This window comes from Falco punctatus (assembly GCF_963210335.1).
Source record: "Falco punctatus genome assembly, chromosome: 2".
NCBI classification, from domain to species: Eukaryota; Metazoa; Chordata; class Aves; order Falconiformes; family Falconidae; genus Falco; species Falco punctatus.
In genome coordinates, this window is record NC_137581.1 from 50,164,552 (window position 1) to 50,236,640 (window position 72,089).

The following is a 72,089-nucleotide window of genomic DNA, read 5'->3' on the forward strand; positions in this document are numbered from 1 at the left end:
ACTAGTCTGAAAGGATTGAATGAGGTTTGACAGGCTGGTGCTGAGTGTAGAAGAACACCTGGCTTCTCTGTTGTCAGCACGCCATTGGCAGGGATGGGTACATCACTGTCTGAACGAGAAGGAAGCTTTTATTTCAAATAGCTTACCTTGGACTGACATATGAACACACCTTCTGGATGGTTATAACTCTGTGCAGTGTGGTGACCTCCACAATACTAGGCTGATGTTTGATTTCTCTATGAAGTATTTGTTGCTGGCATTGACTGCCAGTGGTCTGACTAACATGGCTTGGGATCGTTGCACAGATCCTACAAACTTTTATAAAATAAATGTGAATTAGATGAAACTGAAGGCAAATAATGAGCGAAATAAGAACTCTAGTGCCATGAAAATATTTTTCTTTCTCCCAATGAAGGTTAAAGAACAAGTTTTACATGGCTCTGTTTTAACAAAGTGAGAATAGGTCTGAAGGCATACACATATATGGAGCTGAAAATGATGGCAGTTTTATTAAAACAGCAAAAGATTGACATAGTACACTGAAATATCAAAGCCTCCAGTTTCTGAGCCTTGGAATTCAATTTTCCTTAAAAATATAAAGAGCAATTAAATGGCAGTTACTTAAAAACAAAGCCTAGGTGGAATACTGATTCCAAAGGGATGGAAAAATATATAGGGTCAAGTTTTACTTTTACAACACTAGGAGGTGGGTTTTATCTCAAGACAGGTGGAGTCACAAGGTGATTTTACTCAAGATTAGTGGAGATTTGAACAACACAGAGAACAAATTCAGTACTAATTACAGTCAAAGCAAGACAATCTTCCAGAAGAGTTTTGTGGGCATTAAATCAAGAGAATGAATAGCAGGTAGTAGACAAATTCTGAAAGAAAATACTTTTTTGAGGAAGCTGCTTGTTTATTCATTTTTACTGCAGTACTCAGATCTACTCAGTCAAAGGCTGCTCCAGTGTTTCATCATTCCTAATGCCAACAAGCCCAATATTGCTTCTATCCATTCCCAATTACTTGTAATGCTCAAACCATATCTGTCAATTTTATTCAAGAAAAGGGATTTCAGCAACACGATACTTAGACCACACCTATACCTCAGGGAGCAAGTCTCTATGGATTTCATAGCATGTTATCATTACTCTGTTGGACAGGTTCTCTTTCTCTCTTTTTAAGCAGCAGTAAGATTTTTGTGTGTCCTTGGGCTGCTAAATGAAATGAAAATAAACTTTCATCAGATGTTTAAAAACAGGAGGTAGAAGTAGTGTTAAGTCAGAAAATATTAATGCCAATTTGCTATGTGAGGCATCATTCAGGAGAGGGGAAAAAAAAAAAAAAAAAAAAAAAAAAGACTCTAGATCCAGATTTTCTACTATATTCCAAACACATTTCCATTGTGGCTGGCTTTATGCCCTCTAGAATACCTTGTCCTTGGGGAAAAAAGCCAAACCAAACCAAACCAAACCAAACCAAACCAAACCAATAAACTGAACAAAAAAACCCAAACAAAACCCCAAACCCAAAATAAAACAAAAAAACCCTCACACACTGTTTGCTAATACACAAACAAACTGAACAAACTGAAAAAAAAAAAAAAACACCAAAAAAAACCCCCAAACCCAAAATAAAACAAAAAAACCCTCACACACTGTTTGCTAATACACAAAGCTAGTCTCAAATACAGTTTTCCAACTTTTGTAGTACTTTAGCTTAAATAAATGGACTATCATGCCATGTTTTGAAGTAAAATGTATTATAATCAGATGCATACTTTATATCAAGGATACTTCATTATTGACAAGATTAAAAACATATCTTGAGGAATGTAAAAATCTGTGTTTGGAGTTTCTAAATATATACAGTCAATAAACCTCTAAATATAAGAGTACAGGGAGTGGTTTTAAGCCACCTGCTCACCATTTCTGAGACCAACCATCAGCAGAGACACTCTTCAAGTAACATTTTTGAGATTTTATTTTTTAAAAAAGCAGTTAGGTTTTTTTTATAGCTTTGATGAGCTATATTTATCCAGTTCTGCCATGATAATCATAGATGAATGAATTTTGTGGCAATGTTATTTTTTCACTGGGGCATACCTTCTGTTCAGAGTACAGGAAAGAAGAGATGAAGCATAACATCCATGCTAGAACTATGATCTCTGAGGTTTTACAGTCAATGGGAGCATCTTACAGACTTAACTACAGTCAGGGTCATTAGATCAAAATTACATATTTTATTGTGTTATTCATAATTGTGCTACACATTTAACTATCTTTATTAGGTCACAAAAGAAAATTTAAAAGTAGGCTCTTCAGTGAAAGAATACTCTAAGACTGAAATTTTCAAAATAACTAATTCAGGAACACCATTTCTGTTGAAAAATAATAGGAAAAATGCATAGAAAGATCCAGAATGACTAAGTTACAAGCAGTTCTGTTCATTCTGGATTATTCTGTCCTACCACAGTGGGATATTTTGTCATTATTTTGAAAACTGCAACAGTTTATATCCTTTGTACATTTGTATTTCACTTTTGTACAGCACATTTAGCAGTGCAAATTCACATATAAACTGTATACTGTGTTCCAAATTAGTCTGAATTAGTGTTACATTATGAAGTCATACATGCATGCTAGATAAGGAAATAATGGTTTACCTATAATAATTTCAAAATTCAAAACAATTGCTTTTTAGCCAGTCACTGACAAAGTCTAAGAAACATTTTGGAGAACATAGATCTTTATAGAATTTAAATGTGATGAAGATAGCTGTCATATCCCAAATAGCTAATTGATATCTGTATCAAATAAAATTGTGGAATAAGCCTAATTAAACATGTTTTGAAAAAGGTATTTTCCCCCCTTGTCTGGAACAACAAATTATTCTAACATAAATATGGGCATCGGGATCTCTTTGTACTTTCTGCTAATCAGGAACAGAGTCAAATTATTAATCTGAGTCGATCAATGACCTAAATTACCTAAAAAAGCCATTTCCTGTCACGGAAAACAAAATAGGCACAATCGGGTGTGGGGGTGGGGTTATACTTTCCCTAAACTTTGTCAACTCTGAATATTTCAGTGTGTCATGCTGTGTAGATAGATAGGTAATGGTGTTTTAAAGTGCTAGAAGGCTCTGCTATTGCAGTTATACCTAAAATAGAGAAAATTAAATACTATGCTTCATCTGAAAAAGGAATATTCACTGTGTAAAAATAACTGCTGAAAATAAAAGCTTAAACATTTATTCTGTTATGGGAAAAGAGAATTAAAAAGTTCAGAAAGACAAAGCACAGTTCTCATTTGTGGTAACATTTTAATTTTATTTTCTTCTACTTCTATTTCCAGGATAGATTATAATTCCTTATAGTTGCAAGACTACAGAGACTTTATTATTATATAATTTGTAACTCTTTATTTCAACTGGGATATGAAACCACTTCAAAGAAAAAAAAAAAGAAAAAAAAACCAAACAAAACCCCCCGAACCTTACTTTGGAATGTTCCGTGCTGCCAGGAGTCTGTTGTAGTGAAATGCAAAAAATATTATGTAAGTTCTAAGGGTGATAGTTTAGACCAATTTTTACAATATTTACCATTTACAAACCTACTATCTTTTTTTTCTTGCATCAAATTCTCTTTCATTGACATAGTAATTCATTTAACTTCCTCAGCAGTGTCGTAAGGTTGCAAAGAAGACAGTTTTGTTGAACAGGCTTATATAAAGAGGGTAAGGTGATTTTGGACTGTGCTACGCTAAGTTTCTATGTAGATAATGCCAACTAAGTGTGAGCCAAAGACCACATATAAATCCAGGCTTATCTACTACTTATGTACTTTAAATTTAAATTGGAATTGCTCCAGAATACTATCACAGTGGGAAAACTCAGTCACAGTTTGTGGTGGGTTGACCTTGCTTGGCTGCCCAACAAGCCACTCTGTCACTCTCCCTCCTCTGCAGGACAGGTGGAGAGAACATACGATGAAAGGCTCATGGGTTGTGATAAGGACAAGGAGATCACTTGCCAATTACCATCACAGGCAAAACAGACTCCGTTTGGAGAAATTAATTTATTGCCAAGCAAATCAGATTAGGATAATGAGAAATAAAACCAAATCCTACAAACACCTTCCCCCACCCCTCTCTTCTTCCTGGGCTTAATTTTACTGCATTTTTTTTTACTCCCTGCCCCGCAGAAGCACAGGAGGATGGGGAATGGGGACTGTGGTCAGTTCATCACATGTTGTTTCTGCCACTCCTTCTGCCTCCTTAGGGGGAGGACTCCTCACATTCTTCCCCTGCTCCAATGTGGGGTCCCTCTCACAGGAGACAGTCCTTCAGGCTTCTCCAGTGTGAGCCTACTTCACTATGGACTTCACCATGGACTGCAGGGAAATCTCTACTCCAGCACCTGGAGCACCTTCTCTGCTCCTTCTTCACTGACCTTGGTGCCTGCACGGCTGCTCCTCTCACATATTGTCACTTCTCTGTCCTAACTGCTGTTGTGCAGCATTTCTTACCCTTTCTTAAATATGAGCTAATGGGCTTAGCTTTGGCCAGCAGCAGGTCCATCTTGGAGCCATCCGGAACTGATTCTACTGGACATGGGGGCAGCTTCTGGTTTCTTGTCACAGAAGACACCCTTGTAGCCCCTCTGCTACCAAAGTCTTGCCATGTAAAGCCAATACATTGTTACTTATTGAGTGTGCAGCCTAACTGTGATTTTTATTTTTTTTTTTAATAATCAGTACAAAAATACCCAGTGCACCACTTCCATATATGAGCTGAAGTCACAAACCCAGCACAATGTAGCTGTCTTGAACCAGAGCTACTGAAGTACAAACAGCCTGAAACACAATATAGAAGGTATGAGCCGTAAGTCTAATCATGTCTAAGGCCATTTTTAACTTCACTGTGTGAATGAAGCTGAGGTGGTCGTTAAGGACCTTTCATGATCCTGTTAATACAGTAGCAGGCCTATGCCTGAGCTCTGCTTTCCCTGTAAGTCCTGTCAGTCACTGTACAACACCCCACAGTTCAGTGCAGAATGCATACACAAGAGCCCAAGAGGAAGAATACTAGAAACATGATGAAAAATTATTTCATAAGCTACTCTACATGGAAAATTAGGTCCATTATCCAGTCTTTACTGCTTGGTTTCTAGGCAGTAGCTGTAACTTTGAAGTTTAGCATATGTAACATCATTTTTTTCAATGTTTTGTCAGCTTGAATTACCTTTGGACAGTTTTGGTTTTTTCTTCATGCTGTTACAAGCATTCATTGTGTCAAACTGTCTTGAAATACTATCATGTTAGTACTTTCCAAGATGATGATATTTATAATTTGACAAAAGAACATAAAGATTATATAAAAAAGCTGCCAAAACCAAAGTGAAATGCACTGTTTTTCCTTAAATCTGGTAATATTTTTTTGTGTGTTGCACTCCTTTATACTGTAGGATATAGAACAGTTGTACTTCCTTTGACAGCCACATGATTTTTGATCCAGATTCTGTCACAATTATGAGAAGAACCTGTCTCACAGGTGATTTTAGTTTTAACAAAAACTGAGTAGAAACAAGGTTTGGGTCAACCACTGCACAGACTGTCAGAAGAATCTATAAAAACCTGATACAGACAGCTCTATACGTGATGGTCTGCAAGGAAGTTATAAACTTCATTTGAAGAACTGACAAGATCAGAAAGTTTTTCTTCTTTTTTTTTTTCCCCTTTTCCATAACTCAGTTTTCTTTTCATGCCATATACAGCTACAGTTACCTGTCTAAAAAGATATAGAAAAATGTCCTTGAAAATGCCAACCCAGAAATCTGAAATATACTTGATAGCGATACTAAAATATTGTATCAATCTTCAAAGTATTAAAGTATGAAATATGATGGCAAACCAATTCAAAATACTTGTGAAATTTATACGTAAAATGAAAATGGAAAGTTTGTTTTATCACAAGAAGAAAATCCATAAATCTATCAATATGAGGAAAGCATTTCTACTGCTACTGTATTCAGTAGTGGTAGTGACACTCAAAGATTTTTAAAGGAGAAGGCGGGGGGCGACATTCAATTTTTTTTTTTTTTTTTTTTTTTGTCAAAGTATTCCATGGAAGGAAGGAAGCAGGGGAGGAAGGTCAGTAATATTAACTATTAAATCATACTAAACATGGAGAAAGAAATAAATCTTACTGAAAGCTGTGCGCATGTAAAAATGCTGCATCTTAAAGAAAGACATTAAAAATTATTGTCCGTATACATCTGACACCTGAAAGGATTATATTTCCTAGTTTTCAGCAGCATGTTGAGGTCTTTCCTTGGCTTACTTCGCAGTAGTAGTTGAGCATTAGGACTTTGTTCAGTTTTGACCCCACACTCATAAAACCAGGACATTCTTTGGAGAACTAGTACACCAGAAATCTGAAAATGCCCTCTCAACTCTGCTCAGAAAATGTGGAGCCCATTTATTTGCAAATATTTGTAAAGCATTTTGGGGTAACTCCACAGCCCCCTCTGAATTTGCAGTTATTTCAGTTATCCATTAAAAAGATATTTTGGAAGTGTTGTTCTGGATATATTTAATTCCTGTGATTTAAAAAAAAAATCATCTACAATAGCCACCAGAAAGATTTTATCTTTCTTTAAGAAAAATGCCATGATACAACACATGAAAAAATAATATAAAATGGTGGAGAAATTAAATCTTGCTTGTTCAAAAGTAATGACATGCTAGAGTCTGCCATTATAAAAGCTTGAATGATGTGACAGCAGTAGCTTTCTTAATGTGAGAATAGCATTTCCCATGTCTGTGGAGTTCCTTAGTGTCAGTCATCTATGAAATAAGGATGCCAACTGTTCCATGATATTTTGATACAACTTAGCTGAGATCTCACTTGAAACACCTTCGAAAGATGAAAGCCTAAAAAAGCTGTCATAAGAGCAATTAAAAAAATGTCAAAATTACCATGGATCTTTAGATTCTATACCTTACAGAAATTCAACTGAGTGTGCTTAATCCAAAGAATAATTCATAATTAGAAAGCACTGAAAAAAAAACCCCACCAAATTGTTAAATAGATATTCTGCAAAGAAAGAAAGATGTATCCTTGTTATCTAGTTCAGCTCAGCAACTTTCTTCTAACACAAGTAACTGTGGTACAAACATAAGTTTTCTTAGTAGACCCAACTGTTATATGCTGTTATAATCAAGTATAACTTCTCCAGATAAAGTAAGCTGCATTTACCAGTTTCTTAGGGAGCTCAGACACACTGCACCCACCTGTGGGAATGATCCTTGGATGAAACCTTAGTGTCACTTAAAGGGGTTATGAAATTCTGTTTGACTCCAGTGGGACAAGGATTTGCACACCTCTGGGACTCCCCTTCATTTTTTGCAGCCTGCCTTCTGAGTATACTGTCCTGAATTCTGGGTTGGGATTTTTTGGCAGGGGAGTATAAGGCAATTTTTGCTGCTTAAAACAATTTTTTTACACTTCCAGATCTTTGCAAGGAGATGAGTAGAGCTCAGATGCAAATGCATAAGGAAGAAGAGGTTGAATATAAATTTGCACCCAAACTGGCTCTCTTGTTCCAGCCTGAAGTCTCCCAGTACATGCACAGGTCATTTGGCTGTGTTAAACTATGATCCATTGTTTCTATTTCCAAAGTTGGCTTTCCTGGAGCCACTTTGAGCTGCTTTATTTGCACAGTATAAATAAAGTATGTGACATTCTTCTTTTACTATTGTCCTGGTTTCAGCTGGGATAATGTTAATTTTCTTCCCAGTAGCTGTTACAGTGCCCTGTTTTGGATTTAGGATGACAATAATGTTGATAACACACTGATGTTTCAGTTGTTGCTAAGCAGTGACCAAGGACTCTTCAGCTTCTCATACTGCCCTGCCAGTGAGCAGGCTGCAGGGCACAAGGAGCTGGGAGGGCACACAGCTGGGATGGCTGACCCAAACTGGCCAAAGTGACATATGATGTCATGCTCAGTATATAAAGCTGGGGGGGGGGGGGGAAGCTGGCTGAAGGCCACTGCTTGGGAACTGACTGGGCATTTTTTCTAGTTTTCTTTACTTCTCGAGTTAATGTCATGAGTCTTATGCTAAAATCAGAACATCTTTTTAAGTTTCTGACAGTAAAACAGATGGAACTATTTTGACCCATCTGCTTCTTCAGAGTATCTACCTACAGCAGCCAAGGAAGAGGAGACAGTAGCTTTGCCTTCAGGAGAATCAGCAGCCTGTATATCTAAAATTGTGACAGCCGTCAGCTAGACTGTAGCTGCTTCTGTAGCTGCTTTTTATACAACTCTTTTGTTCTCTTCTTGCCTCACAGTCTCATAAAGTGAAGATTTGTTCAGAATCAGGGTGATCCTCTGCAACAATCTTACCCAATGATAAAGAGTTCAGTGTCCTCAAAACGCATCAGATGGAGCCAGACATGCAGAAGAAAACAGAGTATCTCATTCTTCCTCAGCTCCCTGCGTGATAGGAGGTGGCAGACAACACAGTAAAGCTGTGTCAGCCGATAGATTCTGTGGAGAGATACCACTACATAATCTGAGCTGGCTGGAACTTCATCCTTTACCAGTTTACATTCAAATGTCAGAACAGAGACAACCATACAACGTGTTTCACCATATGGCAGCAAATCTCCCAGTATACTTCTAAATTATCATAGAAAGACTTCACCTGCTTCCTTTGAACTTTATTGTTGATTTGGCTTCCCATTTTACTGCTTCCATTTTCTTTGTCATTTGTTTTCTTCTGTAGCATGTTTTATTTTCCTTGCACATCTTTAGGGGAAGTCTGCCTTGTTAAATAATAGAGTGACACTGAACACTGCAGACTTAACTGCCCTTGTTGCTTAAGCGGCTCCATTTTGAACCTGTCAAAAAATGTCTCCGAGAGAAATCTGATACAAAGTGGACGAGCCCAAAACAGGGTGCACATGAGCCAGTTGGTGGCGCTTGATCTCACACAAGGAATCAGTGCTCGGCCATCTTACTTAGGATTAAAAGTATAATCTTTCAGACCCCAGTTTAATTATTTGGTTTCAGGAAATTTTCATTTAAATTCCATTCCAATATATTTATTTCTCCCTGTTAAACCTTCTATCTCTTGCCTATTTTGCATCACTACCATCAGAGTTCTGTCTTTTTCATTATTTACATCAAGGCTATCAGCCTTTCTTTCATCTTCTGTTTCTAACTTCTCTAGCTTTCTGTCTGGTCTCCAATCTCTCCTACATTATCATGAATTCTTTCCTCACAAACTATTCCCCCTTATTTTTAGGCTTGATCCTGCATATTGACAATAAGGAAAAAAAAAAATAATCTGTCACTTCACTGATGAAGTACGAAATGATGATCTGTCCTTGCACCACAGTTCCACTGGTACATTAAAAGATGGTGATGAATAATATCTTAGCTGGCCTGTCTCCAACTCAGCAAAATTACTGGGTAAGGACTGGAATGGCTGAGTAGAAAGATGGCAAAGACAGGTCTAAATGAAATGCTTAACAAACTGACTCTAATATTCTTCCTGACAGTCCCAGATGAGGAAATGAAGCTTTGAATTTGAATGCCTACAAGGGTTAATCTAATTAATGCTCTAGTATGCTTCTAAAGATTTCATTATGTGGCAACAGGAGAATTTATTTATTTATAAGAGAGACATGAGAAAATGTCCTTCCTGAGTTCTTGGGAATTTAACCCTGATTATCTTAGTATTGTTTAAAGGCCTTACAAGTATTTGACCTTACTTAGAAACACAACTGCTCTAATTTCCTGATTCAAGTTCACTATGAAAAATAAGCATTTAACAAAGAGATTTTTTCATGATTTTGGTGCAGTTTAATGTTGACACCAATTAAATTAATTATTGAGGAATTTGAGATGAATGGAGGGTACACAGAATTTTTTTATTTTTTAAAAAATAAACAAAAAACATCACTAGCAAAGCGATATATGAAATATATGTATAAATGTGGTTTTGTGTTTGTATAAATGTACACATATACCCATGTACATATAATAGACAGTATAAGTAACTCCATAATATAAGATGAAGGGTTAGCACAATTCTTATCTTAGATGGAAGACAGGCATTCAAAATTTTATTGCCTTTATTTGTCATGGATTTAATGCCAATGGCCATGCCTTGTAGAATTTAATTATTTACATTTAAATAGATTTCTTGTGTCACTGAAGCATGAACAAACATTTAAATAGCTTTGAAAAGATGGGGGTTCCCCATGGCATTATTTTGCTGATATGTTAAACAACATAATAGCTGAAGGGCAAGTTCAAATTTCTCTGAATAGTTATATGCTGACCTCTAAGTTGATAGTATATTCATTCCATTCCTTACCTTTTTAGGCTAGCACACCAAACAAAACACTAAGATTTTTAAAACACGTAACATACAAGAAATGTGAACTATATTTTTATGCAGTATTTAGGGCTTTTTAGTGTCCATAGACAATGCAGAGCAAAATGAATTTTCTTTTTTATGCCTTCAGTTAGAGAAACAGTATAGATTTTTTCATGATTACTAAACACAAAGGACAGAAATTGCAATATGCTTTACTGGACCATGCAAGAACTTTTTTACCAGTTGCATAAGCAAATTGATTACTCTTGGGCTGTTCCTGAGAGTTCAGGGACTCTTGAATACTGGGATATTCTCTGGGGGAAGAAGATTCCTAAAAACATTAAAGCAAAGGAACAAATACTGGACATGGCACACTTCCTTATTTTCCTTTTCTCCTCCAGCAGCACAGATGTTCTTCCTCGGTGAAGAAATCTGCATCAATAAAATGCACTGCAGAAGACCTGGCCATGCACACATGTACATTAAACTTGATATGTGTGCATGGATGAGTGTTTGAGTAGACCCACAAGCTCTAAATCAATCCCATCAAATACTATGTGTGTGGTGCACTCCTCTAATTATTTCTTTTGTGATTATGCAGCTGTTCAATATCCCATCTAAGGGACATCGACATTGATGTCATAGTCTATGCTGTCAGTTTCATTCCCAAAACAGCTTGTTACATTATTTTGCCACTAAATTAAATTCTACAGTTTGCCACAAGCAAAGGACAACAAAATAGTGTTGAAATATATAGTATAGCTCTGTTCAAAATCTATATTCACAAACACTTGAAATTTTCAGAAATGTGTATCATAACTTTAAGAACAGGGATCAATTCAGAAGCTGTATAAGAATGAGACAAAGGATTTCACTTCTAAATTTAAGAGGTGGGATCCACTCCAGCTAATTTAAACACTGAATTTCTGCCTGCATACTTAATTGCATGGAGAAAAAATTGTAGCAAGAAAATGCATACTGTTAGCTGTACTCCTGATTAAAGAGAGCCAGGAAGAGAACTGCCCTCTGAATGTCTGATCTTAGCTGTTATCTCAGGTCTGACTCTGCTTTGAACAGCTCCAGCCAGCTTTCTCCAGAACAATACTCAGGAAACCTCCTAGGATTATTTCATTTGCAGAACCTCATGGTATAAAGCCAACGTAGTAATATATTACACTAAAATTCTAAATTCTTTCAGATGCTCCAAGCTTAAAAAAAAAAAAAAAAAAAAAAAACCAAGACACAAAATCATAACCGGGGGCAAAGGAACACTACCTGACCAAAGATGTTAAATGACACAACACTGGTAAATACAACTCCTTCTGAGGGAAATAGGCAAAAAATAAAAATAATAACAATAAAAAAATGTTTTTGGCCTTTTGGCCAGGAAGCAAACCTTGTCCTATTTTACTTAGTACTATGTAGTTTGTGCTTCCTATGCAGCAGATACCTGTCAAGGACTACAGCTAGCTTAGTTTGAGAGAATCTTCTTATACCAGCCTGTTTTCATTGGGTACACAGAGAATAAAGTATTACTGCAGGCATCTAATCTTTCAGACAGAAGAAGGATGTCTGAAGTTAGGGACACTGGCTCACAGACACGTTTTTTTGGTTTAATTTACCTTTCAAATTTTTATGAAAATCAACCAAAATTATGAAAATTAATTCATCTTGTAGCTCTTATGGTTGATGCCAAGTGAAGTTTCTTCAAGTTTCTTCATTTTCCTTATGTTTTGTAGTTTTCTGTCAATAAAATTAAACGATAAAATTATGATATTCCCAGTAGAACTAATGAAATTGCTCTCAGAATCTCTTCCACATCAGTCATTTAAGTCTGTTAGTGAATAACATGTCTTCTGGAAGTGGAGTGCTCTAAAAATATGCAATGTTCTTAAACAGGTTAGCATTTGAATAGATTATCACTGAACGACCAATTTGTAAAATCCTTTTGCTTCCTGATAAAAAGTAGTAAAATGGGCAGGTATTCTAAAAATGGAATTACAGCCGTTTTTCAGGACGCTATCCTTTTCCTTTTGAGAACATTTCATAAAACTTCCCACATTAGTCCCTAAGCCCACTACCTCTCAATTATTTTTTTTCCTATTATGACATACTTTTTCTGATATGTAACTGCATGTTGCAGATTTTTCCAGCATAGTCACAAGCAAGAAGACTAGTCAGCAGTACCTCCATCAGCCACTGGGACTATGATTAATGCATCACTCCCCTCAGCTCAGGGCCACTTATGCCCACCAAGCTCTTTGGACTGCTGGATAAGCCAAGCCAAGCCCACTGTCTGCAGTCACTACAGCAGACTCGTGTGGCATGCCCTTTAGAGTCCAAGTTCTTTTCTGAGTCCAGCTATTTCTACTGTCATCAGCAAATATGTGTTATGTGTTAATTAGAAAAATAAAGATATTTGGGCATCATCTATAAATAACAATTAAAAATATGTAACAGTATAGTGTAACCACTAAACAGCTTAGATTTCAGGCTGTATCACTTATTTGTCTTTTTATGATTTCTGTTAAGACTTTAGATCTCTCTTTATTTGTCTGGAAACACACACCACATCTAATCTCAGACTATTTTATTTTTCTAGCCTTACATAAATGTCATGTGTATTCAGAGTTTTCATTTCAAGGATAAGTGAAACTGTGTGAGACCTCAAATTTGAGTTTCTGGCCACATTTCTGTTTTATGGAAACTGATTAGCATGCAAAAGAAGGAAGAAGGGAGAAAGTATACTTAGTGCTTCTTGAATACAGATGATGAGCTTGCATTGTCATTGAAAGATAAATGTGGTAAGCATGAAATACCGTATTTTCTGATCTTGTAACCATAAACCAATTTTAAGTGCAATTTTTTTCCAATATTTTTTTATAAAAATCAGTCAAAGTGGCTGAAAGTATTTCCAATATCTTATTTGGTCCTTCTACTTAGTTATCCAAGCATTTTACAGAGTTACTTACTATTCACATGAGAGTTTTATCTTAAGCATTTCCTGTAAACTTATGAAGGGAACTGTTACCAAAAATCATAACCAGGAAAACCAGGAAAAAAAGGATACATTAGAAAGCTGACATCGGTTTATTGCTGCGCTGGGTGCATGCAGGACCTTTCCTTCTAACGTGCACACCAAGTTACTCGGGGGTGGGTACACATTATATGCAGTAGAGTACTTGCACATTCATAGCACATTGCATGTTCATTTTCATTCACGCACAGGTTTAGCTGCAAGTTTCTCTCTTCTAGTGCAAATTTGCGATTGCAACACCTTACTGGCTTGTCCCTTTGTGGCCAGAACTTTTTCACTTGAAGACTTCTTTCTGCATAATTTAGATAACGATGTTCTTATCATTATCTGTTCTTTGTTTCCCAAGGCTGACTCCCTTGATTAGTTTTGACAACTTGAGATGGGGTACTTGAGAGAGAGAATCATTTAACGACCTGAGAGGGTGAGTCAGCTTCACCGAATACACGTTCTTGTTTAATTAGATCAGAATTCTGTAATTCAGAAGTTTAAGCAACAGAATCACATGCAAATGTTGAACTGTCAGTTCATAAACATTTGTCAGTGCTCCTCCTATTTTTTTCAGTACGAATACATCGAAAGATTAATTTATATTTAGCAAAATAATTAACTTTCAAAGAGATAATTCAACATTCATAAGCTGTTCCTGCACCTGAATGACAGAAAAGACATATATGTGTACAGACATACATATACATTGATACAAATACTTATTCACAATGTTTGTGTGTAAAAAGAGATATGCATATCTATATATGTTTATGCTGTATAGATACAAGTATGCACACCTACACACATATACCCACTCATACACCAGAATAATGCAGAAAAGTGTATTACATTTATATTTCAATGGTAATATTCATTATCACTAAGATAAATAATTTCTCTTTTCATTTGTTGATTAGCGGTTTTGCTCATTCTTTTCTTAAACATTTTGAAATACAAATCTAAACAATGCTCTGAATTCAACATTAGGCTTGAAATAAGTATATTAAGTGAGGCAAAGTAACAATTTCTTACATTCCAGGAGCATCAGCTTCTGTTACAATGAATTGGACGTTCCCAACTTTCTTTAAATTTTTTCTTGCAGACAGAGCTTTACACATTTGCAGAGGTATGTTTTTCTAAAATGACAGGACCGTAATCATTGCTGAGTACATTGACGTGCGGAATTAGACTCTATAACTCGAAAGTTATAAAGTAGGTATGTTTATTGCGCGCAGATGCACGGGGGATCGCTCCTCCACAAGCGTGCATACCCGAAGTGACGAACCATCCCACATTTATACAATGAAACAAATGAATATTCAATTAACGCCTATACATATTCGTTACCTAAACCCCGCTTCGTATGTTAATTAGCTTATCAGTCCGTTTCCTGGAATGTGGTGGTCTTGCAGGTTTGTAGGTGATTCATGTTCTTGTGACCATCCGATCTTCTCCAGCAAGGAAACTTAGCACTCCCTCCCTCTAGATAGCATTGGAATATCTCTCATCCTTTTCTCATTCTCTTTTAAATAGCCCCTTTGTTAGAGAAAGAAGGGCAGGCGTCTCCCCGTCTCCCCTTTGTTAGAGGAAGAGGGGCAGGCGTCTTCTCAAAAACTGTAGTCGTCTCCTCAAAGCTGTGTGCCTATGTGACCAGACACCCCACCCATGACCAGTCACCATACCCACATTCCTTGAGCAGACATATACAATCACAATCGATGTCCATTGTCCCCATTTCACACTATTTCTCCATATCAACATGATTACACAATTATTAGATTCATGACTACACAAATTTTTATCACTTCAGAATTTGTCTCTAAACAATTTTGCTGTCGGTGGCAAAACTCTCTGGAATTTACACAGGAACAATATTCACGTTTTGTTTTGTGGGGGTTTTGTTGTGGGGTTTGGTTGTTTTTTGGTTTTTTTTTTTGTTTGTTTGTTTGTTTGTTTGTTTTTGTCATACGATAAATATTTTTTAGGACTTTAATACAACCCCCACATTTTAGATTTGACTGGCCTTGAACTTTAGATAAATTTAACGTGGGGATCGAACTCTGCAACTCGAGGAGAGTTCTAAAGCAGGTATGTTTATTGCGGCGCCGGGTGCGGCGGGGGATCGCTCCTCCTAACTTGCACACCATTTCAACAAGCAGTCCGGTATTTATCATACAAAGTCATGCATATACATAAGGTTTCTGAACACTCAGAATCTCCTCCCTCTGGCGCCTCTTCAAGATGTACTTTTCATAATCTTGGGCAGTTACCAGAAGTTCTTGTTTATCTTTGCATACATTAGCAGTCTTTGTTATTTAGTTTCTGTTATCTTAAAACATCTGCTAGCTAACGGTTAGTCCTTCCTTATCGTCCACTCTAAACATGCCAAGCTAACACATGCCCACTGGGCTGGTTTTAATCTATATCAGCATGATCCCCGGGTGGGGGAATCCACCTTCTTTGGGGTGGGGGCCATTTGAGTAGGAGGTCGCTGATCTACTACTACCACAATTATTTTACCTTGGTTTATTTTCTTTTAGCAGTTAGCACGTACTCGTCAGAAGGCTGCTTATTTACATTCTTGATAAGCTCATCTACATCGGTACTAATTGTTCCCTTCTTGAAGTCCTAAGTGCTAAGCTCCCACCCTTCGCTCTTTCTCTGGTGTTGTTTCTATGTAGTTTCTGTCTGCAGCAGAGTTCCAGGTTTTTCACTATATCAAATTCAGATTTTATTGTGAAGTTTACTGTTTGCTGTTGTCATAAATCATGAATAAGGAAGACTGTTAAAAAGGAAGAGGACACTTTTTTTCAATGGAAATGTTAGCAAATAGGTATTGCACGTAAGACTGAAAGATTGTTGCAATAAGGGGGTGATGATTATACAGAAGACAAAACAAAAACAAACAAACAAACAAAACAAAACAAAAAAAAAAAAAAAAAAAAAAAAAAGCTTTGAGATCCTAAATCCCCTTTTGAAGCTGCTAAAAGGCAGCTGCTGGTCTGAATTGAAGCCAAGTGCCAACCTAGCCTGCAGTCCAGGACATTAATGTTTTACACAGAGCTGTAAGAAAGCACTTGAAAAGAAACAAGGTGATTACAGAAGACATAGAAGCACAATGGCAGGTAAACTCGGACAATGCACAACAGTTCTCTAAATACAAAGGCAACATTAAGTACATCTTAAAGGTGGTAGCCATATTATCCAAGCATTCCTGGGCCGCTGGACTAAAAGGTAAAACAGGTTCTGAAACAGTTTATGCTTTTAAATCAACTTCTAGCAGGGTCTACAAGTGTCAGATATTACAGACTGACAGTACTTTGCAACTTTCAACATTCTTTTGCTAATAATGAAGTTAAAATTTCTGTCACAGATCATTTAAACAGGACACTTAGAACCAAGATGTGGAGATTTACAGCTGTTGTGGGGCAGCTCAGCCCACACAGCCACTTGCTCACTCCCCCACAGCTGGATGGGGGTGAGAATTGGAAGGGTGAAAGTGAGAAAACTTGCAGGTTGAGATAAGGACAATTTAACAGGTAAAGCAAAAGCTGTGTGTGTAAGCACAGCAAAATAAGAAATTCATTCCCCACTTCCCATGGGCAGGCAGGTGTTCAGCCATCTCCAGGAAAGCAGGGCTCCATCACGTATGACAGTTACTTGGAAAGACAAAAAGCCATAACTCTGAACATTCCCCCTTACTCCTTCTTCCCTCCCAGTTTCTATCGTTGGCCATATTATATGGTATGGGATACCCCTTTGGTCAGCTGGAGTCAGCTGTCCCAGCTGTGTCACCTCCCAACCTCTTGTCCACCCCCAGCCTGCTTGCTGATGTGGTGGGGTGAGGAGCAGCAAAGTCCTTGGCAATGTGTAAGTGTGAGTCAGCAACAGCTAAAACAGCCCTGAATTATCAATGCTGTTGTGGTCAGAAATCTAAAACATACCACCATGCAAGCTATTATGAAGCATAACCCTACTGTTATAAATGATAACAATTAAAACAATTTTATTTTGGGTTCAATCAATTTAGGTTGAGAAACAATAAGAAAAAGCAGCGCTGGGTGCGCGGAGAACTCAATTAGTTCCACCACACGCACACCTGAGCCCTAAAAGCAGCGTCTTTTATCCCCGGATCTTGACCAATCTCTTCTCGCCGGGTGTTCGTCCCGCTCTTTCCCCACTGGGTCGTTAGGGTACACCTTCTCCTCCTATTGGCTCTCCTTTGGCGTGCTTTTTCTAATCTCAAGGTCTTTGTCTCCTTCGGCAGGCCTTCCCTGGCATGGTTTCTCTTTCCTTATCTCCTTTGGCAGGCTTTTCCAAGCGGCGATTGCCTCAGGGGAAGGGGAAGCCATCCCATTGTCTCAAAGGAGAACCACACGTGCCCACTCACCACAACTGCGATACAGGTCCCAGATTTACACAGGGTACAACAATCACACTTATCACAGTACATTCTATTTTTGACATGAATCATGACTGTGTTTATCACACCTACCTCAGTCAAAACCAGCACAACAGCACAGAACTTCGTTGTGTTCTTTGAGTTTATAAAGAGCTTCCACAGCTTCCACAGAACTACCAGAGCCAAGCCCGCAGATATAAGCCTTTTAAACTCTGTAAGCTTTTGAAAAATTCTATGTAGAGATGTGTTTAAAATTAAAGGATCTGTGCTTCTGCTCAAAAAAAGGAGACCATGTATAGCTCTCTAGAGCAACTGAGGGTTTTGAGAATGGTTATGAGCAAATGTCCACAGAAGAAATTTTCATAGCAGCTGAAGCTGTGAAAAGGGGATGTGTAACCGTGTACCACTATAGACTATGGTCTACTATGAAGCAGTCAAAGGAACATTTTACCCTGAAGACCTTCAAAAACTCAGTCCTGATAAGGACTGAATCTACAAAACTGAGATCATCATTGCTGCAAAATGGAAAAGAACAAAGAATCAGCTGCTGCTGAAATGGTGTGGCTGGCCCCAGAAGTTCAACAGCTGGAGAGAAGCCTCCCACACTCAGGGTATCTAGTGCCTGCCAGTAGAGCAGGGGAAAAAGAACCATGTTGGACAGGGATTTCTACATCATGCTACTCAGCAATGCCAGTGCCAGATTCTGCCCACAAAACACTCTCAAACTTTACTGCACAGCTGGTGAGGCCACTGGAGGTCTCCAATTAGTGGCAGGTGGGGCTGATGGAAATAGGGTACCCCACACAGCTGGAATAGCATCAGCAAAGATACTGTCTCTGAAATAGCACTGCAGGGAAAGACAGGGCAGTACACTTTGTGCAAAGGTTATTACACAACTCTTCCCATGTTGATGGAATGTATGAACCATCTTCTTAACCCTCACAACAAAGCTTCATCTATTGACTCTGCAGGAGTGGGTCTGGTCCATGACTGAATCATAAGGAAAATAAAGTTCAAAATGGATGTAAAACCTCACACTTTATCTACCACTTGGGATCTGGGATGTATTTTGGGAGCTTCTATGAGTGCTGCTTCTAAGAAATTTCTCTTTGTGGCAGACATCACCAGAGGTTTTAACTCAAGCCTGCCTTTACATGGATCTTGTAAGCACCAGCTTGTTGGGGACCTTGTGGTTCCTTTATTGTGCTGTGTTCCAGCCAGTGGAAATAACAATGAAATCATAACAGTGATGTATGGTAAGCCACATGATGTATCGGTAAACTGCCAATGCACTGACAAAATCAGCATTGAAATAAAGACAGACAAGAACAATCATGTCTCGTTTTGCTTTGGGAAGGTGATTATAAAGCTACATCTTTGGCCCTGGGAGCCTGTGATATTTTAAAAAAACATGTCAAAATGGTAGTGCTAAAAAATTATGGGTACCTGTACTTTTATGTAAATTATTACAGAGCCTAGGCTGGCAATGGTCTCCCTGGATATCAAGACATTCCTGTGATGTATGGCACAGATGTTGGAAGTATATTCTGTAGCCTGTATATATAGAAAGGCTGTCTCACTTTTGAATAGTGGTTTGGAAATTGTTTAGCCACACATTAAAGTGTGTTCAGCATACCAGCTGGCAGTAACATCAGCAAACAGGAAAATTTGTTTCTACAAGAGTTGCCCAAACTTCTTACTTGGTTTGTAGGTAACAACACTTTTGGTGGAAATTATGCTAAGAATCCATTCAGCTTTAAATATTATGACAGAAATCTTGTGGCCCCATAAGTAGATGGTGAACCTTATAGATTTCATCAGCCTTGTAACCCTTCCCCAGAGCCTTGTTTTGTTCCCAAGGACACCAGGTACTCATGAAGGCTCTTCCTTCATCATTGTGGATGCAGAGTGCCTAGCAGATTTCAGCACAAGAGTGGCACATGGGAAACAGTAGCTTGCCATTTACTATCACAGGAAGTACAGCGGGAAAAAGGACCACGGGGCAGGTATACTTTTGCTTTGACTATCCCAGAGTAGGATGTCAGGGTATCAGAATTCTCAAAAATAACACTGGGGTGTCCAAGAGGATATTGTTTTGTTGATGAAGCTATGACCATGGTTATACAGTATATAACAAAGCTCACAAAATTTTCCCACCTTAATAACATTGCTGACATCATTAACATCATAATAATGCTTGTCATGTAAAAGAAAGGAAAGGGTCTTAGGACATATAAAACTGTAGTTTGGCTTAAAAATCCCCCAAATCCTTTTACCTTCAGATAGGAGGATCATGCATACATTAACATGTAGAAGATTGTCAGACAAGGGAATGCCACTCAGTGTGACCTTCCCATACACAGACCATCCCAGTCTGTCACGTAGCAATTTTGCTCTGCTTAACAATTCTGCATTTGTCAGATCCCTCTCTGCTGTAAGCTCTGTGACTGCCAGCAAAACAGAGGTTGTTGCTGTTATTTAGATCAATTCAATAACGTCACTTTTTGTCTTTGATTTTGGAATGGGGCATAGGCTGCAGGGTTTGTGTACCCCTCCCCCAATGGCCTTTACAATATTGTTAGTAAGTCAGAAAGTCTGAATAAACCCCAGCTTGCTCTTATTTTGTAGGACAGTACTGACCCAGTCTAAAAATGTTGCAGTGTTCATATTGTTTGAATTAATAGTGAAGGAATAAAAAGTTATGCATGCTGACAGCTTTAAGATGGAGCTAAGTATAATCATGAAGTTCAAACAGCTGGCATAAATAATTAAAAATTTGTTCTATACCCTGACAAAATGTTTCATAAGCATCTTACAGTGCTACCTGATCTCAATTAAGAGATTTGTACTCTTCTACATATGACCTAGACTCAAACCTTTGGACCGGCCATTGCCATTGCTGAATATGCTCCATGGAAGCCATGGGCATTCTCCTTCACCATCTCTGCTACAACTGAGGGTGGAAGGTTGCTGTGCTTTAACCCCAGCTGGCAACTAAGCACCACAAAAGCGCTTGCTCACTCCCCTACAGCGGGATGGGGGAGAGAATCGGAAGAGCAAAAGTGAGAAACCTTGTGGGTTGAGATGAAGACAGTTTAATAAGTAAAGCAAAAACTGTGCATGCAAGCAAAGCAAAACAAGGAATTAATTCACCACTTCCCATGGGCAGGCAGGTGTTCAGCCGTCCCCAGGAAAGCAGGGCTCCAGCACATGTAACTGTTACTTGGGAAGACAAACACCATCACTCTGAACGTCCTCCTTCTTCCCCGAGCTTTACATGCGGAGCATGACATCATACGGTACGGAATATCCCTTTGGTCAGTGGGGGTCAGCTGTCCCAGCTGTGTCCCCTACCAACTCCTTGTGCCCCCCCCACACCTGTTCTCTGGTGGGGTGAGGAGCAGCAAAGGCCTTGGCTCTGTGTAAACACTGCTGAGCAGTAACAAAAACATCCCTGTATTATCAACATTGTTTCCAGCACAAAACCAAAACATAACCCCATAATAGCTACTATGAAGAAAACTAACTACCCCAGCCAAAACCTGCACAGAGATAAATCTGGGCTTTTGAATTAGTCATCAGGACCTGGAACTGTAGCAACTGGACACCCCCTGCGAAACATCATCATTGTGTTGAACAGCTTCCTGCTCTGCAGAGGGCTGCATTAACAGGGAAGTTTCTTCCAAGGTGTCATCTTCTACCCTAACTGGAGACACATTCACTATTTCACCAAATTCAGAAAAGCAGTTTGTATTTAAAGGTCCTTGTGTTCCCCATAACCCTTTGCCAACAAGATGCTTGCAGCAAAGTAAAATTAGTCTAGCTTTCCTAATTAACAGTCTTTGTTGTAACACATTTTTTCTGCTTTGCCAGCCTGTAAGCTAAGGCCCCAGACCTAACAGCTCCACCATCCTTTTTATCATCATCATACTGCTGCTGTTTCTTCATGCCTGAAAATAATCATGGTCTTTTAGCTTTGAAACACTCCCACTGCTCTTACTGATCCACTTGCTCTTTCTGCAGAAGCTGTTACCTCTAAGAGCATGGGATGGCAATATGTCCCAAAGCTGGGGTTTGCAGTAACTGTTGTCTAACATAAGAGGTTTTATTGCATACTCAGTCTTCTGCCTCTTCTTCGCAGCATTGTCCTAAGGGTAGGGAAACCACCTTTACATGTAGCCACCTTTTTAAGACCATTACATGCAGCACCAGCTTGGACCCCTCAGTAGTCTTCCAGATCCTGAAAGATGCCCCAAAACCGTGGACAAAGCAAGCTCTCTCCATATCACCTGCCTTCTCTGTATGATACTTACCTCAAATCCAGTTTGCAATTGACGGGGCCATTCTTCCATTTTCATGTCGTATTTCTGGGGAACATCTTAGGGTCTTTTACCTACTGTGTCCATGCATATGTTTGTCTGAAGTTGGCATTTTGTTCTGGTTTCTCATTTTCACAGTGTTGCCTGTGTCTTGTACCACTGTGCAAAGCCCAAAGTCTCACCCAGTAATACTGCACAGTTATGTTGGGCTGGGCCTAGACGCCAGGGTCTCTCAGACCAGCTTAGAGGTCTGGGGTCTTCTTTGCATCTGACAGGATTTGCACCAGGGGTCCCTTGACAGGACTTTCAGGGGGGGTCCATAGCCCTTGGACATGTTCCAACTTGTTCATGCTGCCCTTTGCCCTTTGGTGCCCCTGTGCCCTCCTAAAGTAATCCACCAATGTGTTGGTACATGTTCTATAGCCTTCAGACTTTAACGCCTGTTTAATTATCTTCTATTAACATTTAAAATTGAATGATTAATTTCATTAGCTCTTATAAAAATATTTTATTCATTCTTTACCTATGCAGTTACGGATGTGTATATATATATATATATATATATATACATATATATATATATATATATATATATACATATATATAGGTATATGGGTGCATCTGAAGGAAGTTGGAGGTGGGATAGTGGTCACTTGTCGGGGTAGAAGTTGTCCCAGTACTACTGAAGTGGGGCAGCTGGAGAACTCAAATATATGAATCAAAAGCACGACTATGCTGACTATGCTTTTATCCAGGAACAGATTTAGAACAATTCATTTGAGACTGAGACTGCTGAAAGCTGAGAGCAAGTCCAAGCACTTGTCTTGTCCAGTTAAATAAAGAGATAAAATGAAAATTTTTAGAAAATTCTAAGTATGTATCTGATGGAGGGTGGTAGGTTCTGGAGAACTTCTTTTTCTATTTTCAATCAAATGACCATTACAAGACTTTAGACAGTATGTCTTGTATATCAGGGGGGAAAAAAAGAAAGAAAAAAGAAGAATTAGCTGTTCCCAGAAGAGCAATTTCAGTTGAACCTTTTCTAGAGCTGTAACTATAGATTAAATTACTAGGTTTACCTGACTGTCCATGCCCTCTGAGTTTAGTACTGCTTGTATCATTCTGTGTTTAGAATGATATGTACAGTCATGGTCCAAACTATTCAATCCTCTAATTAAGGACTTTACCAATACTAAAGGTTTGTCTGTCTAAATGGACTGAGACAGTTATACAGAGATGTTTAATGCTGGCTATAACACTCAAGATGGGAACACACTTGCACAGGGAAAGACTTCTCATATCCATCCAACCAGAAGTTTAAAAAGCACAAGCATGCACATGTCTGTTTCTGTCCATGTAGATTATTTAAAGTACAGGTTAACAGTCTTCTTTCCTGACTTCTGTCAAGAAATTAACATTATCTTGACATTCTGACATAATTACTTCTTAGAAACTGACTATTTCCCTTGCATTTTTTTATAACAGTACTTCTCATCAGTGCATCTGCTTGCTTTTGACATCATGACCAGTTTGCTCTGAAAGAAAAATGCATAATTTAGTGACAGATGGTTGATAACTGCACAAACAACACAGCAGGAGAGCCCCAGGCTAAGCTTGTGTACAATGTGAAAAATTATTTACCAAAAGCTATACCCCATCAAGACAACTAGTAGAGAAGAGATACATCAGAAATTCTACCTAAATAGGATCTACACTAACTATGAAGTGGTGAGGTATCCCTCACCCTGAATAGTCACTACAATTGATCTGTAATGAACAGTCTCTTAAAATAGCTAGTAAAGTTCACTTCACAGTGCAATTCATCACTTCCTAAAGCAGATGACCAGATTTGCTCAGACTCAGTGACTTCATAGCTAGACCTACCTTATCTATTATGGCTGGTTTGGGCAAACAGTTTAAATTTAGATAGGTAAAAAGCAGTGAAATTGATCCCACCCTCACTGAAGGGTTTTATGACTATATGGCATCACAGACACAATCTTTTCAATTTAACAAACCTAACATCACCTCTGGATGACAATATGTTCTTTGATATCTGAAGGTGAATTCTTTCAGTAGGAAAGTGAAAAAGATGGAGGCTCTATATTATGAAAAGAAGCTGTACTATGGATGCAACTGGCCTGTTAACAATATTACACAAATTAGCTCTGTTGTAACAGGCTGGAATCAGCCTTACAAATATGCTTTGGACAGTTCTCTGACCGCCTCTTAAAACAGTTGCCATTTTTATATGGTTGTTTATGCTCTATTTCTTTAAACGGATATGTGTGCTATCAGAAAAAGATTGCTTTACTTCATAATACCAGCTACAGCTCCTGAAGTCACAAACATGATTTCATTTTATTTATTGTACTACTTGTCTTTGTGTTCCTATTTGTTTGCAGAAGTCCTAAAGTCCTGCAGCAGGCAGACTGATTTCATCAAACACAGTGCATGCTGATGGATATGCAAAGCTGACACTCTTTCGGGTTTTAACCACGTTATTGAGCCTTCCTAACATCATTCACAGAGTCAGGGAAATCAAGATGATAATAGCTGATATGAGGTTAACATAATTTGTAAGCATGCCATTGTAGGATTGAGCTCTATACACTTTCAAGGGAAATCTTAATATTTTTTTTCCCCTCCAACACTTGTGGTAAGGTATTTTTCTTGAGATACCCATTCTGTGCCAAAGTCCCTAATACAATGATTTAAGAACCTCTAAACCCAGCACAGACAAGGATTAACCTGATGAGAAAAAATGCGTTTTGAGCTATGTTTTCTTTGACTCTTGACCATGCCTGAGAAGATGTAAACTAAAATTATCACCAAGTGTAAATAAGTATCACTCTTAATCTACTTCACTAATAGCTGTCAAGAGACTCCAAGCAGTAGAAACACATGGAAATTAACAGAAATTGTGTTTTGAGTGTTCATAAGATCTTCAGTTTCAGACTACTTTGAACATTTTAATTATAAGCCAGCAATAATACCTGCCAGTTTTATCACAAATACATTAAAAGAAAAAAAAAAAAAAACACCCATAAAAAGAAAAACAACCCACAACACAAATAAAACCAGATAATATAAATAAAGCTAAATAAAAATGACAAAAAAACCTACCTATTGTACTCACAAAAACTAGTTGATTCTGCTAGAATCACACTATCTGTCTATGTAATTTATCATTCTTGCATGAAATTCACCTGTCACCACCTGCTGGGTCTCCAGTAAGTCTGTACATAAAAGGTAGTAAACGATTTAGCTTGTTTTAGTTTGTTTACAGCCAAAGTAATCAGACAGAAAGATATAAACTGCATTTTAAACAAAAAAGTATTCATTTTAATCCATTATTTGCAGTGCTATTATAATGCAATAAAAGTTTATTTTAAAAATTTGTTTTACTGCCTGTGTGAAAGGTGTAAATGTTTTATTTAGTTGCTTATAATTTAATGTATGTTAATATAAGCCATTAAATATGAAAAGTGAGTGGCTGGAAAGCAGGGAGGATGGATGCCTACAAGCTTATAGGCCTTGCCTAAAAGGATAAAATTACTGAAGAGGTAGGGATATTGATGTTTCAATAAGTGCATGTACGCTTAATTTCCAGAAAAAAAAAAAAAAGTAATTTCCGGATGAAACAGGCAAGGAGAATGAGCGATAAAGCTAGTCAAGGGTCAGCAGTTTGTTCAATACGTCCACTCAAACAAAGCCAGGTTCAAAGGACACGGCCTTCAAGAACATCAGAAGGATGTTTTTCAGCCTTTTTATTTAATCCATCTCAAGAACAGATTTAGTATATCATTATTATTATTACTATTACTATTATTATTATGATTAAAGTTATCTTGCTTTAATTTGTAATATAAGTTTTAATGGCATTTTGAAGCCTTTAATATCATTAATCTTCTGATGTCATATTTGTAAAAGCCTTAGCTATTAAATGTGAAATAAATTTAGAATGTAGGCTGCATATACATTGTGAAAATTCTTGAGAAGATGAAAGTAATAAAAAGGGCACGTGAAGGATAAAAGCTGTTTCATCAGAGTCATGTTAATGTCAGTTGTCAACAGCTGATACCAAGAACAAAATGAAACTATGTGGAGTCTTCAAAGCATGTATGTATTTTGGGCTTTGCTAACTGAGGAGTTGTGTATTGTTGAAATCCACCAGCCAACACCTTCTTTGATAATAATTACTTATATATGTACAGATACCAACACAAAAGTTAAAATTTAGCATGCTATTCACCTTATGTGACTATATTATACAGGGCTTCAAAATGCTTCATCACATTCTTGTAGTGCTATAGACATAAATGAGTTAAATTCATAAAGCATAAAGCAGTGAATTACAACTATCTTGGGGTAACAGTCTGCCCCCACAGAATTCTATACCTGCCAGTATAGTCAGCTGTAGGCAGAATGCAATTGTGTAAATGTAAGCATTTAGTGTTGGAATTTAGACGGGAAGCCTTCAAGTCCAGCTCCAGAAGTATGATAGCCTCCTATAAGCCTGTGTTACATCTGTCAGACCTACAGAAATATCCAGAATGACACTTAAACAGCTCTAGGTGCAGATGTTTAGGGAACTGAATAATGTTTTAGGTGTGTACTTCAAAGTGAACTAAATAATCCATTTGACTGTCTGTTCATCAACTACGTAGGGAGCCTAGATACCTTAGAAACCTACATACACCTAAATAATAATTCTTTCACTTTCAGACTTATTCCACCCTCAGATTTGTATGTTACCTTCTCTGAGTTACTTCCTCATTTTATGCAATTATTTCATAATAAACACTATCTTCTCCCCTCAGAGTAAACCAGGATGTAATTACCAATCAGATGTAGACACCTACATGCCAGATATCTTTACCTGAGCTAATCACTACAGGCTCCCTTTACAGTCCCTAAGAAGAAATACTATTGCAAGATTTAGTTAATCTCATCCTTATAGAGACACCTCAGGATAATTCAGTTACTTTTGTATAGGTGTCTAATGACATTAAATGCACTCTGTGATATCCCACCTGAGTTTTATCTCCCTGTTTAGAAAGTAATTTCTAAAGTCCTGGGTTTTTTGCCTGCAAACTCTGTGTGGATGTCAGGGAATCTCGAATGGTACCTGACATCAAAGCTGAAACAACAGAACTGAATTGCTAACAGAAGTAATTTTTGTCATAAAAATGTCTGCTGCTTCCCATTGACTGTGATGGGCTCATAAGATAATTTTCCACTCCTGTCAATGTCTACATCTTAGGTATCTGAATTTGACATTTTAATTTTAAGTTCATAATCTTTTTCAAGTTCTGGTGATCTCTATAGCCAAAAAGATTTCTTTAGTTTCGGGCAATGGACTGTCCAATCTTAAAGAGAGACTGACTTAGGACTTTATACCAAGCTCTCTAACTTACTGAGCAAGTTATGCTTGCTCTTTCTTTAGTACTATCTATAGGAATTTTGCCTGTTTTGGTTGCTATCACAATGGATGTGGCTGTATCAGAAGAAGATGTGACGTTTGATGATAATATGTCACTCCTAAGACAGAAAAGTTCCTCTCACACTCAGTTTGGATTCTTAGCATTTATTGTTCATATTAAACTTATGCCCTGAGGTTTAGAGGTAACTACATTCTCATATGTCAATGCAGGTTTGGAGGAAGAATAAAAATATAATTTCTTAAATGCAGATCTTATTTATCAAGGATCCAGAAGGGCAGAGTTCCCAGAAAAGGAAGGATCTATTTTCTTCTGTTGAAGTACTATGGGGATATAATTTCACAGAGATCTTCTGCTTAAATTTTCAGCCCACAATTTATTTGCTGATTTTATGATGCCAACGCAGACATTAAGCAATACACATCTTGTTAAAAATAGCTGAACTTATCTGAGAAATTGGGAGAAAGAGACTGTAAGTGGATGACAGGGGATAATGCTTTCTCTCATGATTATTTCTGAGCCTGAAAGTTCTTTTACTATGAAAAGACTCTCTGGTAAGAAACAGCTAGTTCAAACAGAAACATGCGTGACAAAGTCATGTTAAACTGAAAAGACTGGAAATGAAATAAATACGTTTGCTGTCCATCTGCCCTACTAAAATGAAATGAAACTGAAATCACTCGAGCTTCATCAGATGGTGAAGATTTACCACTCAGTTGATTCTGTGTAGTGATTTAGAGGAAGACTTACCAGAGAAAACTAAGACTATGCCAACCATTAGCACCAGAGTCTGATGAGTTTTAACAGATAGGGATAATAACGATATAATAAAGATGTCTGCTGGAGATTTACATCAGCATATAGACAGTTAAATTCAGAAACTATTGTCAAAGCGTGAAAGTAGGAATTTTATCATTATTTAGGTATATATGCAAGAAGAGATACATATGCATATATGTACATATATATAATACATTATTCAAAATATGTACATAACAGATACTTTTTCTGCCTGTGAATTCGCATTGCAAATCACTTTTCTAGTACATTATTTCCTGTTCTGTACACTGATTCTCTTTCAAAAAAATGTGAAATTATTACTATAAAAGTAGTTAGTGAAGCTGAAAATCCTAGCTTAAGCTTCCAGCTAACAGGCTTCAGTAGATGTGCTGAGACCCAAAAATGGCCCTTGCTGCCCAGTGCTTCCTCATAATGGGTTAGATTTGCAGGATTAATACCATTAAGATAGCAACTTAATTCTTTCAGTTGAATCTAACAGAATGAGAAAATAAATATAAAACATTTCATTTTTAAAAACAACAACAAAAATCCCAAAACCAGACACAAGATTCTCTTCATCTGCTCTACTTCCATTCAGAACTGTTTGTGCCCTTTTCAGTTCTTCTTAAGGCTGATGCTACGCTAACCGAAACACAATAGCCAGTTGTTGAATTTTCCTTGCTTTCTTGCTGTGATTTTCTTAAAGAGACTCAGAATAAGATGCAAGCATTTCAAAGGAGCTGAAAACAACATGCCTCACAATGCCTTCCTTTGTACTGCTGAAATTGGTCTTTCTGATAAGAAAGGCAAGAAGTAGCTTTAGTATTTCCCATTGGTAGCATTCATGAAGAATCTCATCTGACTGTGCCATGGATGTTTTTGTAGAATCTTCAACCAAAAACGCCATGATTAAACAAGTAAGCAAAATGTAAGGATGAAATCAAAAAAGTCATAAGGGATTTTGACTGCAGAGGACTTGATTTTTCCATTCTCATTCAAGGTGAATACAACGTTACTTACGAGCAACTTCACTGATTTACTGGGGCTTCTCTCAGGCTTCTGCTTTGCAAGAAGAAAAGTCGTGGAACCAGGCCCAGAATGAACTATGATATCATTGTCATTTCCAGAAATAATTAACCTTCAGAGAACATTGATACAAATAATATTGCTGCCTAAAATATATCCTCTAATCCTTGGAGAACCAGGGATACAAATAAGCCTGTAGTGAACCTTTAAACACCAGTGCATGATAGGTGAAGTCTGCATTAAACATGAGAATAAGACACATCTTACTAGCTCATTTTAGCAGTTCAAGTGTAACAAAGCTTGTCAGACAATTTGGGAATTTGTCAAATATATTCATCTCCTGTTCCACCCACTAGAATCATAGGGTCATAGAATCATTTCGGTTGGAAAAGACCCTAGGATCATTGAGTCCAACTGTTAACGTAACTTGGCCAAGTCCACCATGCCCTGAGGCTCCACAACTACAGGTCTCTTGAATACCTCCAGGGATGGTGACTCAACCCCTTCCCTGGGCAGCCTGTTCCAGTGTTTGACCACCCTTTCAGTGAAGAAACGTTTCTTAATATCCAGCCTAAACTTCTCCTGGCGTAACTTAAGGCCATTTCCTCTTGTCCTATCACTTGATATCTGGGAGAAGAGACCAATCCTTACCTGTCTACAACCACCATACAGGTAGTTGTAGAGAGCAATAAGGTCACCCTTGAGCCTTCTCCTTCCCAGACTAAACAACCCCAGTTCCTTCAGCTGCTCCTCATAAGACTTGTGCTCCAGACCCTTCATCAGCTTCATTGCCCTTCTCTGGACATGCTCCAGCACCTCAAAGTCCCTCTTGAAGTGAATGGCCCAAAAATTGTAATACAGTATTCGAGATGCAGCCTCACCAATGCCAAGTACACAGGACAATCACTTCCCTAATCCTGCTGGCCATGCTGTTTCTGATACAAGCCAGGATGTTATCGCCCTTTTTGGCCCACATGGGCACACTGCTGGCTCATGTTCAGCTGGCTGTCAACCAGCACCCCCACGTCCTTTTCCACCAGGCAGCTTTCCAGCCACTCTTCCCCAGGCCTGCAGCATTGTGTGGGGTTATTGTGACCCACGTGCAGGACCTGGCATTTAGCCTTGTTGAACGTCTTACAATTGGCCTCAGCCCATCGATCCAGCCTGTCCAGACCCCTCTGTAGAGCCTTCCTATCCTCAAGCACATCAACACTCCAGATCAACTTGGTGTCATCTGCAAATCAGCTAACTAGCATGCAGTTAGGAACAATTCTTCACATGCAATATTGACTGAAAAAACCCAACCCTAATTACAGTAATTTCATTGCAACACTACCTTACTGGCTAGACATCATTACTTCTTTTTGAGCAGATACCATCAGTGGTACCATCTATCATCCTCCAGAAAGCAAAAGGCCTAACTCCTTCTACACACCAGTGATGACTGAATTTCTTGTCATTATACTTTTGTCTATAAAGAAATACCACTAGACCTACCAGTCATAGAACTTGTTGATGACATAAGTGTCAAAAGAAAAAAAAAAAACAGGAAAATATTTTTTCTCTTAGAGATCACACCTACACTGTTAATTATTATTCCCTTTTTTAGTCTTCCTTTTTCTGAAGACAAACAGTGGACATGCAGAGTTCTTTTACTTTCATAATTTAACAACCTGGAATTTCCATTTGAGGAAAAGATGTTGCAGATTTCAGACATAGACACATTCTTAAACAGAAGTGTTCTGAAAAGCCCTTTGATTCAGTTTACAGAAAATGGAATTTGACATATATTTAGCATAAATACATCACTGAGAATCTAAATGCCATTGTTAGCATAGTACTGGTGTGCTTAACTGTGCCGTATTCCTCACATTTGGTGGGAAGTTACTGGCATCTATACAAAATCACTTTCAGTAATGCAAAACTTTGGGTGCTGCTGCACTTTTTTTCCCCATTCACAGTTTTTTAATCTATAGTTATATGCACAAGGCTTCGTATTATGGCATGCACAACCAAACTCTCCTCTTCTGTTATTGCTATTTTTCTTGGCATAGGAGCAAGCCTGAGATAACGAAAAAACCCCAACAAAATAAAGGAATTTTTTTTTCCCTCACTCCAGTACAATTTTAATATGATTAACTACTGAATAATGAATTACAGTTAGGCTGAAATTTTAAGCCTTTCTGTACCTGTAAGGTCATTTGAACACAGTGAAACAATAATGCATAAAGTCCAGGTTCATCCTTGTTTATTTTGTCAAGTATTTTTTCTGCATTCTTCCCAGTGTTAGGAATGCTGTCTGGATTGAGACATTTACAGAAAGGGGTAGGAAAGTTCTATAACACAAATAATGTGGATCTTGAAATTACACCTCCTTTCTCTCTCTACCTCTGAGGTGAGCAGCCAAATAGGAGACCTTGTCAGAAGGGGAAATTTACTGAACAGAAGAAACTGCCTGCTGAAACACTTACAGAGAAACTGCCTGCCAGCCTGGGAGCTGTGAGCCTGGAAACTAGGCCTGGGAACCAGAAGCATCCTTGAAAAGTGCAGCTGGCATCTTTGAAGTACAGCTCGGTACCTAGAAACTGGACACACTGGAACTGCAAAATTAAGGAACTATAATAACTTTTGAAAAGGTGAAAAATGACTATGTAATAGAGGGTAAAACATCCTGACAAAATAAGAATCTGTACCTGCCATTGGCTGTTCTAACTGCAAGAACAGGAAAACAGTCTAGAAAAAACAAAAAGCAACAACCAAAAAAAATGGTCTGAAAGAAAGTAAACTTTTGGCTGCCCCAGGTGAAACAGAAATGAACAGCATCTATTGGCTGCTTGAAGTGGTGATGTTCTATGCCCTATTATTTCTCTATGAAATAAAAAGCTCTTAATTGTTATCCAAAATGTAGCCTCTCTCTCTGAGAACTTCCCATGTGGCATGTACTTTTCCTTTCCTAAACAAGCTGAATTCTCAACATGAACTTCTTATGAGATACTGGACCCTTTCAGGGCACACCTGGCTGAATCCGAACTCCCTGACATGGATCATCTTTGAAATGAAACTGTCTGTTATTTTACTTTTACCCCTCTGGGCCCACTTCTGGGATAAGTTAAGTTTGTCTACCTCCTGATAGAGATCCAGCCATGGTTGCTATCTCTACATACATGCAGGCTGGTTAACCCCTCATGTTGTAACATCCTTTAACACAATACTGCTTCTAGTGAAGTAGATTTACATATTGGCTTGTGAACAGCCTGCTCACGATGACTGAAGTGGTATGATGATGGAAAACGCATAATGGTGGAAAACCCACCAGGCTTTTCACTCTATTCCTTTCATTTCCTTCTGTGCTGGGTCAGAACACTATCTGCCCTTTATTCAGCCACCAGAAGCCAAAACTAAAGAACTGCAGAAACGTTTTTGCTACTGCATTCTTTGACACAGGCTTTTAATGGTATTCTGTGCTTAATATTCACTGCATGTACTTTATATCTTATTTAGTAGAGCTAAACATTTTGAATTCACAAATAGTACCCTCTACTAGAACAGGAGGCTGTATTTAAACATTGTTTATATTTATTTACATGTTTGCATTAGTGCTCCCAAGATAAAAATAAGTACGTAAGACTAATGAGAAAAATTGCAAAGTCAAGTATACAAATGCCATCTTGACTGAGGTTGCAAACTGCTATCACTACACATATTAGAGTTCATCATCAGTCTTAAAAAGATGCTGTGCTACTGTTTTCTTAGAAAAACACGACTTATTACACATCTCTGTGTCTACATGTATCTGTATGTACAGAAATAAATATAATGTTTACAAATCTTACCACTGTGAAAAAAGATGTTGATCAGATAGTAGCATACCTGCAAACTGTATGAACTTCATGCATCAATGATTACTCTTTGCACGCTTCTTCATCTCTTGTGAAGACATCTGAGAAATGTGCATACAATCTACATAACAGCCTTCCAATTTATTTTGTCTAAGTGAAGTGAAGCAAAGTGAAGCCTTCAGCATAACTAATTCTTTTTGTGTGGCATTCTCAGAGATTTCACTTTGTAATCTCCAGTTTAACATGTCTGTCAAAATGTTACATAGCAGAACTGTTCAAGTGTCAGAGAAAACATTAATACCAAGACACATACAAAAAAACCCAACAAAAGAACAAAATAACCCTTACATTTGAGGCACCTTGCATGTGGAAAAAAAGTTTCTTTACAGTACTATTGATGATTACTTTGATCAATTCTGTAATATTTTACTGCTGGATTTTAGAAAAAGAATCTTGAAAACTTGATTTTTTTCTGACTGAAATAAAGAATGACAGCCCTTAAAAATAATAATACAGGTACTTTTCTTAGCAAAGTATCAGTTCAGTGACACATGCATCACTACCAGAATCAAGACTGTAGCATGGGCTTCTAGATGAACAAAAAGCAGAATAAATTTATACTTGAGAGTGCCATTGTCTTTATTTTGCTTTTTTATAAAAGAATGTAACTCCACAGACTGCTTCTCTAAAACCAAGAGATTGCTGTTGTTGAAATTTGTTTTCATTTGTCTTTTTTTGTGGTTAAGATGACCCTTTGTTAATCATAAACTTCTTGATTTCCTGTCACACTGTCCCTGATGTTCTTAAATAGAAACAAAAAACTCTATTTGCTGTGTAGCTGCTGAGAAAATCATGTCAAAGCAACTGTGGGCTTGGGAAGATTTCTGAAGTGTTTCTGAAGCCTAAAACTAATGAGACTGTGGAATGCTACTGCCCTAGAAGGTGTTAGACATAAGTTCTGCACTAAATCTGACTCAATAATAGGGTTTGAATTTCATGGGAAGCTTTCTAAAATTTGGGTTTATTCCAAAAAAAGGCTGAAGTTAAATAGGAAGCAAACAAAGAAACACAGCATTTCTCATGGACTGATCTGCAGCTGTCCCATGAAACTGGCATTCCCAGACCAGCATAGAGTAGATCAAAGGTAAATGACACAGCATTATACAGTCCAGCTGGAAAAGAACTGTAGAGTGTCTGATTTTGCTTCGTAGCATGATCAGACTTAGTTATTTCATGCCTGTCAAATATATTTTTAGGCTGCCTTCAAAGTCCCTCAGTTTTGGAGACTCATAATATCCTTTGGGCAATCTCTTCCAGTTTTCCTAATGTCCAGTCAAAATTTCTGTTGCTTCACTTAAGCCCATTATTTCTTCTCCTATTCACTGTGGACATGGAGAGGAAGGTATCTGTGAGAGAACAAGAAAATCAGATAAAGTACTATTTCGACTAAGTATATTTATTGTTTTTACATTTCTAAGACAGTCCTCATTAATCCCCATTAATCTAGATGTTGGTATCCCCTATTTATACAGTGTTGTGATCCCACACACCCCACACACCCCCACAGACTTACTCAGTGAAAAGTAAAAGACATGCTAACTAAAACAAATATTGTATGGGTTTTGGAAAGAGGTTGATAAATCTGAACAGCTGTTAGATAGCATAGTGAAACAATTAGGAGCTGTAAAAATCTGAAAATATTTTATGTAGCCATGTTTACATAAAAAAAAAAAACCCAAGAGCTATTGTTTTAAAGCTCTTCTTTCTGTTTTTTTCAGAAGTAACTTTAGGGGAATTGGTGTTTACAACTTAGTGAAGACTAAAAAGAACTGAGAAATATCTTCTCTTTTTTTTTTAAATGTGTCTTTATAAATCATGTATTGTAAATAATTGCATACCTAGAATGCAACCATTACTTCTAGCGAAGGTGAATGTATTATCTTTACAGCTTGTGCTGCACATTCTTATATAAAGGAACTCAATTTTACCTTGTGGAGTATTCATAGCAACTCTTGATGCTTTGTTTGAAACAGAGGACATAATTTGGTTCAGAATAGCCAAATTTTTCTGCAACACCAAAAAAAAAGAAAAGGAAAACTCTGAACTATTTGTCTAATATTCATAGATTTTTATAAAAGCAATACCTCTGTTTATAAAGTAATTTAATGCAATGAAAATAATAAAATACTGTTTTACTATCATTTAGTAAATGACACATTGACGTACCCAAAATCATCTGATAACATAGTCATAGAATCATGGAACAGTTTGGGTTGGAAGGGACCTTAAAGATCATATAGTCCAACGCCCCCTGCAATGAGCAGGGACACCTTCAACTAGATCCATCTGCTCAGAGCCCCATCCAACCTCACCTGGAATGTTTCCAGGGATGAGGCATATACTACCTCTCTGGGAAACCTGTTTCAGTGTTTCACCACCTCATCCTAAAGAATTTCTTCTTTATATCTAGTATAAATCTACTCTTTTTTAGTTTAAAAGCTCTAGCCATTGTCCTATCACAACAGACCCTGCTAAAAGTTATGTCCCCATCTTTCTTATAAACCCCCTGTAAATACTGAAAGGCCACAATAAGGTCTCCCTGGAGCCTTCTCTTCTCCAGGATGAACAACCCAAGTCTCTGTTTTTCCTTATAGGAGAGGTGTTCCAGCCCTCTGATCATTTTTGTGGGCCTCCTTTGGACCTGCTCCAGCAGGTCCATGTCTTCTCTGTCCTGAAGACCCCAGAGCTGGATGCAGTACTCCAGGTGGGGTCTCACCAGAGCATAGTAGAGGGGCAGAATCACCTCCCTTGACCTGCTGGCCATGTTTCTTTTGATGCATGCCAGGATATGGCTGGCTTTCTGGGCTGCAACTGCACATATGCCAGCTTTCACCCACCAGTACCCCCAAGTCCTTCTTGGCAGGGCTGCTCTCCATCACTTCAGCCCCTGCCTGTATTGATATGGGGTGATGCTTTGTCCCAGGTGCAGGACTTTGCACTAGGCCTTGCTGAACCTTGGGCCCACTTTCACATGGGCCCACTTTTTGAGCTTTCCTGGTCCCTCTGTATGGCATCCTGTCCCTCAGGAATGTCAACCTCAACATTCAGATTGGTCATTTGCTGAGGGTGCACCCGATCCCACTGACTATGTCTATTGATTAAGATATTAAACAGTACTGGTCCCAAGACAGAGCCCTGAGGGACACCACTCATCACTGATCTCCATCTGCACATTGAGCTGTAGACCACCACCCACTGGATGTGACCATTCAATCAATTCCTCATCCATCAAACAGTCCCCTCATCTAATCCATATCTTGGCAATTTAGAGAGAAGGATGTTGTGGGAGACCATGTTAAAGGCCTTACCGAAGTCCAGATAGATGCCATCCATAGCTCTTCCCTTTGCCACTGATGTAGTGACTCCATCACAGAAGGTCACTAGGTTGGGCAGGCAAGATTTAGCCTTTGTGAAGCTGTGCTGGCTGTCTCAAATCACCTCTATGACCTCCGTGTGCCTTAGCATAGCTTATAGGAGAATCTGTTCCATGATCTTCCCATGCGCAGAGCTGAAGCTGACAGGTCAGTAGTTCCCAGGGTCCTTTTTTCTACCCTTTTTAAAAATGGGTGCAATGTTTCCTTCTTTCCAGGTACCAGGGTCTTCACCTGACTGCCCCGACTTTTCAAGTATCACGGAGAGTGGCTTGGCAGCTACATCAGCCAATTCCCTCAGGACCTGGGACACATCCCATCAGGTCCCATAGACTTATGTATGTTCTAGTTCCTCAGGTGGTCGTGAACCTGATCTTTTCTTACAGTGGGAGGGGCTCGAATCTTCCAGTCCCTGTCTTGTGGTCCATCCACTTGAGAAGTGTGGGAAGAGAGGTTTCCAGCGAAGACTGAGGCAACAAATCTGCTGAGTACCTCAACCTTCTTATCATCCATTGTCAGCAGTTTGCTAGTTGTCTTAATTGCAGGGAGTACACTTTCTTTGACCTTCCTTTTCTGGCTGAAACTGAGTAGTGTCCTTATACTCTTCCCAGGACACCTGTCCCTGCTTCCACTGCCTGTGTGTTTCCTTCTTGCCCTTCAGTTTGACCAACAGGTCTCGACCCATCCATGCTGATCTCTTGCCTTCCTTTCCTGATTCCTTACACCAGGGGATCAAGAGCTCTTGAGCTCTATGAAAAACATCCTTCAAAATCTGCCGTCTCTGTTCTGCTCCCTTGTCCCAGAGGACAGTTTCCCAGGGGGTCCTACTGACTAGCTCCTTGAACATACCTAATTAATCCAAATATTTTCCCTGCAAAATGTATTTTACTCAAAATGTATCTTTAAAGTATATTAGTGGCTTCTGTGTCTTTTGTGACATCTAATATCATATTCATATCTACACTGATTTTAATTGCACTGAATACGGAATAGTTTTTAAAAACCCAGGCTCTACATATTTCAGTATCAATACTAACCTTGCTCTTTATAAATTTAATGTACCAACTAATTCCATTAACTTTGGTTTGTTTTACTGGTTCTACTGAACAACCTGTTTTTGTGGGGGTTTGTTTGTTTGTTTGTTTGTCTGTTTTTTTTTCTTTTTTCTTTTTTTAAATTTGATTTCAAGTAGTGTCTCTGTAGATCTTGGAAGAAAACTTCTTGATGAACATTTCTTTAAGATGGTTATTGATTAAACTATTTTTAGTCTTATGTTAATTTTTTTTTTCCCAAACCACATAAAATAACTCAACCCAAATTCTTTAAAATTGGTGACACTAAGATGCACGCTTTACTGCTAAAATGACTTGATAGTGCAATGGTTATCAAGTAATATGAAATAATTACAGGATACTTAAACATGCTGCACTCAAAATCCTGCTGAAGGCCAGAACAGTAAGAGCACCTTAAATATAATTAAAGCCAAGAATTCATTGTTAGTATACATGAAATATTAAGAGTCTAATCATTATTAGTCTAGATCTAATTGTTAAATTAAAACGAAAAGAAAGAATGCAGATAAAATCATTGTGCACATGCTTCTTAGATGCAGCTCCTATGCCCCGTGCTGTGCTCATGCTCTTGATGGTCCTCTGGGCTCTAAGGTTGGTGGGTTTTATTCGTGTGTGTGTGTGTGTGTGTTGGAGGTGAGGGGTTTGACACTGAGTTGTGAGCCTCTAGAGTCCTTTACAGGGAGGACTGTGATGTTCACGTTGATGGGTCTCCCTTCCTCTAAGGGTCCAGTTGGGGCCATTTTGACATGTTTATGCTTCTACAGCCTTGCTCTTTCTTCTTTGGTTTGTAGCTCAATGTTATGTCCAAATTAACTACATATGGCTCCCTTTACATATGTCAGATATTTTTTTTTTTCCTGTTACCCCTAAACCCAATGTTGCCCAGGTCCAGGTCTTTAACCCACCATGGGAGAATTTCTCACAGTTGTGGTACCTCCAGTGCCAAGAGCCCATCTCTTATCACTCCTGTGCCTGAGCTCCTCTACACCACATCCTGTGTCCCCTGTGTCCCCACTTCTTCAGGTCTCTCCTGTCCTACCATACCTGTGTTTCTCTACACAATGCCACTGTATTAGGGCTGTATATATCTCATTCTATACAGAGTAACTACTTATTACAACCATGGTTGTACTGTTTTAAAAATAAAGTAAATCAGCTGTAGGCACCTGATCAATTAAGAAAATTCCTGTCACAGCTAAACCAAGCAAACCAAACCTGCAGGCAGGTCAACAGAAGTTCAGACAGAGCAGGTCTGTCAAGCGTCAGCCCTGAGGCCTTGCAGACTCAGTACAAAGCTCGGCCTGTTACCAGCAGTGGCAATGCTCTATTACAGTGTTACATCACTGCAAACTGTCCTAATCAAATACTCTTTTTTTTTTTTTTTTTTTAATAGGAAGTCGTGAAGCAGATGTGCCATGGAGGAATTTAGGGTTGAGGTGGCCACAAGGACAGAACCACAACACTCAATTGCATAAGGTCTTAGACTGGCTATTAGGAAAAAAATTCTTCACTAAGAAGGTTGTCACGCGTTGGAACAAGCTGTCCAGAGAAGTGATTGAGTCACCAGCCCTGGAGGTATTTAAAAGATGTATAGATGTGGCACTTAGGGACACGGTTTAGTGGTGGACACAGTAGTGTTACGTTAACTGTTCAACTCGATGATCTTAAAGGTTCTTTCCAACCTAATTGATTCTATGATTTAAAATTTGTTTATGAGTGAACATAGGTATAGCGGGTTGATTATGATTTCTATTCCAAGGTCTCTGTCCTACAAAACATACACTTTCTGCACAGAATACAAACTCTCATACAACACTGTATTTACTACTACCTTTTGGTCTCCCACTTCAAACATGTTATAAGAATGTAGATATCTTGAGAATTAATTTGTACTTCTTTTTGTTATTTCCTGTACATAGCTGCATACTACCAAGGGTTTTGGTAAGCCTCTCCAAAATGATTTTCTGTGCCTCGTTTGTTTTCCCAGTGGAGAGTTCTGAGCTGGGCAGTGGTTCTCAATGTCTTATTTACCTGAGCAGTGTTTTTGGGTGCCTCTCACCCCATAACAATATTTTTATAAAAAAGGCAGACAGCATTGAAATTTTTTTAATAATTTCAGTCCAGGTCCATATATGTGCATATACATGCATGTTTTTCCTATAGTTCTTTCACAAATTACTTAAGGAAGCTTAGTAGATTCAGGGTAACCATCACTCATTCACTTTACATCTGAAAAATCAATCGCTCCCTCAGAAAGTGATGGTTTATCCTTGCTGCTCAGTGAAAGCATTTTTTCTCATTCAAGGAAATCAAAACAAGTAGGTTTTACCTGCAGAAGTCCTGCTGTGAAGCCAAATATCTCTACAGCAAATGAAATCTCATAATCATCCTTTTCTGAATATTAGCATTGCAGGCTAGAATTTACAACCTATATCCATTCAAATAACTTAGCAACTGTGCCACATAGATAAGAGAAATGCATTTACCAAATGGTCTCAAAAAAAGCCAGGATCTAGTATCAAGGCAAAAAAGTACATTTAAAGATTCACTGATAAGATCAAATCAGCCATAAGGCACAGAATTTGACTGAAAACAAGGTGTTTCATCAGTCCATCAAAATGTAAGAACTATTGTCAAAAGCATCTGGATACTAAAAGTTCTGAAGAAATAAATGTAAAAATCCTTTTTCTTAAATATCTGTTCTTCAGACTAGAAGAATGATTTGGAATGTATCATCAGCCTTTAAAGACTAAATTTTACTGATGATCAATTTTTTCTTCTCTGTTGTAAATACTTTTGTTTTAAATTGACCCTCTTCAAGTTTTGAAAATGTTGACCATTTACTTAATTACTCAAAGAGGTTTAAAGATTAATTATATCCCTGTTTCTCTTTACTTACATATATTCCAAAATAGAAGGCAGAACATAACTTTGTCCATCTTTATAGATGGATATAATACAGATATTTACTTTTTAAAAGGGAGACTTTTTTTCAGCTGAACAGTTGTTATGGAATCACAGCTGCTGTGAATGAAGAAAATAACTTGTTTCCTAAGTCTTGCAACAATGAAAAAAGGGGAAAACTTAAATTTCTAAATAAATTACATCAAGTATAATTGCAATGGTAAAAGATCAAGGTTGTGAGATGCCTGAAGCTGGAATATTCTACAAAACAGAAAAGTACTGTAAAAAAAAAAAAAGAAAAGCCAGCCCGGCTGGATAACATTGAAAATTTCCACAGAAGGGAGATATGAATTAAATAATAGAGAGAGAATTCAGAAAAGGTAATCTCAGTGGATTTATTCAGAAAGTGGAGACTTGCTTCATCAACAAAAGGCAGAGGAAATCATAATTGACAGGCATTGTACCTTCCCTCCAGTTCTGACAGCAGGCCAATGTACGTTACAGTGAGGTGCTGTTATGATGCCAAATGCAGGTCATTGTGAAAAAGAGGGGAACTGAGTATAAGACATTTTCAAGGTCATATAACATAATACATAAAGAAATCTCTACCCTGATCTTCAAAATGGGCAAGGTATCGAATGTAATAAAAGCAGGGTTCAAAGAAGCAGGCTGACAAACACCATGAATTTTACTTGGAGATACTGATTTTTAAAAATAAAAGCATAGCAAGAAGAGCAGAGAAAATCATCCAGAAGTGATGATTTTTAAAAATAAAAGCATAGCAAGAAGAGCAGAGAAAATCATCCAGAAGTGGGGCAGGCATGGGGTGAGAGTGAGAGGTTGGTAGGGGTGGAAGCAGCTAAAAGAACCACTTGTGACTGCTGTGCATCTGGAAGACTGAATGTTTGTAATAAAAAGACTCTCTGCCATTTCCCCCAGTTCTCTTCACGCACTGAGTTAGCAGTGTTTCTTTGTAACAGAGGTTTGTGTTTCTCTTTATGTTCAGAAACATGAACATATTATAATTTTTAAAATATGCATGTTTTATCATCCACATAAGATGTCCAGTGGATCTGATATTTCTAAATTTTTAATGTCAGATATTTCTATCTTTCAGGTAAATATACTTGTTATTAGTGTTCTTTATCATTCAAGGCTTTCAAGGAGACATAAAGACAAACAATAGGGAAAGTGTAACTCCTCTGTTTAGAAAACAGTTTTGTCACTTCCTTTTTAAGAAAAAAAAAAAAAAAAAAGCAGCTAGTAAACAAGGCATTTTATCAGCCATCAGCATTATTTTCCCCAGAATAAACATATGCAAATGCTACTTGAAAACATTGCAGAAAAGGCCATGGAGTACTGTAATACAATAATAAATCCCACAGATCAAGAATAGTATATTCTTATTTATAATTTCTGTAGAGTTCTTTGACTCTGGACAAAACCCTCCCAAAGGAAGAAACTATTCTTCTCTTTGATAGCCTAATCAAAAGAATGGTTTACTGAGGAATAAAGATGAGGATAGCTGAGGGTTATTCACAAAAATGTAACCAAAGTAAATAAATCCAGAACCTTGTCAGCAGTGTCAAAAAGGAGGGAAACATGCAGGAAAATCCTTGGAGTAGATCCAGTTACGCAGTGAGAGCCTTGAATTATGTCATCTATATCTCAAGCAAATATTTTACTTCTAGATAAAGGGAGTAATAATAAAAGAGAGGACAACAAAATATTTCATAAATAAAATTTCTCTGGTGAATGGAGGTGTTCTTCAAGTTTTCTCCTAGGTTAGATCCTGCAGATGAGTTTGGCAGTGAAATGCCATGGACTAGCACATGATCCAGTCACAGTTATGTTGTTATTCTAATGAGCAACAAATAGGTCTACAATGGGCTTTACTGTAAAAATGTAAATAGCTGGAAAAATTATGCATTATCATTACAAGTATCATAATTTTACATAATCATGCTCAGCTTTACAAATATGTAAAGCTTACACCGTACTCTCTCAGCTCACAAATCAAGTTCCATATTACAGCTTCTATAAATCTGGTCTGTTAGGGGCATGATGATGAAACTTGGCATGTAGTAATAGATGCCTCAGAATGTCTGTGACTAGGGTAAAGCAACCACAGGTCTTTCTGGAATTCCTGGCTCAACATATATAGACTTTTTTAGCATATATGAAGATATGATATATTATGAGAAGACTGATTCAATATCCCTATTTTTGCCATACTGGTATTCATATTGAAACCTCTTAGTTTATTGGTTTGCTTGCCTTTCTGGAAGTATAAAAATGGACAAGTGCTTATGTGATCACTTTAGAAACTTCTTCTTCTGGACCCCTATCAGAGGTTTAATGAAGAAGCACTGGAGCTTCTTAAAAGACAGCACGAGAGGAAATAAACAGAACACAAAAAAAATAAAATTAAATGCAGTACATATATTTTTAAATAAATGGCTGATTTATTTCTGAATAGCTGAAAATCATTAAAAATACTTTTAAAAAAGTGAAACATTTAAAATTAAATTTTCACAATGAAGTGATGTTTTCTTCCCCTTGAAATTGTCCTAATAATACTAATTACTTATGAACTGGGACAAATGATGAATTCTCTGGTAAAAAAACCCAAACAATAAAGTAAGTCAAAGGTAAATGTAAAGATGAGAATAAGAAATTCTGATAATAAGAAATCTTTAAGAGATGAGAAGAATGAAGTCTGAAAATCCTGCTATGCTTATTTACATTCTAGCTTACTTCTGAGTAGCCAAACAGCATAGTGCAAATTTTATAAAACAATCTAAATTCACCTAGCATTTTCAAGATACCATATAGTTTGTTGCCATAAATATTTGTGAGTACTTAGTCTTAGGATATGTGAAAATTTTCTGCCAATGACATATGAGTAGGAATTGCAAAGAGAAACAATAGTCATACAGTTCATCTTCTTCTCTACCACTGCACTTTTTTTGTTTGAATACATACTTGTGATATAAATCTACCACTTAAAAGCATTCTATCAAAACCAATCTTTGTAGTCTTGATACTATTTAAGATTTTCAAAATGTTTTTTTCTCTTGACCAAAACACTAGCTATACCATTCCAGTGACGCTAGCTGTACCATTTCAGTGAGTGAGTTAGCTAGAACTGCATGACGAACCCAACAATGTGGGGTATCTCTGGAAATACAGAATGCTGTGTGTTAGTCACAGAACATTGTCAGTCGGGAAGGACCTTTGGAGGTCTCTAGTCCAAACCTGCTAAAAGCAGGTCTAATCAGGTCAGACTGTTCAAGGCTGTGGCCAGTACAGTCTTGAACACCTCCAAGGACAAATATCCCAGAAACTCTCTGAGCAACATGTTGCAGTGTTCAATTACCCTTATAATAATATATGCTTCATCATATTTAATTGCAATTTCCCATGTTCCAACCTGTGTCCATTGCTTCTCATTTAACCTCTTTAACGAGTTGGACTCTGTCTTCTCTGTATCTTCTGATTGGGTAGTGGTAGACAGCAATATCATCTTCCTGCAGTCTTTTCTTCTCCAGGCTGAACAATCCCAGGTCTCACAGCTTCCCCTCATAGACAGATGCTCCGATAACTTAATTATCTTCATGTCCTTTTGCTGGACCTCCTTTTTTATATCCATGTCTCTTTAACTCAGACCAGGACACTTCGGACACCGCACTCCAGATGTGGCCTCACAAGGACTGAGGAGAGGGAAAGGACAACCTCCCTCAATCTGCTGGTAATGCTCTTCAAAATGGAGCTGGGATGCTGTTGTCCATCTTTGATTTTTTTTTTTTTTTGGGGGGGGAAACTTTCTAGACCAGTCTTTACAATAAAGTAAAAGACACACACAAGTTATTAATCCTGTTTATGAGACTTCTGTAAAAAGAAGGAAATAAAAAAGAACTGGATTTTAATCTTCTTGTATTTTGAATAACTGTATGGATACTTGTAATAAAGAGGGGGAAAGGTGGTGCATGTATGCAAAACTTGGCCATCAGAATAGCATTTTCCATTGATGTTGCAAAAGAGAAAATTACTGTTTAAATAGCAAAGTGAGAAATCTCAGACTCCTTATGGTAAAATACAGCTATCGGATGCATGCATGCTCATCAGTTGGTGAACATGTAATTGATGTTGATTTTATCTGGTGTAATAGACTAGGAGTAAGAAAGAAAACCTTCTGAGCTAATAAAAGACAGGAACTGAGGAAGTTTAATTGGAAGAAAGGACAAATGTAAGGCTACAGAAGTACAGGTATAGAATAAGCAATTATTTTTAAAAAAGAAGGAAAAGCATCTGAAAGAAAAACCAAAGAAACAAACCAACTATGATTTGGTCTACCTAGCTTGCATGGAACTTTGCATCATTTCCTTAACAATACATTTTTGTTCTGTAGTTCATGCTTCATTTCCTGTGACGTTTCCAATTACAGTAGTGAACATGTATAAAGTAGAGTGTTAGCAACTTACTTATTACAGAAAAAGGACTCTGATTCCACATCATATGCAAGAAATAAAAATACAAATGTATCAACGAAAAACAGTTTATATGAATGTAGGATAAATTTCTACCAAAAAAAAGGATCTCTGTTCTGCACTGGAAAGGGTACAGATTTATTTCCAGGTCTCAATAAAAAAGGCACAACAGCATAGTAAAATTCGTTAATAATAAGAAATAGGAAGTGAAATATAGATTGTGAGTGAATATTATATCCCTTCAGATGTTGGGAACTTCAGCTTTGGACAAATGCCCAGTGGACAGACAAAGCACACTATGCAGAATTCCCAGCCATGGAGAGGTTCAGTCTTCCTCCATTACCATGGTATCCGCTATTTAGTGTAATAAACAAAACTATATTTCTTGTCTTGACACATAGGAATGTTGTCTCTTTTTGTTTACCAGAGTATATCCAGCTGCATGTATCTGGGAGCTATATCCAGGAGCAGCATGTTCTGGCCATCCCAGCATGTTCTCTGGCATTGTTACATTGGTAAGGTTATACAGCGGTCACTCATGCTGGCATAGGGGTTATTAGGCCTGACATGGCTTGCCTGAGATCACAAATTCCTCAAATACAGTATCTTCCATAATAGTCCAAATACAATATCATCAGTGGAATCAATCAATATACTGCAGAAAGATGCAACAACATTAAATATAAATATATTTTTTAACAAGTATTTAGCAGCAGTAATAACGTGTAACCATTGTGGATACCCTTGTAAAAGAGAAGCAACAAAATATTCATTGAAATAAAACAGTGAATTAACAAAGTTTGATGGCAAAGTACACTTGATTACTACCGCACAGAGGACAGGTTCAAACAAAACTGTCAGGGAGATCCTCTCCTTGAGTCATGAGGTTCAGAAAGGACTGCCTTGCTTTCTACATTCCTACTCAGAGAGGAGCCTAGGTGCGGCTGGATCCAGTCCTGTTCCCAGACTTAGTCAATGGTTTATGTCTAAAGGGTTATATGTGCAAAATCAATCCTTTTTATTGCTTAGCTAATATTTCAAAGTTTAGCATGCTATTAATCACTTACCAAGAATCTGTTGCAGGAAGAAAACTCTCAGCTTTGAGAGGAGTAACATTGAGAGGGATCCCTGCTCAAGGAGAGGTCCTGGCATGCAACCTGATGCCATGCAGAACTCAACAGGCTCTGGGCTGTCCACTATTTATAAATGGCCAGTGGGGAGCACACTGCCAGAAACACCTATGGAAAGGAATATTTGTATAGCTAGCCTCTATTTTTTTCTGAAGTATGGAATTTTACTCTACAAAGATGCAAACTGATGGTATATGTATATATGCACACATGTACTTACATTTCTATCCATATTGAACTGCTTCCTTCAAAAGCCCTTTCTTAAGTTTGGACTCCTTGAAGGGTATCATTATTATCTCAATTATTTACACAATAGCTTTGTTTAAGAAAATTAATTTCTCACTGCATCAACCTATTTGAGTATTAATATAAAACAAAGGTCAGCATACTACAGCTAATCAAAATTTCAACAGTTTATCATGGATAACTACTTCTCTGATGAAGATATATAAAGCATATTGTATTGCTTGCAATTGTATACATATACATGCATATATACAAATACAAATGCAAATACATATGGAAATACAAACACAGCTTCCAGTCCATCTAGTTGGACAGTTTTTTTAGTTTACATATGTTCCTGGTACACTGAAGATTGTCAGAGTTCCATTTTCAGTCAGGTGCTTGAGAGAGGCTATTTTTAGAAATACTTTGGCCATGTGTTTTTATAGACACTCACTTTTGCTCTCAATAGAACTGATCATTCTCCTTTTTCTCCTGTTTTTGCAGTCTTCATGAAAATGCTTCTTCTGTGCTTCAGGAACCTCAGGTAAACTTTAAAACTGGAATATAGAAATAGCATATTAATAACCCTTCTGGATCACTGAGTCAGTTCCATGTTCTTGAATACAATCACAGTATGTAATTTTTGTCATGATATAGCAAATGTTTACTTGACTGTAGCTACACTTTTTTTTGCTCATACTTCACTGAGGGTAAAGCTGCGACAGAATATCACTATATGATGGATAGGAAGTGTCCTTTCCAGTCTCAATGTATTCATGGGCAGTTTATATCAATTTTTGCTTGTGTCAAGATTGTTCTCCTTTTGGATAGCTCTCCTCCATCATTTGTAGTATAGATTGCAGTTATATCTCATAAACAGTCAAAGATCTATCAGCCTTTCATTATTCTAGTAACCCTTGCATGCATTTATTCTAGCACAAATTAATTTTTCTTGGGAGTGAACTACCAGAAATATCTGCTGTATTTTAGACAATGTCATGAGTGACTTGTACAATGTCATTCTCACTATGCCTTTTTCTGTATTACCTATAATTATTCGTTTTCTTAATACGTTAACTTCAGTTCTGCTCTCAGGATAATAATTCTAATTCTTATTTTACTATAACACAAGTGTTAATTTTAGGTATCTTTGTTCCTGTGAATGGAACAGTGTTGGTATGCAAGAAGCCTTGGCATTGATGACTTTGGTAGACTCCTGTCTGCTCTAGGCTAGGATGGTTACTGCAAAGTCTGTCTACTGTGACTTGGTATTCTGCTAGCATAAATCAAAATCTCATGTGTTAATTAGCAATATTTAACTTGCAGGTAGAGAAAGACTAGAAAGATCAGGGGAGGCTAGCAACCCAAATGAATAAATGCCTTATAGAATGAAGCACTGGTGAAGAATTTCCAAAATTGCTCATCTTGTGAGAATTGAGCCATTTTGACCTGTACTTCGAATGATGAAGACATCAAACAGACAAATTAAGATACTTTCTTCTAAGGTCATAGGCTCCCTTGCAACTCCTGTAATCTCTCATAAAATACATGTGAGGGGACTTCCAAGAGAAATTCTTCTGTCACTTTTAAAGGGAAGATGGACAGAGAATACTTCCTAGTCACCACTCTTGCAACTTTATGTCCAAAAGGGAACAGAAGCAATGACAGAGGATTATGCTCTGCCTACTCCATGAATAAACTCCAGAAAGCAACTCAGACCATCATCCCACAATATTTATGCCATATATGTCCATGACAGGATTAACCAACTGGATAAATTTAGTTGTGATTCATTATGTACAGAAATATGCTACTGGCAAAATTGCCAGGGCAAACAATATAAGCCTATTCCTGCTGACTATGGTTTATGAGATCTATCCTGTCTCTAGAGGACAGATGATGCACCCCTTTTTATAAAGCCAGCTGGCAGTAAGTACAGCTGCTAAAAGTAATAAACCCATTTTGAACAGTCAAGGTGTTTTTTTGTATGACCATTATTTTCTCATCTGGCTGTGGGGGTTTTCATGTGGAAGCAGGATTCCTAAAGCTGGAGCTGCTCTTTTACTAAAACAGCCTCAAAAGTCTGTTGTAATTGATGGTTCTGTAGTGCTTTGATGCACTCTATGCATATTACCCCCAAGAAAGCAAAGGTGCACTTTCTAACTTTCTCAAAACCTAGCAACAAACCATACCATAGTGTAAGACGACCGTTATCCTAAAGCTGGTATGTTGGTGGGAGGCTGGTAAAGCTAGTGGCTTTTGCCCACACCTGCCCATTTGCCAATTTTTTGTTCTTTTCATAATTTTTCCCCCTTAAAGAATGACTTTTTTTGTCAGTCTTGAATAAACAAAGTAAACCATCCCTGAGGGAAAGATGTCTACTTAACCCAGGTGCCTTAAAGTTGCAATATCATGGGGTGACACAGACTGTTCATAATTGTAACCAATTTTGGATTAGTTTGCCTCTCTCCTCACATTTTGCTTGTTTATTTATGTACTTTAATTATTTATGTAGCATGATTTAAGCCATTCTGCAAGTGTAAAAACCCAGATTTGTACAGAAAGGCTCCACAGACTATTTTTGAACCATTTGTGGTTCTTCCATTTCTTGGTAACATTGCTGATCTAAGGCTGCAAAGCTCAGCAAATCTGTCCATTTGCTTGCCTGTCTGTGAGATTTATATGGTTCTGGGAGTTGACTTGCCCCTTTATCTGAGGGATGGCACAGGCAGCTACCTGTGTCCCTCTATGACTCCAGTTATATAGAATTTTACATGTCTAAAGACACTGATTGTAGCAGCCATGTCTTAAAAATCCATAATATTCTTTGCTAATGCCCTAAGTTTCCATGTTCTCTGGGGACTGGGGGGCAATTCACTGCTATTTTATGGCAGTCACTGAAATGTTAACATGAATGAGAAAATATGAAACAAGCATAGTTTAAAGGCAATGGAAGATTAATAACAAGAGTTCCAGGCTTATAAATGACAAAGGCTTGTACCAGAGATTAAAATGACAATAATAAAAAATGCAGTCTTTATGCATGTAGTATAACTATAACCTTTTACAGCAGTGTATGGATTAGCCTCAGTTGCTTTTAAGCATATGTAGATGGAATAGGAAGCATCCTTGATTGTCTGTCAAGAATTAACAAATCAGATTTTACTATTACATTATTATATTGCATAGATTAATATTTTAATTACATTTCAATGTATTATATAATCGTGTAAGTATTATAATGCATTAGTGCTATAATTATAATGGATAGCATATAATAAATATATGCTATACTAATCATAACAAATAAAATATAATCAGCATGTTAAGATGGTATTTTAAACATTTATATATTTTACATTTCTAATATTATTAAAATGCAATAATATATATGTTTGCAACATACAACATAATTTCTTATTAAAAGTGTATAAGTATACCGTCTTATATTAACATATTATTTTTCATTTAAAATTTAAAATTTAATATTTTGGTCTTGAAAAGAATGTATATTAATATCCTATTTATAGTGTTACTATTTGTATTTATAGCTGTCAGACTCATAGTATCAGATGTGAACAGATAGCAATCTGAAATAAGTCCATGCTTTAAATTTCTCTTTTGATACGAACTTCCAGATAATGGTCTTCTGCAGATATTGCAGCATATAAGAAAAATTCCACAACACTTAAAGCCTAACAGGTAAATAACAGTAAATATTTCTGTGCAATATTTGCCACACTGCTTTTTAAGCATCAAAACAACTTAAAAACCTTACGTGACAGGATGTCATTTAAACGGAAAACAGCACAGCATAGATGTGTTTATTTTGAAGTTGTTTCTTGTGAATAAACTTCAAGGTATAAAAAGAATTATCAATGTTAACTATTAAAGAACTAGGAAAAATATTTTATTTATTTACAGATATTATATAAATTAAAAGATAATCAGAATTTATTTGAGTGGAAGCATTTAAAGATACGCTAAGAAGATGTTTCATGCTTGTAGACCTGTGTGCCAAGAGTGTCTTAATGATAGCAGGAAACATAAACGACTTCAGGGATCAATACATCCTCAGCCTACACGGGAGAGGAAGAAGGATGCATAGCTGCGACCACATTTCATGTTCCAGATCTCACACCTTACTGATGCATTCACAGTAGTGATGCACTACAATTCCAACTGTTAAACCCACAGCTAACTAATCTCCTCATGTTCATGAGAATAAACCAGGAATTTCAGATGTTATATCCTAACAGTCACACTTGATGGATAACACATGTAAAGTCTTTCTCCTAGAAGGACTTCATTGACATTCTTCCTTTAACTATATGTGACAAGTTTCTCTGCCACTTCAGTGCATCTTATACATGTGACAAATCAAAAAGACTGCTAAAGTTAACTTTATTCTTTTAAACTTTTGTCCTTTGTGGCATGGAGATGGCAGAAAACAAAATCTGCAGTCCTTTGCATGTATTCTTCATATACATTACGTGTCACATTAAGAGTGACAAATGGCTGGGGGCTAGGGTGAGACAGCCCTCCCATTGAGTTAAGAGGTTCAGAAAGGATCTCCTTCCTTTCTGAACTCCTTCTCAGAGAGGAGTCTAGGTGTGGCTAGATTCAGTGCTAGTCTTAGATTTGGTCAAAAATTTCAGGTGTAAAGGATTATATGTACAGCCACTCACCAGCTTGCTTGTCAGAGCCCCACTTAAGGACTTTCACTGAAAAAGTTTTGCAAAGCTGAAAAAATACATGACTTATTAAGGCAACAGATGTAACAAATCCAGAATTGCCATTGATAAATACACTCACTGCAAACATCGAGCCTAAGTTAAGAATACAGCACTTCTGTTAGTAGAATTGTCCCAGGTAACATCCAACATAGTCAGAGGTGCAAGTCACACCAAAGAGGCATCCCTGCTTTGGGAGGAGAGAGGTCCAGGCTCATTGACCCATCCTAGTTAGAATTCTCTCCTCAAAGAAAGAATAAAAGGATTCTAAAATGACAGATTTTATGTTCGTGGCAAGGTGGGACTAAGTCTATTATTGTGTGCTGATTGGCCCTGAGCAAGGTATCAGTTCTGGAAGGTCAGTTGGGCTCAATGACTTAGCATGGTGAGGGAGGATTCAGTGCAGACAGATTTATGGTACACGTTTACAGCGACAGCCGTGCAGGGGTCCTCCTGGCCTTCACTTAAGCAACACCAGCCTGTGAGGCCCCTGCCTCAGCCCAAGTTCACTCAGCTTGTTTAGACCGCATCTGTTACATGCTTTGTGCGATAGGTGAGCTGCTCAGGTCAAACTCCTAAATCCACTTTGAGCTAAACAGAGTTGTTTATATTTAGGTGAGGATGGCAGAGCATACCACCACAGTTTTGCAAAATTGTTTAGGATAAATTTGAAAGGCACTGCAAAAAAGGCAGATGTGTCACCATTTTAACTCTGTACTGATTTCTTTGGTAACTCTATACAATGAAATAATAGCAGCAAAGAGTGCCTTAACATCTTCTAGGCTCATATTGTAATTGTTATAACTGATATGCTGCTGCACCTCACATTATTAATTTGATTAGACATAATGAGACCTTTTCACTGAGAAGTTTTACCCATTAAATTTGTAAGTATTTGTTCAGCTGTTATCTTTCCGATGCCTGCCAAAAAGCATGGACGAAAATGGGAATAAGTAATGCCCTAGATAAACTCTTTCATTTTAATGGCTCTCATTCAGAGAAAAAAAATATCCAAACATTTAAAACTTCAGTGAATAGCATATTTTCCAGTTGGCTTCTCAACAATTTTCTTTATAGGCTCTGTTTGAATGGTGTTTAAGTGAACAGTACATTTTTACGAATCTAAATTGAAAGTAGTAACTGCATGAAATAAAACTGGACTACATGGTGCAGTATTAACATAGTTCACTAGGTAAAGCGTGAACACAGAGTGAAAAGCTATGTGTGATGCTGACAGTGAATACAAATAATGAAAAAACTTAGGAACCTGGCCCCATCCTTTTGACACTCACCCTTAACATATTTGTAGACACTGATAAAATCCCCTCTGTCTTCCCTTCTCCAGGCTAAACTTGCACAGCTCTCTCAGCCTTTCCTCATAAGGGAGATGCTCCAGTGCCCTAGTCACCTTTGTAGCCCTCTGCTGGACCTTCTCCAGTAGTTCCCTGACTCTCTTGAACTGGGGAGCCCAGAACTGGACACAGCACTCCAGATGCGGCCTCACCAGGGCAAAGAAGAGGGAAAGAATCACCTCCCTCGACCTGCTGGCCACACTCCTCCTGCTGCACCCCGGGATCCCACCGGTCTCCTGGGCCACCAGGTCACACTGCTGGCTCATGGGCAACTTGCTGTTCACCAGAACTTCCAGGTCCTTGTCTGCAGAGCTGCATTCCAGCAGGTCAACCCCAGCCTGTCCTGGTGCACAAGGTTATTCCTCCCTGGGTGCAGGGCCTTCACTGAACTTCATTACATTAGTCTCTGCCCAACTCTCCAGCCTGTCCACGTCTCACTGAACAGCAGCGCAGCCTGGTAGAGGGTCCGGATAGACCTTATTGTGGCCTTTCAGTACTTAAAAGGGGGCTTACAAGAAAGGTGGGGACAACCTTCTAGCAGGGCCTGTTGTTATAAGGCAAGGGGTAATGATTTTAAACTAAAAGAGGGTGGATTTAAACAGATATAAGGAAGAAATTTTTTAGGATGAGGGTGGTGAGACACTGGAACAGGTTTCCCAGAGCAGCAGTAGATGCCCCATCCCTGAACACATTCCAGATGATGTTGGATGGGGATCTGAGCAGTCTGATCTAGCTGAAGATATCGTTACTCTTCACAGGAGTGGTTGAACTAGGTGAACTTTCAATTAGGTCCTTTTTAACCCAAATCATTCTAGAATTCTATGATTCTTATTAAGAGTGTCTCAGGACAGAGTAATTTGGCAACATTTCTGTGGCATAAGTACCTGTAAGATATAGTACATAACAATCATATACCTTGACTCATCCATGTGTTTTAGCCTGTTTTGTTCTATTAACTAAGCTTTTTTATCAATCAGCTACGTCTTGTTAAAAAATATTTCAAGGTAGTGTGACACAGGATGATTTGACATTGAGACCAAATAAGTGTCATTCTGTTTTCCACTGTATATGCTATAGCTTTTATTATCTGATCTGTTTGTTGCGTGGTCTTGGTGAATATCCAGTCGGTCACAATGCAATGAAGGCAAGAACAGATATGTGAAAATGCTGAATGTTACTTGCTTAGTCATGTCAGATTTCTCTGACTTGCCCATTTCTGAAATAATCAATAGAGAGCATCATACTGTAAAATAAACAGGCAAATAAAACCCCTGTGAATTCAGTTTTCCCCCCAAATGGACCTCTTAGTTGTTATGCTTTTTAATTCTTTAATAGCTTTGTGATTTAATTTGGCATATTGCCATAATAATGCATATAGTATCTCTAAGATTGGTGTATTTTTCTTAAGAAAGCAAGATGACTTATGTGACCAAGTGTATCTAAATAAATCTTTATGTTTTTAGGGTTTTTTTTGCTTTAGAAGTATAGAGACAAAACTGAGCAACAAAACAAAAATAATATCCACAATTATGGTAATAAATTTTATAACACTGGACTGAAATTTCTGTGGTTAAAATAGGGAAAAATTATGGAATGAGTAATTGGTTTACTTTTTTTAACGTGAACCTCATTTTTTTAAATAGCTTGTACAGACTTTTATGCCTGTTATACTGTGACAATGATTTTAATGGTGTATGTGCATTAGAGAAATTTGTACAATTATAATTGTATGGTTCTGGAATTTTGATGTAATGAATTTATGAAAATTCAAGTTTGTATTGCTATTACATAATCTGATTAATTACCTGTAAATTACATCAGTAATCTTATATATTCCTACTTGCAATAATGTAACCTGTAACAGTAAGTACTGACAATATTTGGTATGCCTCAGTAATCTGGTTCAGATAAACTACATTGCTAACCGAGAACTTCAGAGACTTTGACTTTGCTGGGATTCTTTGCAGTCTTCCTATGAGATTATGAGCTCAAGACACTCAGTGTCAGGGACATATATCAAGCCAGGTCTAACATTCCAGAATATTCTTGAGACTACTGATCATTCGTTAAGAAAAAGTAGTGCAAGCTACATCATTTCTCTCAAAATCACTGGAGGTTTAGTATTTTCTGATAAATACTAATCAACTCTTCAGTTACAAGTGTACTTCTCAGATAAAAAAACCCTTTCATTTACATCTTATTCTTCAAAAAGGGACTTTAAATTGTAATTACAGGCTGCCTTCAAATAGGGTGGTCTTGAAAATAAAACAAGTACGAACAGAAAGAGAAAAAGAGAGAAAATAAACAGATCTTTAGCACTGTCCTGCCATTATTCATACCACTTATTTGTATGATGATTTCAACCACAGGTTTTGGCCTGTATCATGTACTCTCCCAGCAGAAGACCAGGCAAGCTAAGAGATTTGCATGTGTCCAGAGGCTTTCACCAACGGCTTGTATAGACAGGACCATTCTGCCCTTGATGGAGCGAAGAGTTTCACATTACAGCTACCACCAGCGTTGAGTGAGTTCTTTGCTTTCCAGCCCAGAGAATGGACACTATTGTAATTACCAACCAGCTTCATTTTGCAGTTTGATGACGGGCTACTGATCTAAAGGAAAAATGCCTACTTTCTGTGTTCTTAAGATTGTTTAGCACTTTTACATTAAGCTGTCACTCAATTTAATGTATAGACTGTCCTAGGAATGTAGTCCAGAAGTTAAGTCTTTTCCTTTATTAAGGGAAAGATCTTTCTTGCTCAGTGGCAAGGTCTCACTTCAGAAGAGCCTTTCCAGTAGTCAAGGCATTCACTTTGGGTTTTGAAAGGTGGGTGTGAATTTGCCTTTTCACTTATATGCTTCCTCTTCGCTATTTCACATAACTTTCTATGCTAGCCCTGCTGCCTCAAAGTAATCTGACTTTTATTTTGAGTATTTCTTACACTGATGCCAACACAGTCACCCTCAGATTTCTAAAAGCCTCTTTTTACAAATGTGAGAAATACCTGATTATCATAAACAACTGAAACTCGCTTGACGTAATTTGATTAAGCAGTAATGAAGCTGTTATTCTAAACACATAATACAAAGTTTTATTCATGGGACTATTGTGTATACCAGAATAAATTTTCCTTCTATTGCTACTTACAAAAAGAGTTAATGTTATTAACCTAATTAAATGTTGTATGAATTGGTAACTAAATATTTCTGTGTAGTAAGTAAATACTTAACAGCTATTATGTTTCTTTTACTGTTCTTAAAGTTCCACCAACAATTTCCTTCCAAATAAGATTACAGAGGACAATGAAAGGTATTTTGTAAATTGACACTGTAATTTTAAACCTACAGTAGCCAAGGTTCTGATAAAGGTTATATCAAAAACCTATTTTTAATTACTTTTACATAAGATATAAGAAACCAGTCCAGATTTACAATTTTTATATAACTTTCTGAGGGATGCTAAGTTTTCTTTTTTTTTTAAAAAAAAGATTTATCTTAGGCTTATACTGTTGGTTACATATATAAAGGAAAATGGGTTACCTTTTAAATTTGCAGCTTTCTGCAATACTGTAAACCATACCCATCTCCAATAGAAAAACAAAAAAACAAACCAACAAAAACCCAACCAAAATCCCACAAAACATAAACATAATTTTAAGTCTACCTCTACACAATTAAGAATTTGTGTTCATAATTATTATATATGCATATCTTAAGGAAACAATGCAATATGCATTTGGGACTAGAGAGGAAGCATGGGAGCATAACTAAGGAAATATTTTACATAGTAGAAGAGACTGAATGAATATACACACTGTGTTTCCTTATCTGTTAGAAGACTGAAGTTGCTACTGAAATTTCAATCTGACAGGGAAAATGTCACATGTAGGTATAAAATGACTGTAAAAATGATCTTTAATTTGTCAGTTCCCTGGATTTAAATTATAGCAAAATGAATGTTACTTTCAGAAACTGCAATCCACTTCAGATAAGAATTTTGTTTGCTTATTTTCTGGAGTAGCTCAATTTAATCCACACACAAGTTGGGGGATAACTACTTCTCTAAGGAATACATGTCATTTCAATACATTTCGCTTTTAAATTTGATTAAATAAGACGCCAACAGTTTCTCACTGGTCACTTTCATTATTAGTGTTATGTTCCTCTGTAGCAGAACACAACAGGTGCTGCTTCATGGAGTTAGAGGTAAGCTGTAGTAGGAGACAGTTCCATGGTATTTCAGCAGTGGACTGAAACAGAGTATCACTCATTTAGGCTTAGTGGTTTCTCCTGTATCCCCATGACCAAAAAAGTAAAGTATTTTTTGCCTAATTTCAGTGTGTGCTGCTAACCTGACATACGCTATTTTTTCCAGCAACCCTACTGCACTCATACCACAATAGGTAGCAATGTACTGACAATGCAATGCTTCCATTACTGAAGCTCTTTAGCAAATTTCTTCTTGTGCCAGTAATAACTTATAAGGCTGTAAAATTAAAACTATAGAATTACTCACAAATAGGATGTGTAATTGGTCTTATTTTGTGCAAGGATGGTCTGAATATTTTGTGCCACTATCAATGTTGAAAACCAAGCCTGAAATGGAGCATGTGATCTTCAGTATATAAAGTTTTTCCCCTTGAAAAATTAAGAAGTTTCTTAAAGAATAAGGACAGAAGAATTGTTGTGAAAGGTGTAATGCCCCGTGGTGGGTTTGACCTTGGCTGGCTGCTAAACCCCCTATCTTGCCACTCTGTCACAGCCTGTCCTCAACAGGACAGGAGGAGAAAATAAAGACAGAAAAGTTTGCGAGTCAAGATAAAGACAGGGAGATCACTCACCAACTACCATCACAGGAAAAGACAGACACCACTTGGGGAAAATTAATTGAATTTTCTGCCCACTAAAAATAGACTAGGGAGGTAAGAAACAGCAACAAAAATTAAAATAAACAACTTCCCTCCACCTATTCCTTCTTTCCTTTCTCTACCTCCTCTCCCTAAGCAGTGTAGGAGGATGGGGAATGGGGATTTTGGTCTGTTTATAACAATCTCTGTCACTCCCTCCTCCTCACGCTCCTTCCCTGCTCCAGCATGAGGTTGCTTCCGCAGAAGATAATTCTTCATGAACATCTCCAGTGTGGGTCCTTCCCATGGGCTGCAGTTCAAGAACTGCTCTAGCATAGGTCCTTTCCACAGGGCACAATCCTTCAGGTATGGACTGTTCCAGTGTGGATCCCCCATAGGTTCACATGTCCTGTCAGAAAACCTGCTTCTGTGTGGGCTCCTCTCCATGGGCCACAGTTCCTGCCTGCTCCACCATGGGCTTTCCATGGGCTACAGCTCCCTTCAGGGCGTATCCAGCTACTACAGCATGGATTACTCCACAGGCTGCAGTATGGATTTCACCTATTAATTATCTGTGAGTAAGAAGATATGTTTAATGACTCTTGCATATAATATACACTCCCAGACATCAGATGTCTGTTGAAATGAATGCACAGAATACATCAATAGAGACAATGGAAAGGTGCCCTAGAACATCTGGCACATAGATGCATGCACGAGAAAGCCTAAGACATGTGATATACCACATGAGAAGCAAAGATCCAAAGAGATAAGAATAGCTTGGAATAAACATGGTTTTAAAAGTAAAAAGCAAACGAGCAGAAGAAAGACATGAAGGAAATCAGTGAAGGGTAACGATTATAATATTCAAAGCTTTGTATGGCACACCTTTTGCAGAATCACGTGAAAACTCCCAAAAGTAGCAGTTCATATATTTGTATTGTCATATATTTATTATACATATCCAAGTCATTTATTAGTGAAAATGTTTTGGGTTTTTTTTTCTTTTTTCCCATGGAAGGAAAGGTTTATCTACAATCTACTTCACAATGAAATACAGTAAAATTCTTCCCCAGGGTTTTCAGACCTGTCAGCTTTTAAACATAGTTTAATTTTTTCAGTGTTCTTTTTGTCCTTTGTTTTTCAAAATGTTCCTTTTCTTGCTGTTTTGGGTTCTTTCCCACCCCCCTTAATTTGATGTTTTGTTTGTTTGTTTGTTTGTTTTCTTTTAGCTCATTGGAGTTTAAGATGAGGTGATACACAAAGAAATATGAGGCAAAGTGTAAAGGAACATCACCTTTCAAGTTTATTCTTCTTTGCTCTGTGTATTCCTATTCTTTTTAACTCCCCAACATTGTCTATTAGAAGGAAATTACAGGAAGCACTATGCAAAGCTTCATTTTACTTGAAATGTCTTCATCAGTCTAGCACTGCTGTATCTCAAAACTTCTGACATTTTTTCTGTCGATGAGATGCTGGTGTGGAATACGATAACATGATGAGCATTTCGATTTCTAGCTCATCTTCAGCGGAGAACTTGCCCAAAGTATGCAAAATGCAAATTGATGTCAACACTTCTAAGTCTTGCCCATTTAAACTGACATTGACAAAACAGTAAAAGTGGAAACTGTATTTTTTCCAGCGTTTATTTCTTAGATTTCCCTGTGACTTACAAATTACCCTGAATCAAAAACAGGTTGTCTTGGCTGTCAAACAAAGTGAGGTAGAATTAACATGTAATGGAGAAGGAACCAGAGGTCTCATGAATAAAATATATGAAACTTACATATAAATGATGATACCAAAGTGTACATACAGATATTTAATATTGTTTTGGATTGCCCTACTTTTTCTATAAAAAACTTTTCCTCCAGAAATGAACCCCTAAAAATACATTTTCAAAGAAGCCTGAAAGTTGCTTAATTAGTTTGAACAAAGTAAGTCACTGAAAGCAGAAAACAAGGGGCTGAGTATCTATTCCAGAGGGGAGTTTAGTAATAAAGTTTTAATCTCAATAGTAGTAATTTTAGTCATATATAGCAAAGTGTATCTGACAGGAAATGTCAGATTCATTAAAGGAAAGAAAAAATAAAAATTCCATAACTATTCATATTTGTATTAAGTTCTTATTATATATAATCAAAATAAAATATAATACATAGCTTTAATTAGTCGATACTTGCTCTTATATTGTTAATTATTGTGTGCATGTGAATAAGTGAAACAAAGAACTGTTTTTCAAGGTATTAGGAATACCAGCTATTGACTTTTCTCCCTTTCTTTGAAATACTGAAAACTTATCTTTCTGGAACTCTGATACTGTATCATTAGCTTTTAATTCTAAGAAAGTGAAGAGAAGAAAATAAAAAAAGAACATTACTTGTAAATTTACTAAAATTCCTTGTCAGATGAAGTAGTATTACTATATTATCTTGTTCTTCCTGAGAAATGCGAAACATGTCCCAGAGCAGCAACGTTCCTTCTTGGATATCTGCCAATATGAGGAAACCAGACTTGGTGAAAGAGTCATTGGCTGGATGATTACACTGAACTGTATAGTACCTGTTCCCTGAAAATACTATATCTCAGATCAACTTCATATCATCCTATGTGAGAATATGATTTTGCTGACTCAAATAGCTCATGAAATTTTCTAGATATCTGCCTTTGCTAGTGAATGGTGATACCTCCCATTCTTAAATCACAATTTTCTATGGTGATGTTTTTTTATAGACTGAATGGGTATTTCAAGAACTAGTGCCTAATCCAAGAAGGATCCTTTATTTTTGTACAGGATATCAAAACCTAGTAAGCTACTCTACATTTTTATTTTGTACAGTTGTTATGTCAAGACTGAAAGATAAGAAGGAAAAAATTACTACTTGTTTTTAACTTGACATTTAATTAACAACTTTTTAAAAGAAAAAAGAAATAAAAATGAAAGATCACACTGTTATGTAATACTAATCTTTAAACAAGGTTTCAGGAGACTGCAGCTCCTTGCAAAGCTGAAATAATATCTTATTTAAGCTATCTCCCCAGCAATACTTAGTGGTTTTCTTCTCTCTTTCTGAGGCGAACCAGAGGTCTGCCGATTTGTAGACAGCTCTCCAGCGCAGCACTAAGATGTCATAAAAAGATAAAGTGGAATCTTAATATTTATAAACCTACATTTCAGTTCTCATTATTATTGCCACTGACCTTTCCTTTTTGATTTTTTTGCTAAAAGGATCAGAAAAAAAGTACAGAGATTTTGTAGGAAAAAAAAGGACTTATCTAGTACATATTTTTTTTTGGTACAAAATTTTTTTTAGTACATCTGACTATTATATCTCTATCACTGATTTATGTAAAGTTTTTAATTATTAAAAAACCTACGAAGAAGGGAGAGGTAAGATAAAAAGTTTTTTCTTGACATTTTTACAATCTCTTGATCTTCTTTGCAATTATTGAGGAAAAGGAAGGACTTCTAGCTCCAGATAAACACCTAAACGACATTAATTTTATTGGACGATAAAGTAGTTTGAAGATAATAACTTATTAGATTACTTAACTATACTAGTAAAAATATTTGTGACATAATCAATAGCAATATTGCTACAGTGCTCAAAGTGTTGTAAATGATAAAACAAAACATGGTTGACTGCTCTGGAATACTGGAATATTTTCCTCATTTGCTTTCCTTTATCAATATTTCTTTTCACTGCGCAAATTGCACTATACTGTTACTCAGTTAAACTGGATTAATTTGTTCTACTGGTTCACTGCTTCTAAATCAGCACTTGTGTTTTGTTATCTGGGTTCTTAGCTCACTGTGGAAAAGCAGTTCATAAACAGTCTGTTACAGCTGCTGTGGTGGTCTTAAATAGTAACTGGGAAACCATTTTGAAGAGATAACTGAAATGACATATTGCTCAATTCATGCCAACATTGTAAACGTCTATTTAGCATATCAGCCCTGTTACTAAGTTTCTAAAGAATTGTCTCTGCTTTCAAGGAGACCTCACTGACTTCTTCATAAATGAAAAGAAACAAACAAACCAACCATAACTAATATTCATAAAAAGTAATTTTTTTTACAAATCCTCTGCAGCTAGAGACAGCACTAACAACATGAAAATGAGATTCTTCAAGCATAATTTCCACTTACACTTAATATAGGTGTGACTGTTACTTGGCAAAAAGTGTTGGTCTTTCAGACCTTTCAGTTTTTTCATGTAAGACTGGAATGATGTTGAAAGAAGTGTGAGTCATGGTGCAGTGCTACTTCAACCCCAGGAGGAAACAGAGGTCAATTTCCTGCTTGCCTGGCTGTACAGGTTAACATTTTTAAACAGTATTTCAAAGAACCCTTCAAAGTGCTACCAACTCTGACAGGTAAGATGACTCAGTAGACACACCAGGAAGCTGAACTTTTTGTAACTTGAGGTACTTTTTGTTTACCCCAGTTTAAAATAAAATATGCTGCATATTCTTTGATTACAGCTACTGTTTTCAGTTCTTTTGTTTACAGGTTATTTGCAAATTTAATTCCGCATTATTTAATTTAGTTACAAAGTATTTCTTGAAATATCCTTTTTAAGTAGAAGTTAGTTCTGTTAACTTAATGCCTGTAGCTCCTTTTAAGGACCAGAAATTTGCTGATACCCAAAGTGCATGATAGATATTACATAGTATGCACAGATCTTTCAAAGTCATAATAATAATAAAAAAAAAAAAAAACCTCAAACTTTTTCTCAAACATCTTGCTAAATTACAATTCAGGCTGTTCATTCCATTCCACACTGAAAAAAGGGTACAGCAACATGTTTAAATGAGAACTCTTTAGGTTTGCTTCTTAAACCACACGCACTGCCAAATAGCAGCTCTAATTCTTTACAGTTTCTTTTCCCATATTTTATAATTAAATTATCGAGGACTAATGGGTATTTCCTCCCTTTTGAGCCTCACAAGTTAGTAAGCTTGATAGCACTCCACTCAACACTCCCCACGTGTATGCAGTATCACTTGATTTACTACCATGCCTGTTGCCAGAATAAAGATAACTTTCCTTTACAGTCCTTGCTCTGAGCAAAATGTTACGACTGTTGCAAAAAAGATGAGCTGGGATGCAGCTTAGGGAATGTCTTCCTGCAGAAGAACTAGAAGAGCCAAATGCCAGCCTTTACTTTAAACTTTGAGGGAATCAATAAACAGGAGTAGAGTCCATGTTGCAAAACGAGGGCCAGGTACCAGCTGGGTAGATTTCTTCAGAATACAACAGAACCTGAAAGAGGAAGGAAATGTAACTTCCACCACACTGAGAGAGAGACTCTACAGGACAGAAACCACAAGAAAGACTGGTGATCTAGGAAATCCTATTTGAAATAACCATGTAGGTCTATACCAGCAAAGTCAAAAGAGCAAGGCGAAAACTCAGCTAAGTTACAAGCACAGGTGCTGTCCTGTCATTATTCAGCCAGGCTTAATTTTCAGGAGATTCCCAGGCATGGTTTTGGCATATGCCATCTGCTTTTCCACTATTAGAGGACAGCATCAACCAATGACTTCCAGTTCTGCAATCTATGTATTTTTTACAGCTATAGGGTGAGGGCACTAACTGTTGTGTGCCATTTGCCTCAGAACCAGTAAGAGGTCCCTGGATCATTTTAATTACCAATATAGATAAAGTTTAAGGAATTGAAATGGAAGGAAAGCTGTGGGAAAAAAAAAGAGTTGTTAGAGAATTCATAAGCTTCTGTGAGATTGGAAAAATTTTCCAACATCAGGGAGGAGCTGGAGAAGCTGTAAGCTGATTATTTTGGAACAAAAGTGATATGAAAACCCCAGGAGATAAAGATCTGGAGCTGAGAAAGGAAGGAAGATTTATTTATAAATATAGGATTAATTAGATTCCCAAGAATAAAACGTTACTTTTACTCTTCGGTACTGTGAACATGCAAGAAAACATTGAAAGTCATAAAGGACAGCCAGAATATTTTGTGTGGCAGAGGATTTTGGCAAAAATGGTATTATTTTGACAAGTCAGGGTCTGTTCCAAAGTTGGATAAAATAAAACTTCTCATATACTCCACAAGTTTTTAACTTACCCCTTAAACAAACAAGGCTTTACACAAGGTTTCATACTGACTAACAATCTCAGTTTGGTAAATGTAAGATTATCTTTATTATCCATGGTACAATATTTATTGTATTTCTGACTTTGAGGTGACTTGTTATAGAAGGGGTCATTTTTTGAGAAATAATTTGATTTGGTGAAAAAATTCTGCATTTAATTTGGAGACATTTTGTGGAAAGGACGATTAACTGTTCTGGGAAAAGGAACTGTCACATTCATAAATTTACATATGTGAAAGATCTGGAATAACAAATGTTATATATATTTACAAAATTGTACTTGCCTAGTGGCTGCAGTGGCATCACTTTTAAGTTACACTTAATTTGTGACATATTTTATTTGGTTCATTCTCTAAGCTTCTAGAGTCAGGCCATTTAAGGGTCTCCCCCTTCTCACAACTTTAGAATTCATTGCAGGCACATGCTCAGAGAAGTTTATGTTATGACACACATAGCTGTTATCTTATGCTACATTCATATTACACTTCAGTATTACACTTGGGCACTTACTGGTATTCAGCTAAGAGTCCCCTCAGGAGCTAGATCATGTTTCTACATTATTCAGAAGCTTGTAATTCAGAGTTTTATAGATTTTATATGGATTAATGATGAGACTTGGTGGTCTGTAAAGATCAAAAATTGATATTTCCTACTTTAAATAAATGCATCTCAGAGAAAATATCAAATTTCTTATTATTTTTTATTTGCGGTATTGGCTTAACTTCATCAGAACAAGATTGAACAATCCTAATGCCAAAGAGCAAGCTACTTAGTAGAGAGTTTTTTCCTGTTACAGGGCATAAACATTTTGATTTGATTAAATGTTATTACTCTGTTTTCAAAAGAAGTTCCTTCCCGGCATGGGAATTTAAAAGTATTGTACTAGGACATTTTAAATAACAATGTTTGTGTCCTGAAGAGGACAATACTATAATGTTGTTAAACTGATAAGAAATTAACAAGGCTGGCAAAGGTAAGTAATAGTTTTCTGCAGCAGAGCAATTCATTAGTCTCCCTGCCATACTCTTTTAAGAATTCACAGATGATACCCTTCTTTTTACACATTCCTTCAAACAAATCAGCACTGTCTAATATTATTCTGAACTGTTCAAAATCTGTTTTATCTGAGGAAAGTAGATGCTCATCTAAAGAGTTCAGCTTGCAACAAGAAGTTCAAGATGGCATATGCTTGATCTGTCTTAGTAACTCTTCTTGTCTTTGTATGCAAGAACCCACTGAATCATTTTGCAGCTTCCCTTCCCTTAGAAGTTCTCTGAAGACTACTCTCATCATTTCAATTTCTTATAAAGCATAGGCTGTGTGTTTTGTAGCCTGCTGCAAGGTAATCCTTCTCTATCTATAGCTAACTGAAACCTGTTTTCACTGATTACTTACTCAGTGCAATACATGGTAGAACTTTCATTTGTTTTGGCACTGTTTACTATATATGTGATTAATATTAGTTCATTGTTTTGTTTTGTTTTGATTGAGTTTAGAAAGCAGAAAGGAAAATCACCTGCTTGTCTTGCCCTACAATTGAGTGGTGAACCAAGTAAGGCTGAGTAAAAGGTTATTTCTTTTTTTTGAGGTAACTAAGGGTAACTCTGTTGGTAGCAAATCCTGGAGCACAAAACGGGGCAGGTACACAATGAGGCATAAAAAGTAGGGAGCCTGCAATATAGGTAAAGACAGGAAGACTCCTCGTAATGACAAATACAGGAAAAACCTTGGAGATGGAAAGAACCAGGTTTCAAAAGGAGGCCACGTTGTATTACAACCAAGAAACCCACTGATAAAATTGTTGAACCCCCACTTGTGTGGTAAAAGATTTGCTTTCAAATCTTTCTGCCTCAGCTGATTTCAGTGTTTTAATTTAAAAAAACCAATAATCTTATTTCACTTTGTATTCTGAAAGAAAATAGTAATGGAGGTGGAAAGCCACTGCAGTTTATACAGTGTTGTTTGAATGAATTCCTCACCGACCTTATTCTAGTCCTAGATAACTACCATGTTGCATTAGGATGCAAAGGTTAAAGAAAGGGATCCTGCCAACTGTGAGATTTACTTTTTCATTGTCTCATCTCTAGGTAGAACACCATTAGGCCCATAAAGTGCTAATATAGCACCATAAAGATAATAATGCACCATAAAGAACAGGTGCTCTGTTCACTGTTTACCTGTTGTTTCTCATTTTTTGTAAACATGACTTGTTAACACTGTCCCCTGCCTCCACCACTTCCTTCCATCTATTGTCTCCCATACTAATTTGTTTTTTCTTCAGATTCCTGTAAAGATGGTCACTCATTTCTAAGGGATAAACCAACAGGAATTATGACCAGAGGAAAAAACGTCAACCTACCCATTTCCTACAGGGCAGAACGGATGGCCTCAGTAGCAAATGCAGCTATTCATTCTCTTAAAGCCATTCCTGAGCCCTCTCCCATCAAAGCAGAAGGTGGAGACCACTATGGCAGGGACTGACACCTCTGTAACTCACAACCACTGTTGCTATGCCTATCACCACCATACCGTTCTCACTACTATTTCTGAAGACTACACAGAACAGGTAATGGAATGGGCAGCACTTTTTATATCCATTACAATAATCACTTCCAGCTGTGGCCTACAAAGACATTTAGGGAAAAAAAAAATATTTTCTAATTATATTCCTGTCTTCCAGTGTTTTCCACTGTGAGAATCAAGAAGACTGAAAAATGAATGAATTAGGATTCAGTCTAACAGTCACTAGTACAGGATGCATTGCTATTTCTGGAAATATTACATATAGGGTTTGTTTAGAAAATAAGTTTTTCTTAAAACAGCTGGGAGTTGATTCTCCATTTTGCTCTGTTCCTATGAGGCAGCATGGTTTAACCATAAAGCATTGACATGGGACTTAGATATCTTGGTTCTCACCTTTGCTAATAAGTATCTTGTGATTTTAAGCATTCCACTTCCTCTTTGTTACTTTTATGTATTAAATAAGATGAAGATTCATTACTTTTCTCACAAAAAATGGTAAACTATTAAATACAAGCCTAACTTCAAGATGCAATTTATATTTTTAAACCCCCTTTGTTTAAGTTTAAAGCACTGAAACAATTCCATTAGTCTTGTGCCATTGTACTTTGACTTATAAAAAACTAAAACACTGACATGATTATGCAGTAATTCAAGTATGTCTAGTGGAAGGATAAACAATTTAGATTTAGCTAAACCTAAAGAAGTTCTCACTGTTAATGTGACTTACTATCCCACCATTATAAACCCAAACCAGATGATTCCTATCTCTGCTACCACAAACATTTTTTTTCTATAAGAATACATAGCATAAAATTGTCTGGGAATTTTCTAATTATCATAAATATGAAGCTATTTTTATAAAACAAATACTTTAATCTGAATGTATATTTGGATAGAAGACAAGAATCTTCAAATGAACTGAGTTTTATTAGAGATAATGCTAACACTTTCCTCTGCTGCTCCCAGTAACTAACTTTAGCCAAGAGAAGTTTACAAAATGTGCAAACAAGATGGAATGAAACCCACAGAATGTCTTCCAACATGATCTGTAAACACAAGTTCAAGCTTCCAGTCTATTTAAAAGTATTTGTGATAACTTCTTTGAAACTTACTTCAAATTAACATTGCAAAAATTGCTCAAGGTTTATCAAAGTATAGCGTATGACAATCACATAAAATAGAAGGCTTGTGGACCTAAAAATAATATTTTCATAGGAAATATAATTTATAGGTTGAATTAGGATGAATACAAATCTCATACTTTCACACTATGGACTGTAGATTAACTGTTACAAAACTTTGGACTTCAGTCTGCAAACATTTAAGCAATGTATAATCTCATATATTTGGACAGAAATACAACAAAGTGAGAACCCTACTCTGACGTTCACTGAAGACAATTCTAAATTTCAGTTGGCTTTGGATCAGGCCATACATGAAAATATGAATGAAATTAATCTGTAGGTTTGTATATACATTTCAGTTCGGGCCTTTTCTCTAGGCATTCTACACATAGTACATGGTTGTTTTGCCTTCAGTCTTACAAAGATGTTACAAAATCTCATGAAAACTTTTCGTATGTCATCTAAACAAATATACATGTTTAACAGATAATACTAAAAGGACTCAAATCACAAATACATTTTATGATTGATAAGTATTTTTGTCCATGTTTTAATTATATATAACATGCTATTTCCTAATATAACTTTTTTGTTTCTGTCAAATTACAGCAGGGATGACCAGTGGCATTTTTTTGCCAACATCTGAAATGAGAATCTGAATTTAAATTTGTCATTCTCTCATGGATTCTTAGTGATGCCACCCACTACACACCTAGTTAGACTGTCCTGCTTAATGGATAAGCACAATTATAATTTTATTCCCTGTAGTAAACATGCTGATAAAAACCATAAATTAAATAAAAGGAAAGATAGTCCTATGGCAGCATGCAGGTCTTGCAGACTGAAACATTAAGGCCAGGTCAGTGGTGATAAGACTGAGCTACAGATCTCATCTTTCTCTCTACATTGTTGAGTGAAAGTATTAAGACAATCTTTCACCTGCCTTCATTTCCATGAACTGCAAGGAATTTGGGAAAAGAGCCAAAGAGGATGTAGGTGACATAATGCTAAGCGCTGCAGTGACTAACATTTAGGAACCTGATTTCCAGATCCCTGGGCCATGCACCTGCTCTTCCTGCACACGTAGAACCCAAACAACTCGTATGCGCAGTGTGAGAAGTTACTTCGTGTTAACTACACAGGAGAGCAATGGAATAACAGTGTAATCTGCTCCTTCAGCAGGTACTTAGAAACACCACTGCGCATTTCAGACTTGTCCTGAAGACATCCTCTGATGTCCTTTTCTTCACAAACAAACAAAAAAAATATAACTCCACCTGTGCGATGCTGCTTCCTTATTAAACAGTAATTAGGAGATAAAGCACTTTACTAACTTCATTTTCCTCTCAGCGGCAAGATACACCTGCCCAGAATAAAATAAAAATCAGTTACAGGCAGTCATAGCAGTTTCTATTCTTATTTTGCAGTTGTCTATTTCTCCTCTTTTTTGTGTGCAGAAAATCTGAGGCTTGACTAGATCAACAACTGGTAGCATGATTCTACAGGCAAAAGATTTTTGCATTTGCTTGGAGCTGTAGCTTGCATTCATTGAGGAATATTTCTGTACATTTATATTAAATACATATTTGCTAAAACATACAAATAATTATTAGAATGACGAAGAAAACCTATCACATTCTACCTTATTGTTAGTGCACAAGTATGAAATACAAATTTTAGACATTAACAGGCTTAATCCCTCTCTCTGTGTAGCCCTGTAACTGAGCAAATCATAGAATCATAGAATGGTTTGGGTTGGAAACCTTAAAAGATCATCTAGGTCCAATGCCCCTGCCACGGGCAGGGACACCTTCCACTAGACCAGGTTGCTCAAAGCCCCATTCTACCTGGCCTTGAACACTTCCAGGGATGGGGCATCCACAGCTTCTCTGGGCAACCTGTTCCAGGGTCTTGCCACGCTCACAGTAAATAATTTCTTCCATATATTCAATCTAAATCTACCCTCTTTCAGTTTAAAACCAATCCCCCTTGTCCTATGACTACATGCCCTTGTAAAAAGTCCCTCTCCAGATTTCTTGTATGTATGTATTTAATATTTGTATTTAAGTATGGAAGGCTGCTACAAGGTCTCCCTGGAGCCTTCCCTTTTCCAGGCTGAACAACCACAACTCTCTCAGCTTGTTGCCATAAGGTATTGTCATTGTTATTGAAAAGCCACAGGTTTAGCCCAAAATCTCCAGTGCCTCAGGACAGTGAGTTTGCAGGACCTGCAGCAACACTTGTCTTGACCTGTCTGGAGCTTTATATATATAACTTAGCTGTAATAGCAGCTGTCAAACTTCCAGATGATTATTAGTTAATTTGTTTTAGATTTAGCTTACTTTTGTACAACAGTTTGACATAACACCTACTCTTACAGTAATTTTGATATACATCTGTAACTAGAAAATGCTGAAACTAAATGTGTCCGTGTAGAATAAACTGTGACCATAGAACAAAACCCGACGTAGAGAAGCTAAGGCATGATAACAGAGCCTTGAAAGTGTGTATATGGCATGATGACAGAGGCTGCGAACAACACACCAATAATCAAACATTAGCTATTAAAGCTTTGCAACACTGGGAGCAGGACAAAACTTATTTGAGGGGTTATAAATGCGGATGTTATGTGGAAACGAAGACCAGTGAAGAAAGAACAAAGTTTGGAAAATACATAAAATTAGACCCTAGGAGGTCTAATGAAGAGGAATGATCACTCCTGTCAAAATCATACTTTCCCCTGTGGAGGAGTTGGGGTGCCAATGACCCTCTGAAACCCGTACTCTCGACCTCCTTCTTAGTGAAGATTGATGGCTTTGACCCTGAGACCCAGGTGGGCACAGAAGGGTGAGCCTAACATTGGCTAAAAGGTAAGGATGTTGAGAGAGTATGTGTGTATGGGTGTGTATGTGTATGTGCCTCTAACAATTTTAAACCTCATTATACGTGAACGATTTTTTTCTAGGTAATTTATACTCTAAGGGTTAATGCCATTATGACTGGACTAATACCAGTCCAGCTAGACTATTAAGATATGAACTGAACCCAAAGTAAATTTTTGGCTTTGCACAAAATGCATGTTCTTTCAAGACCAGTTAACTTGCATCGGGGTTAATGCAACACCTGTCTTCCTGCCCCTCCTCATCTAACTCGACTCTGATATATACATATAAGTGTATACATATATATAAAATAAAGACCTTTTTGTTTCTCTAGTGTGCCTGTGTCTTCTGTTCAGAATGATTAAAATGCTTTAAAATTTAAATAACTTCAGCTCATTTGACTGCAAGTTAGAAACTTAACTGTAAAATAACAAAAAATCAAAGCCTGTGCTTGTTCCAAGTTGTGTATTGCTTACACTCCTGCGTTAAGAAAAGGGTCATATGGCTCTATGCTCAGTATGCTGGAAGGAGTACCTCTAAAAAGCTGATTGAGGGTGGGCATCGGAAGTTTCATTACCTTGTATAGTAGGATTGTGTTACCCAGAACACAGCTGAGTTCTTAAATTAAAAACGCAAAACAAAACATATTTCTTAATTTCTCTCAAAAGAAACTAAGAAAGTAATTTACCTTTAATGAGCATCCTCATCGTTCAAATCAATTAGCCACTCGTTAATTGAGATGTTACATCATCTGAACCTACTGACCTATTTCTTGATTCTTGCATTTCAAGTAACTGGTTAAGTTGTTAGCGAATTTTCTCTGAATTATACCTGCTTGGAATACAGGAAGCTGAGAAAAGCCACTTCCCAAACAAACTCAACAGTCAGGAAACTGTGAAGCAGGTTTTTGTTTATTCAGCGCTGGGTGCGAGGGGGATAGTTCCTCCTGGCTCACACGTTCTGGCTCTCAAGTTACTTTTTTATATACATACAGTTGCATTAATATTCAATAAATCTCCTAGAACAGGCAGCGCTTATGCAAATTATTTACATCTCGCACAACTGTCTCTATTGCTCATGCACAATCTCTTTTGGGTGGTCGTCCTCAGCCTCCTGGTGGTCGATAGTGATGAAGGCCATATGTCTTCTTCATCTTGGACTTTTCACCTCTACTTCCTTGCGCATGCTCTCTATTCATTTACACGATCACTAAACCACAAAACTGATTAAGGCCAGTGCACATCCCCACAGCTGCTTTTCTTAAGCTCTCTGACTGGCTGTTCAGCTGTTTGCTTACAGTTACAAAACTTAAAACGCTTTTAGTGCAAAAAGCTTCTACTTGTTATCAACACTTGCACGGACTTTACTTTTTTAGTAAAATCTATAAAATGCTTGAAATGTATAGAGTTAGTTTGCTCCATAAAACCACAGAGGAAGACTAAGTGCAGATGAATACTGAGAAATATGTCAATGCTCAAGATCCCCAAAAGGATTTGCATGTTTAAATTTCATGTTACAAAACAATAACCACACTGCACTTCCACTGGCATTTGGTAACACTTCAGTCTTGTGTATCAAATAATAAGGGCACTCTGAGAGAATAAATGGTGAAAGTGTATTTTGCATTAGGGTGAATTTTCCTAATTCAGGATTGTGCTGATTTTGGAGAACTCTACAATAGAAGTAAATTTTTGAGTAGGTTGATGTTTCCAGGGATGGAAAAACTCTGAGACGCAGTTTAAGATGTGTCAGACCCACGGGTATCTCTCACGATCAAAAAACCAGCAAGCTCCCAATGTCACACAGCTCCAGGGTCAGCCCACACAACTTTCCCAATTCAACCATGGTCGCTAGACAGACATCTAACATGTAGCTCACTTAAAGACCAATTTGACAAATCAAGTTTCCAAAGCAAAAGAAGCACAAATCAGAGGCAACCTCATCCCTAGTGGAACTAATTGAAGTAATTACAGCATTTCTAATGACTGGCTTGGAACTGCAGGGTTTTCCCACTTTATCCAAAA

The 72,089-nt window shown here is 37.2% G+C and overlaps 1 long non-coding RNA gene across 3 annotated transcripts; it reads right to left on the reverse strand.

Moving 5' to 3' along the window:
• Nucleotides 1-22,733: 22,733 nt before the first annotated feature.
• Nucleotides 22,734-57,985, reverse strand: LOC308058792. 3 transcript variants are annotated; one of them, XR_013925969.1, is made up of 4 exons: nucleotides 46,942-57,985; nucleotides 36,600-46,367; nucleotides 35,220-35,298; nucleotides 22,734-34,637 (listed from the first exon to the last, which is right to left on the reverse strand). It is a non-coding gene; the product is annotated as an uncharacterized lncRNA (long non-coding RNA). The 3 variants fall into 3 exon arrangements; XR_013925970.1 differs by having other exon boundaries at nucleotides 22,734-35,298; XR_013925971.1 differs by having other exon boundaries at nucleotides 35,220-46,367.
• Nucleotides 57,986-72,089: the final 14,104 nt, after the last annotated feature.